This window comes from Rattus norvegicus, chromosome 3, assembly GCF_036323735.1.
Source record: "Rattus norvegicus strain BN/NHsdMcwi chromosome 3, GRCr8, whole genome shotgun sequence".
In the NCBI taxonomy this organism is placed as follows: Eukaryota; Metazoa; Chordata; class Mammalia; order Rodentia; family Muridae; genus Rattus; species Rattus norvegicus.
In genome coordinates this window covers 145,488,756-145,560,844 of record NC_086021.1, presented here as the reverse complement: position 1 = coordinate 145,560,844, position 72,089 = coordinate 145,488,756, and the positions used below count along the sequence as shown (strand labels likewise).

Genomic DNA, 72,089 nt, shown 5'->3' with positions numbered 1-72,089 from the left:
GAAACCACCAATATAATAGCTCTTTCTGTGTGGCTTCATTCATCCACGTTAGCTTTCCTTTTAAATGCATCATATGTAATTAAATGCATGCCTATGTAATTCAGCATGGGAAGGGGGTCACCTGTGCCCTACAATGACAACAAAATCCTGACCGTCTTCGAGATCTTTCCTCCAGGTCCTATGAGGGGGAATCAAATAGGAAAAGTCTGGTATTTGCTTATTTTTACATCCAGCGGTTCTTGAAGCTCAAAGTGTTCTGTTATCCTTAGGGAATAATAAAGTCACATCTTGGGCAAAGTGGTTGATTTTTCCAAAAGGAATCCAGGAGCAACGATATTCATTGTCTTGATAACCTGCCAGTTATGTACTACCTGTCACCTCCTTTGTCTCCATACAAACTAGTGGGGGCAAGTCGTCATTTTCCACCTGGAGGTGAAGAAACAGAAGCAGGGGATTTAAGAATTCATCTTAGATCTTGATTGATAGTAGATGATCCTGGTTGTACAAATATAAGTAACAGTCCAAACCCGCATTTTTGAGGTATTTAGGACAAATGATAACACACATGGAAATTGCCTAGACAGTAGATTTGAATACATATTCTCTAGGCCTATCCCCAGACTCTCTGTCTGGAGTGAACATAAAGTATTTGATTTCTAAGTCATTGATGCTTCTTGACTCTGGACCTCACTTTGAGAAGGACTGTGATAAAACATAGTGCTGTGATAAATGTACAGGCTTCAAGCCGGCATGCACAGCTCACAGTCCTAGTCCTCTGAAATTTCTGTAATAGGAGTTACATTCTGTTGCAGTCTCCTTAAGGTTGGTAACCCATCAAGGGGTGTGCATGGTTCTCGGTCACTGGGTGTAGTGTTAATAACATTTCTCTCAAATTTGAAGAGACCTTAGAGATATAATTCCATCTCCCCCTGTTACAAAAGAGCAAGCGTGACTAGCTCAAATTTATTGGAGAAATAAATTTTCTGATTCAATAAAGTTGTCATGGACAGAGCTGATGTCTGTTCATTATCCGTTTCTAACCAGCTAAATTCTTCCAAGGGGAGTAACTTGGACTACTTTAGGATGAGAATCCATCTCCCAGAGCTTTGAAAATAGATAATGGTGAATCCTGTCTTTTCATTCATCTTCCAACTAAATAACTTGGGTGCTATGGGACATTAATTCTCTTTAGGGATTGATCATTGAATCTCTCGGAGTGGTCTATGAGGATGGAGGTTTTTGCATCCACACACGCGATCTGGAGTTCTGCTCTATTTTCCTGAACCCGGGCCAGAGATCCTGACTCAGAATTTCCCATCCCTTCTTGAATTAAAGTAACCCTGCCTAGAACACGGTTTCACTTCTAATTCCTCTGTTGTTTCTTGTACTCAAGCCTCCTAAGTTATATCCAGGCAGATCAAGAAAGACTTACTCATATTCTGTTTCATGGGTGAGCTCATTTTAGTGGACTCTGCTCTGTCAGGTACCCAAATTCTCTGTTAATACTTTGATGATTGTTTCAGGAGTTAAGGGAGTGAGTGTTGTGATGTAGTTGATCTGATTTATCAAGCGGGGAGCAGGGGGGTATTGAGTATGATTAAGGAGAGAAGAAGGCTCCCTGTTAAATGTTTACAAATGGGAAGATCTTCTAGGATTTGCGTACTTCTTGAGAATGAAAGTTGTGAATCTGCCTTGCTAGACATTCTGCCTTTTTAACAAATAGGAAATTAAAATATAATTTTACAGTTTAAAAGAATATTACCTGTGTAGCAAAATTAGGAAACTCCACTAGTTTATAAGCTAATAAAAGCACATTTAAAAATAGATTTAAACACAGTTATCTAGGAAAGTAAATGATTTTGCTTCCAGAAGACAAGGTAGCAAATGAAAATTTCAGGCCCAGGCCTAGGTTACCTTCTTCCTTATAAGTTGTCAGTCAGAGAGGCCTGGGGAAAACTCTAAGGTAGGTCACTGCCTATCTTGGTTAACCATCATAGGGAGATGATAAAACACTGTGGCTGAAAACGCCAATTATCATTTGAAGTCTTGAGCTTACTAAGAAATGCTTTCTTTCCTAAATAGCTTCAATCGTTCAGAAAAGTACAACACAAACTTTTGGGAGAGAAACAGCAGCAGTGATCTTACTCAGCTCTCAATCCTGTGTGCTAGAATAATGAACTACAGTAGAAAGGGTTTTTTTTTTTAATTGGAGCAACTGACTATTCTTTGTTTGTTTAACTTTTTACTTCACTGTTTTAGAAATCCAGGTCAGAGTTACAACAAGTCCACTTTTCCTCTCCACTCTCTGACACCTCCCTTGACTCTTTACTCCGTTTAAGGGCAGGACTTTTATAACTATTATTGCTTACACACACGCACATGAACATGTGCACATACATGGTCGCACACACGCGCGTGGTCACACACACAACCTATTCATCCTTTCTAGTGTTACACCTATGTATATAGACATGTATGTTTGTGTGCATATATACGTATTTATGGCTATTTATAGACATTTATGGCTGTCCACTTAGGATTGTATAACCCAACAGAGAGCCTTTTTTTCTACAGAAATCATATTCTCTCAGTAGCAATTGTATGTTTGTGGCTCTTCGTCTCGGGATGAGGCCTTGCGAAATTTCTCCCATTTACACTGGTATGCCACAAGGTATGGTGGTTATTTGGGTCTTGATTATGCTTCCATATTGTTATGGTTTCATTTTTCTTCACAGCTAAATAAAATTTCATTTTGTACATGAAAGGAAATGTGGTTCCTTTGGATCATGGGCATGTCATCATCATAACAGGCTTTTAGGTTTATTATATCATCTTTGTGTGTCAGAAAGGTTAAAGAAAAAAGATAGAAGCTATAATTCTCCCCAGAGAAATAACTGGTGATACTTTAGTTCCAAAGACACTGGAGAAAATAAGTGGGAAGAGGAAAAAGTTTCAACTCCGTGAATGAAAACCCTGTCTCAACGACAGCAGCAAAGATTGACTTGTTAAATGCCTGGGATTTTTATTTGACATTCATTTGAGGAAAATATTGTAGAACAAGCCCATTGTCTCAGAGAGGACCCAGGAGGCTGAGGAAATGATGGTCTAACCAGCAGCCTTGAAACGCAGCAAGAAAACATCAAAACTTGGCAGGAATCGGTGATTGACACAACCTACAGGAGACAAAAAGGAACTTAGAAATACGACACTGAGGATTTGTAGCATGGCTATTTGATTGCTGTTTCTATCTGTGTAGAATTATTGTGACATAAGGACATGTTGCATAAATGTCTTCCAAGAATTGGAGGCATTAAAGTGAAGTCTGGTGCAACCATGTGGGCCAAAGATGTAAATTTAAAATCTTAAACAAGGAACATTGAAAGACATGGAAAATAGCTTTAAGATTTGTTTTGCAGAGATAGTAATAATCCGAGAATTGCAGTGCATTGAATGCATGCGTGCCAAGCACTACACTGGGAGCGTTTGACTTGATTCTTATACCTTCAGGGCATGTTTGTATTATTCTTCACCTTATCACAGAGAGGCTGTGATATGCATATAAAAATAATGCCCAAGATCATGTCATCCATAACTCATAGTTAGAATTCAAAACTAGACAATTTGATCTCATAGCAAAAAAATTTTTATCCGAAAAAAATATATAGAAGAAATGTTAAATACCACGAAATAAAATAACGCAAGATAACTAACTATTCATGTACTCTGAGAGAAACAGGCATAGAGATATGCCATATGACAATACTGCTCACCTCAGCAGGAAGTTGGACACATGTCTTTGTCTTTTAGAAAACTGCTATGATTTGATTATAAAAATCACTGTTGGAACAGACAGAGAGATGGTGCAGAGGTTAATAGCACCTGCTGCTTGGGTTGGGGATTTAGCTCAGTGGTAGAGCGCTTGCCTAGCAAGCGCAAGGCCCTGGGTTCGGTCCCCAGCTCTGAAAAAAAAAAAAGCACTTGCTGCTCTTATAGGGCACGTGGATTTGGTTCCCAGCACCCACGTAGTGACACTCTACTTCCAGATTATCTGACACCTTCTGTCTTCCAAGGACATTTATGTATACATTCAGGGAAAACACTTATACACATAAAAATAAAATAAGCAAATCCTTTATTAAAAAAAGAAAAATGCTATGATGCATTCAACAGAACTCTGTGTTACAGTAATAAAAAGGACTCTGTATTATTGATCTAGATCAGTGGCCCATAAGTTTCATTCCTCATGTTATGGTGACCCCAACCATCAAGTTATTTTTGTTGATGCTTCATAACTGTGATTTTGCTACTGTTATGAATCATGGTGTAAATATCTGATGTGCAGGATATTTGATATGCAATCCCAAAAAGGGGTTCTTTGACCCTCCAAAGGGGTTAGAAACCACAGATTTAGAAACAGTGACACAGATAGATGCGGTTGGCATGGTAACAAGTGAAAAAACTAATATCAGATTTTCTAATTATTTATATTATTTACATAAATTATAAAATAATTATTGAAGCAACATAAGAATAGTTGGGATGATGGTAATTATATGTAGGATATTTTTATATAGGGAGGCTGATTACAGAGATTGGAATACTTTTAAACTCCCACCTTTCCTATTTTAAAAATTACCAATAATTTCTAAGTAATTAAAAATCAATAATGAGGCTATTTTCCCTTTGAAATCAAGTGTATTAAATACTGCTGAGATGTGAAAGTTCCTGTAGACAAACTATATGTAAGGGTGATAGGGAAGCAAAAGGTCAGAAGGTTCTATGCTCATCACATGAATAATCTTATTCAATTTTCCTAATACCCTTTGCTGAATACAGTTGTAGAAACATGGGTTGGGGGTTTGATAAGAATTTCAGAGCCATGCATTACATAAGTTGCACAAATAAGATTTGAACTTCTGCAATTTGACCCTTGAACTCTCGAACTGAATACTGGTCTATACTTAAAACATGACCGATTTCACAGAGAAGAAATGAAAGAAATGTGAATTGAAATGATGATATATTAGCCCCTTTAACCTCTAAGTCTGATCAATGAGAGTTAAAGAAAAGTTACAATAGTTGACAGCCGATACTGCTGAAACCAGAGTTCAGTCATCTACATGTGGAGAATGGAACTGGCGTCATCCCAGAAAAATATAATAGTACAAGAACACTGTTAAATTCCATGTGGTTTGGCTAAACGTTTCCTCTTCCAAGAACCTATTCTGAGAATCCAGAAAAAAAATACACATAAGAATTCCTCTGCCAAAGCACTATTTTGAGCAGGAAAAACAAGAGACCCCATAACCGTTTAGCAATGAAGCAAGCCACAAAGTAAAACATGATAAAACTGAATCCTGAGATATACTGTGTCCAACAAGATAGCATACTTTGACCCTTTTTGTTAAAAATGATATTCACACAGAAGAGTTGGCAGAATGAAAGGTACAAAGTAGTTGAATTTTCATAAAAACAGCACTCCATGCTGCCCACTCTGCAGAGCAGAAGATGGACGCAGTCTCCAAAACATCCCATTTCTCGTCTCTGTAACTTCCCTTATCACCATTTGCTGACCTCCTCACCAAGGAGGCAAATCTGAGCAAGGTAGCTTCATTCTTCCTGGTTTGAGGCTTATCTAGATGAAATCCCATATGTATATATTTATTTATCCAAACTCTCAATCTGACAATAAGCTGAACTTTCTGAAATGGTCGAACTTTTCTTTATTGCCTCACTTAAGTTTAATTATTATAAATATCCCAAGTACATAATATAAAATCTTATTCTCATTTGTTAGATTTTGTGTGCCATGTGGAACTACTAGGTAGATTTTTAAAAACACCTTTTAAAATTTAAAACTAATTTTTGAAACCATCACTCAAACGTACTCTATTCATTAGCATGTGTTTATGTCTCCAATATGTGATAAAATTCTATATGCATTATTTCAGATTTATAGTAGTTTTCTATCTTATTTTGAGTAAAAAGTTATAGTCATCTAATTCCACCTTTTAAGGGAAAGATGGGTGGTTAGAATACAAATCTATTCATGTTTATGAAGAGCCTTTCCAAAGATCATTAACTGACTATAAATACCCACCCTGAGTGGGAGTGGCGCCATATAATCAGAACAGTCAGGACAGTGTTGGCGTTCCCTACTCTCTGCTTATTCAACACAACAAATAACATTTATCTGGTACCACACACTCACACTGCTGTGATGTCTGGTTAAGTGCTTGATGGAAAGCCTGCATGGACAGAACTTTCTGGAAACAAACCAAAAATAACCTTTTTGAGTTGTCACAGTAACAATGAACTGTACTAGTCACATGGGCAATTTACTATTCTGGAACTTTTATCTACCACTAGAACAATCTGACTAACCAATGGTGAGCCCATGTACAGCAAATGGAGGCTGTCTGTGAAAAGAATGCTCTAGACCACCATCGCACAGCGAGAGAACATAGCCAAACCACTATTGTCTTCTTGTTGCACAGCCAACCACACAAATGGACAGTACACTGAGTCATGAACAATGATCGGAGTTTATTGTTTTTAGTTACTTAATTTTAAACTACTTCTTCACATGACATTTATATCCTAGTAGAGTTTTAGGATGTTTTGGGGTAGAATTCAGAAATATTGAAATGGGTGGTACTTTAGTCAGTATGTCATTCTATAATGAGATTTTAGAGACTGGGTTACTAATTAATATTCATTTCTAAAATTCTGGAAAATGGAATTGGAAGAACAGAAAGCCAGCATGGCAAGTCCTTCGTGTGGGTCTTTCCTTCATTAACAGATATATGTTTTATATTCCAATTACTGCATGGCATAGAGAGGGATGGCAGGCTATGTTTTCCTATATCGGCACCAATTTCATTGCAAGTCTCCACCCTCATACTCTAACTGCTTTTGGAAGGCTCCATTTCCAGCTACGATCATATTGAATTCTAGAGTGGTATGGGAGATTATAGCGTGAGCAGAGAGAGGACATTAGGAATACTCACTGGTTCTCTGGTGATGGCAAAGAGAGAGTGTGAAACGTAGATGTGGGAAGTTCGTAGGACAGAGGTCAAAGTTGAAACTTTCCATCAGTATGAAAGTTGTTTGCCTGGTGATCATGACTGGATCAAGCTGGCATTTTGAAATCAGTACCGTGACGGGATTTTGGAAGAAGGGGCATGAAAAGATGATGTATGAAGGGAGATGAAGATTTTTGTCTCATGGAGAGAGTACAGTGAGGATGGAGAATGGAAGATGGATGGAGAAAGGAAGATTTAGATGGAAAGACAGCACACTCAGTGGTAGGAGAGAGATAGAGCAGGAAAGCATCTGACAGCACACACAGGTCTGAGGCATACACTTCCGTCTTGACTCTCTTGTGTTCTCCTTTGGAGGCCATCCTGATATAAAAACTACACACATATTTTTAGGCACTATATATTTTTGTAGTACTATACCTATAGTATCTCTAGTATAGATGAAGACTCACTGTGCAGTCATAAAAAGTGGCATCTCTGTAAACAGGCTTAAATTTGTACATCTTCTAGCCTAGCAGTATGGATAGCAAAGCCAAGGCTCTCGGTTCTTCCTGAACATTTAAGTCCATCTGACCACCCATGTCACAACACCATCATCCAGTCAATTAGACCACTCTTCTCATTTCATCACCCTTTTCTTAAAACTCTAAAGTAAAAAAAAATATCGCATCTCAAGCTTTAGGAGTCAGTGTGATTACACCAGTGCAAACTCCTTGAAGGACCCAGTTGTAGCCTCCACCTGTTCCATATTCTGATATTGAATGTGTATTTTGGAAAATTATTTCTTATTTTCAAAGTAATAATATACTCCCATGAGTTGATGGGCATATTCCTTTTGGGTGGGAGTAGCATTTAAAAATGTGTGTTAATAAAAAATACTAAGAAAAAGAAATTCAGTTAAAATTTTAATGTCACTTCTAACAATTGTTTCCATTTCTTGGAAAAACTCCTACCATAATAAATGGAGCAAACATTTCCACCATAAATACATTTATTATTTCCACATGGTGTATGTGTGTAGTGTGTGCAATTGGGTTTGCTTTCAAATTAGAATTGCTTTAAATCTCACACACAGAGTCACTTTTCTTTCATCAGGGGGTCCTGCCAGCCAGGATTTTCTCACGGAAACTGGAGAGACCTACGCAGCTCTGTTTCTATGCTCCTTGGAGACTTGGGGTCATGTCTCTGGTACTCTCATGGTTCCCTGTATTATTTTTTAAACAATGAAAGAATTTGTCTGTGTCTGATTTGGTGGATTTCCATGTCTTTGCCCATCCATCTTTTCTTTTCTTTCTCTTTCTCTTTTTTCAAGCTACTTTAGTCTTTCACAGATACTTTTCTTGCCCTAGTGATGTCTATTTTCCTAGAGTTTGTTTGTGTGTGCTTTTATTAAACCCAGCATCTGTGAGTTTTACTAAGATAAAAGTCATCCCCTTAAGACAATGTCTCTGATAGAGCGAGATCATCTCTCTGTACCTATTCCCTGTAATTTATGACCCATAACTTCTGGTCATTTCTGATTTTGGAGTTCCTCAAATAAAGTTTTGTTTTTGTCGAAAGAGATGAAGTTTCTACATGGAAAAGTGGTTTTACAAATAAAAGGAGGATTTTAAAATTAATAGTAAATTGTAGTATCAAGTTTTTTTCTTCCTTTTACATCCCGACCACAGCCCCCTCTTTCTCTCAGTCCCACTCTCCCACCTTCTCTCATTCCTCCCTCCCCTTATCCACCACCTTGGTACCAACCCACCATGGCACATTAAATTGCATCAGAACTAAGTGCATCCTGTTTCACAGAGGTCAGACAAGGCAGATCAGCTAGGGAAAAGGGATCCAAAGGCAGGCAACAGAGATCCAGTCAGACAGCCACTGCTCCAATTGTTAGGGGTCCCAAATGAAGATCATGCTACACATCGGCTGCTTATGTGTGGGCACGCTATGTATGTCCAGTCTATGCATGCTCTTTGGTTGGTGGTTCAGTCTCTGTAGGCCCTCATATACCCCAGTTAGTTAACTGAAAGTCTTGAGGTGTCCTTGACCCCTTTCGCTCCCTCAATCCTTCCTCCTTACTCTTTCACAAGACTCTGAGATCCCCTTAATATTTGGCTGTATGTCTTGCATCTGTTTCCATCAGCTGCTGGGTGAAGCCTCTCAGATACAGTTATTCTAGACATCTGTCTTCAAGCATAGCAGAGTTTCACTACGGATGTCAGGGGTTGGCTCTCTTCTGTAGAGTGGGTCTCAACTTGGGCCAGTCATTGGTTGGCTATTCCATCAATCTCTGCTCTATCTCTATCCCTGCACATCTTGTAGGCAGGGAAAATTTTGGGTTGAAGTTTTTATAGATGAGTTGGTGTCTCCCTTCCTTCATTGGAAATCCTGCCTGGCTAAAAATGGTGACTGCTTCAGGCTTCATATCCCCAACTGCTATGGGGTTCCACTAGGATCACACTCATATCCTCCCAAAGGTCTCACCCTTCCTGGATCTCTGGCTTATTCCTGAGATGCCCTCCTCCCCTACCGATTTTCCTTTCTCTCCAACCAGACAGTGTTGTATAGTAGATCCCTAGATTTTTTATCTTTTACAATGCAAATCTTATATACTAGAAGCAACTTTTCACTCCCCCTGCCTTCCTGTTCTAGTCAAGTGCCACATTCTTCTGTTGCTTTCACCTTTCGGAGTTCACATCTAGGTAAAATCCTGCAGTGTTTTTCCTGTGATTGCCTTGTTACCATAATATTGCCAAGATTCTTCCATGTCTTCTCCTATTTGTATTTTCTTAAGAATTGGATTTCATTGTATGTACAAGCGACATTTTCAATTTTCAAACCTACATCATGACTTAAAAGATTATATTTATATGTGTCTGGGACACAAAATGTTGCTGTTACTTCTGTCTAATAACTAAATAAAACAAACTAATATATCTGTTCTTAACAATTCTGAACTACACTATTATTCTGAACTACCCACACTAATCATACATAAATTTTATTCTCCTGGTGAAGCTAAAATTTGTATTTGTTAACTATAGCTCCACTTTCCCCAATCATCAACCTTCAATTCCACTGTTCTGCTCTCTGCTTCTGATTTTTATTATGTTGGATCTTACAGGTGTGAATATGTAGGGTTTATTTTTTTTAATGTGAGCAACAACCTACGGTTTACTGATGTAAGTAATTTTGAGAATTATTTTCTTCATAAGGCAGAATAACATCTTATTGTGCACAGAGACATGTTCTGTCTCGTTTTTATTCATTAATAGACAAGGAAATTTCCTTCCAGATGATGAAATATGCTGGAATAGAATTAGCTATACAGGCATGCAAATTTGATTTTAATTTTATCAGATAAATGTACAGAAGATAGACTGCGGGATTATTCTTATTTTGGCTTTTTATTGTTTTAGAAAACTCCATGGCAGATGCATCATTTGCATTTTCATCAACAGGGTAAAGGCTTCCAACTGGGAAGGGTTGTATCAACTAACCAATAGATAATGTGCAAAAGGTCATGCAACCTATGGGCTAATAGTGACATGATAAACATTGCTTATCGTCCGAGAAATGAAAACAAAAGCTAGAGTAATATATCACCTCAGGCCTCACAGGACAGCCATCATCAAGACAGAAAAAAAAAAAAAAAGGAAATGTTGACTTTGATAGTAGTGACACTGACTCTGACAATCACTTTGAGTAGTCATCTTAGTGATATTAAGTGCCTACTGGTGTCTTTTAAAGTTTCTTTCAGCCAATCCATTATGGTTTTCAGTGTGCAATTCTTTGCCTCCTTAAGTGTGTGCATTGCTAAGTGTCTGAATTTTGATAATTATTTTTAAAAAATTATTGATTTCATTTTGAAACAATTCATTATTGCTGTGTAGAAACCCAACCAATTTTTGATTGTTGATTTTTCCATTCTGTGACTAAGCTCATCTGTATGTGAGTACACACCAGAAGAGGGCATCAGATCCCATTATAGATGGTTGTGAGCCACCATGTGGGTGCTGGGATTTGAACTCAGGACCTCTGGTAGAGTAGTCGGGTGCTCTTAACTGCTGAGCCATCTCTCCAGCCCCGACTAAGCTCATCTGAAAGTGTGACAGTGCAGTATGACATTCAAGACTATTTCTTCGTAAACCATGAGAATTTCCTTTCTTCCTTTCCAGGCTGATGACTTTTCTTTCCATTATGGCTCTGGCACTTCCAGCCTATCTTGAATCTGAACAAAAGAGAGTTGTCATACCTCACTTCTTCACCTTAAAGAAAAAAATTCAATATGATAAATGTCTATTCCGCAGTTATTTTCCCTCCTACTAAATGATGTTGCCTGAACATGAGGTTTTTGAAGTCATTTTGGACCATTTCTTTCTTACACTGGGCATCAAGGACATCCATTGGTTAGACTTATAAAATAATCTCAAACCTAAAGGCTTTTGCCAGTATCCTTTCTATCTGGTCCAAGCCACAGTCATCTTTCATATATAAAACTCTGACAACCTCTCGGTGATTAAGCATGTATATTTCTATCTACTTAGCATAGTGATCAGGGTGGTGCATTTAAGACAGTGTTACACAGTGTGCTTGCTTGTTTAAAAACCCTCTGTAATTTACTAGGAGCAAAAGTGAAATACCTTAATCTTTTTCTGCCTACTGCCCTGTAACTGGCACTGAATAAGGGTTCCTAATCTTTCTTTCACTTTCCTTGCTTGATGTATTGACCTTTCTGTTTGTGGGAAAAGCAACATATCCTGTGTCATAGGGCATAGGTACTGGCTACTCATACAGCAAGTTCCTTTGAGCAATTTCTTCCCTTTTTTTTCTTGTCTATATTCAAAGTCAGATGCTCAATGAACCCACTAAAATTTCTATATGCACTTCTTAAGGACCTAGCAAGTCCTTAATCATTGCTTTTCTTTAGTTTATCACTCCATATACTAATATTATATACTAAACCATCCAATGTGTACTCCTGTGACTTGCATCAATACTGTCACCTGAGAGCTTATAAATACAAAATATAGGACTCCACCCTACTCCTAATGAGTCAGAATATCCAGGGCGGAGCACATACCTTCTAGTTTCTGATGTATAAGAACATCCATAAAGGGCACTTATTATTAACTATTTTTGATGATTGAGTGAAGGTTTCCTAAGGACAGGGTAACTTGCATATTATATTCTCTGTTCTATGTTATTTGCACTGAGATGTGGCACTCAATATACTTTTTAGTGAATACACTACCACTTTAAGAGCTAACAACTTACTGTTATCTCTTTTAGAGCCAATTTTTGAGGTATAATTTATATAAAGAAAATGTATTCTTTGTGGAGACTAGTTCTCTGATTCTTTACAGATGTTTATGATTATGCAACCACCACCACAATTATGAAACAGAACTGTTGTTCATTTCCGAACATTCCCTTATGCCCTCTGTGGTCGAATACCTCACACCACACCCATACCATACAACAGTTAATTACAGTTCATTGTTTCCTGAAAAATGCTAAGAGAGTAGGTTTTGAATGTTCTTGTGTGGGGTGTGCATGTGTGTGTTAGATGTGCATGTACACCCACATACAGCAAGGGCATTATCAGATGAGGAATCTCCATAACACACTGAGTATTCTTATAGTAAATAAATGATAAGGTATGATGTGAAACAACCAAAGTCTAACATATGCAACCTATCCCAGGTAACCACTGACAGTTCCTATCCCTATAGTTTTCCTCTTTTCTAGAATGTCATACGAATGGAATCATAGCGTATACAGCCCTTCAGTCTGACTTGCTCATTCAGGATACGGTGTCTGAGATTTCAGTTGCTTGTGAAACTGTGTTCTTACAGGGATAAAGCACAGTTTGGTTCACGCTCATTTATTTTAAGACACTTGTGCTGTGTCTCTTTTGGTGATCATGAAAAATAAAATATAAACATCTACATAAAGGTATTTGTAAGTAATCAACCTTTATTTCTCTTGAATAAGTACCCAAGAAGCAGATAGCTAATGTGATAAGTATATGCTAAGCTCTGTAAGCAGCTCCTAACACATTTCAGTTATAGTTTGCATTCCCAGCAACTATAGAGACCTGTGGATTCAAGGGTTCCATGGCTACTCCGTCACTTGGCATCGTCAGTTTTATCATAATTATAGTTGTAATGAGGAGGAAGAATAGGAAAATGATAATGACATTGGAGAGTAATAGGAGTTAAGAGTTGACATATTTTTGTAGGGTTTTTTCTTTATTGCTCTAATGGATAATGCTGTTATTAGAAGCTCTGTTCTCATTTGTATATCTCCTTTGCTGAAGTATATGTTTAGAAATTTTTTCAGTTATTATTTTTATAAAATGAGCCTATCAACAGTCGATCAGAGATCAGGGAAGAGCTCATGGGGTTCTTCCCATGCCTCCTAAAGTGGTTACAGGTTATTGTGGGATGGGCACTCATGGACCTCAGTTTCATACTCCATGAGGACTATACCAGGTTTTGATGGATAGTTAAAAATTCATCATTCTACAGATGGCCGTTGATAATCTCAGTGCCTCTCAACAAAAAAGAGAAAAGAATGAATAGACAGATATGTTGGAAAGGGCCTTGAAGGGAGAAAGGAAAAGTAATAGGAACAAGGAGAAAATAAGAAAGGATGAGAGCTTATTATAATTGAAAACACTTTATATAAGTATGCTAGTGTCAGAGAAAAAATTCTATAAAAGTTTTTAAAAATTAAATTGTTCGACTTCTTTTTATTTATTTTTGAATTTTGATTTTTTATTGCAGATGAAAATATTTTACTAGCTATATACTAGTCATATATTTCCTCCTATTGTGCAGTCTGTCTTTTAATTTCCATCAAAATGCCTTTAGAATAATAAAGGTTTCAATTATTACTTATATTCCATATTTGGCATGTGTGTGATATAAAATAAACCTATGCCTTACCTAGGACCACGGGGTTCTCTTTGTACCTTCTAAGTTTATACTTTTAAGCTCTAAATTTAGGTAATGGTGCATTTTAATTAATTGACTTGGGCCATACAGGTGAACATTGTTCTTCTATCATTTTCACGGAACATCACTAACACTTTGAGCTCAGATGCCATCTGCGGTTTCAGATGTGTATATGGACTCCTTTTAAGAGACTTGTAATATCACATTTCCTTGATAGGCATAATGATTGAAGTTTTAGCGTGATTCTGCTTTGCTGGTGTCGAATGAAAAGCTTAAGAAGAGCTTCAAAAGGCAACTCGATGTTCACAATAGATAAGAGTAAATTCTGGAGAACAATTCATGGAGAATTATAAAATAAAAATTATAAAATAGAAAGTTTCAAATTTTAAATCTGAGAATTTTGTTTTAAAATAAACTGTTTTGTTAGCTGAAGTTCTTGGTGATTGAACAGAAAGAAATAATTTTTAAAAAAAGAAACAAAAACAAAAAACAAAACGACTCAAGTATGGGTATGTACTGGGATATATGTTTAGGATTTCTGTTTCTTCAGAAACCACAGAAACTCCAAAACTGAACTTGAGCAGTAAGGGCCTGCTGGGTCCAGCTACAGGAGTTTCTATGACTGCATTAAGCCTGACCTTCAGACAGTAGCCCTGAGCTCTACATGCTTATTGCTGTGCTGCGAGGCACACACCGCAACATCATTGAGCTCTCCAGCTTGCCACAGACATCACAATGGCTTTCTGACAAGAAACACCCCTATCCTAGCCTCAGGTTTCAGAGTCCCAGCTGTACCTCTGATTGATCATAATTCAGCATCATGTACAAGTATCCCCATGCATGAACTGATGAAAATTCCCTCCGTTTTAAATAGGAGTGGGGTCCTTCCTGGATATAAAGACTAGTTCGGTGATAGCAATCTGAAACCAAAGTTTTCTAACCAGCTAAGTTGGACAGCCTCAATTTTACAAGCCAGAACATTGTATAAAACAAATCCCATCAAGATTCTAAGAGGAGACTTCCCTGAAACAATATATCTAAGGTGAGGCTCATTTGACCCAATTTCATATAATATAACCCTGAGGAGGAATAAGCTTTCTGTTTTTCACTGAAGTACTTCCAACTGCTCAGACTGGCACTTGAACAGACCGTACTTGCATGGCAACTTGGGAGGGAATGGATGAGAAACCAACTTCTCAAGAAGTGCTCCATGAAACTCCTCCAGAAAGGCAACCCTCCCCTCATTCAAACCGGAGCCTGGCTATAGCTAACTGGGAGCACACGTGGTTATATGCTGCTGAACACATCTACTGTCCCCAGGCAACTGTGATCTTTGGCTAAAGCCTGAGACAAAAAACAAAATCAAATCAAAACAAAACAGAACAAAACAAAAAAGCCCTAACAGATATGAATGTTTTCTTGCCAAGTGAGTGAATCGAAAAAAGACAAAAACAATGTCTGAGGTTACCACAACTGTCACAATAATTTCATTTTCCTGTGCCTATTGATTAGGGTGGTGTGTCTCATAAATTCAGACATTTTTCTATGCTTAGTTATGATTCCAGAGCTTCTCTGACATGCAGACAAGTGCAGACAACTATCTCAGCTCCTTACCTTACTAGAAACAACACATCTTTGTAGGTAATCCTTTTGTGGGAAAAATCTTGAATCAGAAACATTCAACTTCAGATAATATAAAGGGAATAAACTTTGAGAAAACCAGAACTCTGTACATTCAGGAAATCATAATTCATTCATAGTTTGAATATGAGTTACCTGTGATACCAAAACATTAAGTGTCTTGGCCAAAGTACCCAAGTAAATAATTGATATGCTCTTTAATTTCAGTATAGTAAATATAAACCATCTTTCTCATTTTGTAGGAATCAAAATAGAATGGGCAATTCTTTAAAAATAAATAGCTACAAACCTCAGTAGTTTACACAATGAAGGCTTTCTATTAGTAGTCCGTATTGCCTCCCCTAGGAGGAGGACTATGAACTTTTCTATGGGTCCTTATCCCCAGGTTTCTATTTAGTTGAGATGAGTCACAGCTAGTTGTTTTCAAAAGAAAAATAAAGCATGAAAAGATTCATACTAGACTCCCAGGCCTCTCATAAGAAAAAGTGAAAAACTTCCCATTTCACTTGCCACTTGGCAAGAAAACTTCAAAACGACATGCATGGCCAATCTTAACTATTGGTGGGGTACAGAAAGCACATACCATCCCAGATATGAGTAAAATGCTGGAGAATAAGTCAGTCTCACTTGCTTTTCCAGTAAGACCTAAAGGTCTATAGATAAATATCACTAGGGTATTTGGGCAAAAATAACCCACCATATACTTTCTTATTTATTTTAAAATATTTTGATATGATATATGTTGATTATGTTTCTTTCTTTTCCCTCAACTCCTTTAAGACCCTCCTCACCTCTCTACTCATACAACTCCATGTTCTTTCTAAAAACAAAACAAAACAAAACAAAACAAAAAATTGGGACAACAATCAAACAAACAAAAATTATACAACAAAAATCCCACCAAATCAAAAGCCTACAAAAATATAACAAAGTTTGTCTTGCTTTGGCCAACTACTCCTAGACATGGGGCCAGTGATAGTTCATTGGAGAAAACTGATTTCCTCTTTCCCAGCAGATATAAGTTGCAAATCATTTCTTGGTTAGAGGTGGTTCTTTAGGTCCACTTCCTCTTCTCAGTACTGAAAATTCACTTGTTTTCAACCTGTGCAGATCTTGTGTGTGATCTCACAGTCTCTGAGCTCAAATGGGTATCGGTTCTGGTGTGTCTGGAAGACACTGTTTCCTAGGAGTCATTCACCATCTCTGGCTCTCACAGTCTTCCTCCTTCCGTTCCCCGAGTCTTGGGGAGATGGGCTAATGAAGACATCTCATTTATGACTGAGTGCTCAGAACCCCTTAAATATTGCTGGCCATTGCCAGGGTATTTGCTATTCTCCACAACCTTAATCAGAAGAACCTATTGCCTAAAAGACTGCTTATATATGCCATTGACCACAGAAAAGTTGAGTTGGTGCTCAGCCAGAAACTTTATCCCTAATCACTAATGTTCTTGGTACTCGAAGGAGCTTGGCATGCTACTGAAGGATTAACCAGCTTGTGACTTACAACAGTGACGTGCCTCCAAGATATACTGGTACAGTAGTGACCCACATGTTATGGAAATAACTAACCATGTATTGATTTAATTTCAGGCCCCAACCATACCTGCCACTGCTAAAGAGACCAAGAACCTAGACTAAATATTCAATAAGCTTCAAAGAAAGCCTATTAATATTATTCTTTGGAATGAGTATAAAATAACTTCTAATAACATATTAATTTAATCATAGATCAGTATCTTCCTCAGCCTTCATAGAAGAAGTTTTCAGTAGGTGAGAAATAACACAGAGACCCACAGCTGGATAATGTCCAGAAAATGCATGGTTTCAACCTCCCCCAGGTCTGCTAATCTTTATAGAACACAGGAAATTCCTGTGCCATTAATTTGGGAATCATTGTGTAAAGACAATTTTTAAATATTACCATTAAATGTATGTGGTCATGGACACTTCCTTGTTTTGCTGTTCGCTCATCCCACTTTTCTAGTTAATGGAGGAAGAAAGATGTATAAGAAGGGATCCGCAGTAACATCTATGAGCTTCTTTGTCTTGATTCAAAGTTCAGGAGAGATTATGCCTCTTGCTTTAGGCATAAACTTAGACATCTGTACAGTCAGATATATTTTCTGAGTGGAAAAACTCAAGATTTACAATCTCCATTGAGTATACTTGGGATATTTTTTGGTAGAAATTTTTTGCATGATCTCTTATCTGTTTCAGAAAAAAAAGTACACACTACAAATTGACAGCTCTTTTAATATCGATGCTATGCCCTGCAAAATGTAGAGGTTGTCCTGAGTCACAAACTCCAAGCCATATGTCCTTTTAGTTCCTCCTAAACCAAACACGTATGCACGCACACACATACACACACACACATGCGCACACACACAATAAAGGAAAGACATGTTACAAAGACTTATCTAATGTTTGTTGTTTTTTTAACCTAAAAAAATCTCATAAAATCAATAATAAACTGGAAATACAGGAAACCCTTCAGCCCTTAATTATTTCTCAGCTAAGGACAGACAGGTTTCTAGCCTATATATATATATATATTATATAAAATTCTAGTGTGTTCAATGGCTACTATTTTTAAAGATTCATTTGTCTTTAGTCAAAAATGTAGGGACTTCACCTTTCTAGGTATAAGATTATAAATTTTTGTATGTTCCATTTTTCTTCAAGTATTCTGCATGTGATGACACCTTTATGAATTTAGTTTCTACCTCACTTAAGACTTGCTTGAAACCAATTCTATAATTGGACAAAAACAATGCTCCCTTTTCAGTCTATTAGTCTGAGATCCGATGTTTGCTTATTACTGGAAGGACCTTATGTGGTATCAGTAGATGGTATTTTCATCTCCTGTACTCAGTGGAAGAAAATAGAAGTCAACAGAGCAATCAATGGTATTGTTCATTTCAAGTCAAAAAATGTTCATCAGGAGCTTTCAACCTCTTTTTTTCAAACACTCATCTTGTTCATAGGATGCCAACAACAGAAATGGAACAACCCTATCAATGTATATATCAAGTATATCAATGGTGGTTAAGAACCTATGCTTCAAAATAAGTCCAAGTGTGCTATTGCCTCACTAGTGTCTGAATAATCTGTCATATTTTCATTTTATTTGGTTTTATTTCTTATACAATATAAATGGTACAATGCCAATTTTACTAAAACTTCTGATGCACAAGCAAAGACGTGCATATAAATCATTTGACTAAGCTGAAAAACCTTATGTGGATTCCATAAATATTGATAATGTCATAATTTTAGATGTCACTAATGAAATGACAAGTGTTATGGAACAATTTTAGCTACTGTACGTGTCAACTGAACGACGTTCCCTTCTCCAGCTAAAGATGCACCAACAGCTCACTATCCCTGGCCTCCAAAGGGCTCTGCGGGAAACAGCGTCTTTGCTGACTCGGGCACAGTTTTGAATGCACTAATCTGGCACACTGTGGGCACCCTATTCAATGTAACGTCTTCTCATAAGAAGCTGGTTTTTGAAAGGAAAGAACAAAAAACCACACAGACATTTTCATGTTATCTGAAGAACACACATTGAAGTAATATGGCTACATGTCCAGCAATGTCACGAGTCACTGGCAAGGCAGCAGAGGCTGAGAAGAGGCAAGGAAGCATTCCTTACAAACTACAGACAGAACATAGTTCTCCAGACATTTTTTTGTTGTTGTTAGAATTACATAAGAATAAGTTTCTATATGTTTATTTCGCCATGTGGTACTTAGCAAGGGTAGTCCTGGGACATTCAGACATGATATATATTTCTAGATTTTTCTTCAAAATGAGTTTTACATTTTAAGTTAGAAGTTATATTCTACTTTTATGGCTCAGAAACACTGTTTATGAACACTGGAACAGACCTTTCAACTACTATGAATCTAACCTATCAAACATTTTTCATGCATGTATGTATGTGTGTGTGTGTGTGATATATAAGTATATATGTGATAGAAATAACATATGACATGGATTATGACCATAAAGAAGAAGAAAATATATAATTAAACTTGAATTGAATTGAATTAAACTACACCTTGAACTCTTTTATTTCAAATACCCATGGTAAATTATTACTTGAATAACCTTTAGCAGGTCATCCCTTCCTATGTACGTGTCTGTGGACACATTGACTGTTGGGTTGATTGGCTACGTAAATTCCTGTGACCCATGAGATTGCAACACACACAAGCAGAACACTGCATCTGGATCTTGTACTCTTAGAAAACTGCTGTTAGGTAGAAGGTCTAGGTCAGCTAGTGGAGGTGTATGGCCCAGTTAGAAGCCAGGATCAGCATCAACTGCTATACCTTTGAATTTACAGCCTAGTTAATATGGCTGCCAATGTTGGCCACATGCATGAGCACCAGCATGTCTCAGCCCTATTGATGACCCAGAAAATCCTGAACAGATACTATGGCACTTAAATTGTGTTTATGGTTTGTTACATAACCATACTAACTGATCCACAGTCAAAGGCTTTTAATCATCAGTTAAGAACTCTGAGCACTGTTGAGCTCATGAATATTGTTCATAGGGAGTAAAAGAGGAATATTGTCATCTGGGAACAACTCTGTCTTAAATAGTACAAAGTGAGCTTCCAGTGCCAAGGTCAGAGATTCTCCCCGTCTTTCAGATTCTGGCATCAGACTTAATATTTCAAAAATGTTTACCTGCGTTTTAAAATTTCACATCATGTGAATTTTCCATTACTGTTAAATAAATAAATAAATAAATAAATAAATAAATAAATAAATAAATAAATAAATAAATAGGAGGAAAGTGTTTTTGGCACCCAGTTTCAGTCCATGTTCTTTATACTCCCTTGCTTTGGCCCCGTAGCAGTGCAGTGCTGATCTGTAGTAGTGGGTGCTGGAACTAACCTCTTGCCTCAGAGCCAAAAAGAAAAAGAGACAATGAAGGAGACTGTGGTACTAGAAACCCTTTGGGAGCACACACCCAATGGTCTAAGTACTTTCCATTAGACCCCACCCACTAGATTTGCTCTCAGTAGTGCCAAGTTGTAAAGGCCATGCCTCAGTTAAACCCACGAGCCTTTACAAAAACACTTATGTTAACACTATCAGGATACACAATTCGAAAATTAAATGCACATTAAGAAAAGAGAGTGATGGCTGTAGACACATTTAGGTAAGAATAAAGGGAACGGAAGGGCTGGTACATTACTATTTCTAGCAATGGTCAAGAGGTTTCTGATCTGATAAATTGAGTACATGCTAGGACTTGATGGACTTACTTTCCTTTAATAATTATATTTTATTGTATTGGAGATGGATTAAGTCTTTACAGGTTTTATAAAGTAATATTTTTCATTGAAAGAAAATTTTCTTCTTGATAAACTGAAGCATCAATTAGCATTCCATGTGTCCTGTCCTTATAACCCAACACATCCACTAAGCATTGGAAATAAAAAGTATCTTTGTGTACAAAGAACAATCACACACTACTTTTGTCTATTAGAGTGCTGTAAGATCTTAAAAGATTATAAAAAATTAGACATGCTTAGGATCAAATTCTATATCACTGGAGAATCCAAAGTGCTATTATAGGGTGAGATTTTCCTGGCCTAGGCCATTTATAATCACATTTCTTTCCAGAACCCAGCAGGGTGGGTCCAGGATTCCCCTTCATCCACCCACGGAGCCATTGCTAATAAGCAAGACTAAATTGCTTTTTCTTCTTCATGCATATGAGTCTATCTGTACACGCCTCCAATATCTCAAAACAGATGTTTGCTGTTGGAATTGTCATGTGTGTGCAACATATTCCACAAGTGGGGATATTCCGGGGTCTAGGGTGTGTGGCAACATCATTTAGGGTAGAGTTCTCAGAACAGTCAGTGGGGAGTCTGTGATTCTGTCAAAAGACCATTTTATACAGCACTTTCCTAACAACATAACAATGTGAGGGAGATTTTAGGTGTCTCTAACAGAATAACAAAAACATTCAGCACTTTGTGCACACATTAGTAAAAGTCAGGCTAGAACAAAAGCAAAAATGCATACCAGCCAGCTATTTGAATAGAAAAAGTTACTATGGGAAACCCAGTAAATATGGAAGTGTTAATGAGGAAAGATCACCACTACAGCAAATTTAGCAAGTGCAGAAAGAGCTAATCTCCTTAGGAAAAGAAAGGGAAATGTTGACATTAGTTATATAGAAAAATTTGCTAGTTTTTAGTGCAGTCTTGAACAACCGCAATCCAGATGCTTGAGATAGGCAAGCTTCACACCGACGCAAACTCCAGAGAAATGCCATGGAGGACTGCTAGATTAGAGATTCTGTTCCATGACCATTCTGCTAAGTGTTAGGAAGCACAAGTTATTACCAAAACTGCCAGAGACACTGAAAACAGCATACAGCCTTCAATGTGGATTCCAGAGCCCCACTCCAGACCTCCTTGGATAATTCTTGGATAAGTAGTCTCTCCATATTGATATTGATTATAGTGTTATTATCAACAGAGGTGGGACCACAATAAACTCAGGCTGTTTCTCACAGCATTTTCAAATATTCTGAACATGTTTTTAACTCAACGAAGTATCTTCAGATGCCTTGACCCCTTTCCAGCAGTTGGAAGTAGAGGTGTATATGAGCTGTTGCCGCCTATAACTTTCCTCAGAGGATATTAGGCAGTCATGTCTGAGTTCCTTTGCCAAGATTATATTTAATGCCTGCATCGACCTGGAGAATTAGCCAGGAGATTATTAATCAATCATTCACTGAGTGTCTATTGTGAGCCAAAAATTTGAAAAAAACTTTTGACTTAAATAAAAACTAACATAGCCTTGGCCCTCATATATGCTTTATGTAGTAAGAGGAAATACATTAAATAAATTGATAATATGCAGATGCAAACATTGGAAATCTTATGAAGAAAGAAAAAGCTATAATGAAGACTTATTGCAGTAAAAAAAAAATCAAGAGTGACCCTTGCTCTCTTCACTAAAATCACATGGCTTGGAACATAACCTTCTCATTTTCCCAATAAGCAGCAATTCAAAGCCCATGTGGGCCTAAGATTGGTTGTGTACATACGTGTTATATTTGTGTAGCTTGGTGTTTTTGTGGGACTCATAACAGTGGGAGTAGGGGGAAGGTGTCTCTGAGGGGCTTTTTTGCCTTCTTTTGGAACCCTTTTTCTCCTACTGGGTTTCCTCATCCATCTTTAATAAGAGGGTTTGTACCTATCCTATTGTAACTTGTTTTGCTGTGTTTGGTTTATATCCGTGGGAAGCCTGCTCTTTTCTGAAGGGAAACAGAGGAGGAATGGATCTAAGGGAGAGAGAATGTATGGGGAGAGACTGGGAGGAATGGATTGAGGGGAAACTGGTTGGACTGAATGTATGAGAAAAAAAATACAAACGAACAAAAAGAGGCAAAAGCTACTTTCTAATGCATAATTAAGTGTGCTAATGTGAGTTGTAAACTCATCAGCAAAACCAATTCCCTAAAGACCAGAGGAGAGTCAGAACATGATCCACAGAAAGATTTGTGTGTTTACTTGTCCATAGCAGTATTATTCATAAGGGCTGAGAAGCATAAATAATCCAGTTACCTATTGATTGAGGCTAACTCAATATTTCACGTTTGACAGCACTGCCAGTGTGCTTTCCAAGTTTCCTCTGTCACATGCAGAGAGGCCAGAATCTATACCTATGTCATCATTCACTAGTGTCTGATGTTTCTGTTTGCTTTTTCCTAATATAGCTATCCTGATGTGTAGGAAGCACTGAATTTTATGGATCTGTTTTACATTTTTTAATTACAAATTTTATTAATTGGGCCAACAAGCTGGCTTACAGTGTAATGGTACTTTCTACTCAAGCTGGGAGACTTTTGTTCGATGCTAGAAATGCATGAAATGATTAATGGAGAGGACTGACACCTTAAAGTTGCCTTCTGACTCCACAGGAATGCCATGGCAAGTGAAACCTCTACCCATTCATGTAATATTAATGTGTACTTTTTAATTAAAAATACATTATTAATCTTTCCATATACTTAGTGGCTATTTTAAATCTTCTTAGAGCTTTATTCAAATTCTTTGTATATTCCTTAATTGAGTTATTTCACTTCTTATTACTTAGTTATGTAATTTACATATACTCGATAAGAAAGTTCCTAATGAGGCCTATGTTTTAACAAACACATCCCATGGTAATATACATTGTCCTTTATTTACCTGAGTGCGTACTTTGAGGAACATTTTTGGAAAGTCTAATCCAATTATATTTTTTTATTTTATCCCCTGGTGTTTATTGTAGTGCATAAACTAAGTTCATTGCCTAACTTAAATAAACTGAAATTATATCCAACAGTTATTCAAATAATTACATAGTGCACCTACACTTCATTCTTAGTTATTTTTATTTGTAATGTAAAACAGTGATACAATTTTTCCTATATAGCTGTCCTGTTACCTTTCTAAAAAATTTTAACTTCTTCCATTTCATCATTCACTCACTTCATTGACAACCAGTTGAATATTAATGGAAGAGCATATTGTTTTGTCGATTCTATCTTACCAATCCATATGACTATAATAAAATCATAATTAGTGAAACTTTGTGGTAAAATGTAAAACTTTCTTACTTTATTTCCAAACATTTTTTGCCTACTCTGAGCCATTTGCATTCTATGACACTTGTTGATCTGTTTGGACATTGAGCTGACCTGTGAGAGCACCTTATTTCCATCATTAAAATCAATAAAATATCTAAGTATGTGTTTTATTTATTTATTAATTAAAATTATTATTTTTATATCTAAGAGTTATTTTGTTTCAGATAATAAATACTATAGAATAGTGGGAGCATCTCAAGGTTTTCACCAACCTTTACCACAAGTCATTTCACTGATTCATCGGCTTCACTTAACCTCATGGTCACACAAGTGCCTCATGGCTTTATTTCCTCTCTATCTACAACCTCTCTAAGACTCCAAACCTAGTTTTTGAATTTCATCTTCTTAGTGAACATCTGTACTTGGATATCTCAAAAAAAACATTCTTCAAACACAAAGTTAAATTTTAGTTTAATTCTTCCATGCCCTGGAGTAAGTCAAGTCTAATAATTAATGCATGTGCTGTGAAAAGAGACCATCTTCCATTAAATTGCACAGGACAAATGACTGGAATTCGTTCTTTCTTATGCCTCCCTTGACAGTCCTCACTTTGCCAAAAGCACTTTCACAACATCCCACAAGCCACACTCCACACTCCACAAACCAGCTTCTATCCTTCTGTGATTGCTGATAACACTTCCCAATCCAAGATACTCTTATCTCTTCCCTGAACTACTGCAATCACATTCTAACGGGGTTTCTTGCCTTCATTCTAGGTATCTTTGGTCCATTCCAATCACAGAAGTGTGTTTTTAAAAGTCAAGTCTAATCATGCAAACATGCTTGAAAACTTGGACTGGCTTCTTTTACTTCTCATGATAAAATTCTACATCCTTACCACAGTCCACAGGACCATGCACAGCTTGGTTCATGCATACATTTGTCTCATATTATACCACTGTTCTTTTCTACAAATACATTAAATCTCATTCCTTTACATGTCTTCTATCTTTTGTTCCTCTGGGCCAGACCATATTTTATCTGGAGTCTTAAACATGTTGACTCATATATGTAGTCATTTTTATGGAAAGGGGTTAAATGATTCCCTCTCAGGCACAATTGTACAATAGGATTTTATAAGTAATATCTTTTCCTCAGTGTACTTATTAATCTCTATAGTGTTCATTTTAGTCTTAGATTGCTGCCCATCTTCCTATAAGCTGTAACCTTCATGAGATCTGAGATGAACTTATCTGGGTTAACTTTGCATACCAGAAAGTCATTGTTTTTCTCTTGCAACTAAGATATGGAATGGATTTAAGAGAGAAAGAAAGAAGAGAGAGAACAACCATTTGTTTTCATTCCTTAGTTATTTTTACTGCATGTATTTCATGTCCATAATTTCTTATATTTCAAAATGATGGCTAGCTGGGCCCAGGTTTAAATTCTGCTAACTTGGCTTTCAGAAACAGATAATGCTTTTTTCCCCTTGGAGTACCAGAGAAAGGTCCCAGATTAGCTCTCAGTGATATGAGTTGTATAACATAGCCAATTCTGAACCAGTCCTTAGGCTAGTACCGGTTCCAAAACCACAAGAAAAATCAGACTCAGTCAAAGCATGTACACACAGAGCTTAGGGAAGAAACTCCCAAAATGAAGGAAGAAGAAAGAAAATTAAGTCTCAGTATAAAAGGCATTAGTAAATCTCCAATACTTAGCCAATTGGTGTCTTGACTTTTGGCCAATAACACTAATCAAATGGATAAAGTGTATCTTTAGACAATGATATTGCTCTAGACCAATGAGAAAAAGATAAAGGATGGAGAAAAATCTTTCTGGATGAATGAAACTGACCTGAAGCTCCATGTCCAACCTTTACTATCTGATTAACCACTGTCCAAGTAATTAAACACTTTGGTTTTCCTGCTTTGTTTGTTTGTTTTTGTTTTTGCCTTGATTTGTAATAATGCTTCCTAACAACCAGAGATTTTGTGAGACCCATGTATTATCAGACCAAGTAACTTAATTGGGCATGATATAGAACAAACCCTCAAATTCTTTTCATTTCTCCCTTTCCTTCTTCCAAATTTGGCCCTAGTGTCTATTCTTCCCTCACCTTGCAAATATGGTTTTCTATTGAAATACATCCATCCATGTCTACTGAACAAGGAAGGAGGGAGGGAAGGAGGAAGGAGAGAGAGAGAGAGAGAGAGAGAGAGAGAGAGAGAGAGAGAGAGAGAAGGGGAGGAGGAGGAGGGAGAGGGAGAGGCAGAGGTGAATAGAATCGAAGGAAAATGGAGAATTTTTCAGTTCTGAAAGAGTCAGGTGAGGTTGACGGGTGTAACACAGGCCCACCTTCCAACACCGCCCAGAGGAACCTTGAGCCAGTAATATCCTTTCTAGCCAGCTCACACCTGGTTCTCAGGGAACTGTACTTTAGAGTTAGCACAATGAACTTGTTTGTATTGTTCTGTGTGATTTCTTCCTGCCCTCACCTGAAACCACATTTCAATCAATTGCTAATGTTAGCGTGGGAGTCCTAATCCTCCTTTAGCCTCTGCAAGTCACCACATCTCCTAGGGTCAGAGGAAGGAGTTTGAGTGCTGGAGGAAGCATAACTGAAATGCAGACAGAGCTGTCTGTTTTCTCTCAGGCAATGAGAGGGATTCAACCCAATAAATAAATGAGCTTTACAGCTAATACCGCTGCTAGGTCCTAGATGCATCTAACATTGCCTCAGTTGCCAACGATCTTTCTTCAGAGACCAGCATAAGCCAGTCTAACATGACCGTCTAAAAAGTTACGTTTAAAATTGAAGTGGCTTGTGGCGTGTGTCAAACATGGGAGTCAAATTTCTGAGCAATATTATCAGATAAGCCATCATGAAAATAGTCCAGTGGTCTGCAAAAGAGCTCCTTGCAGAGACATCAGCAATGCCTGGAGACAGGGTAGGGAATCGCTAGAGGATTCCCAAGGGAACAGGTTTGGGAGGGTTCTCAAGATTAAAGAGCTAGAATGTTGCCAAATTTCCAGGCTTACGGAGTGTTTCTATAACCTACTATCCATCTATAGTTTGGTGCACAGTTGATTTTTATAGCAACCTTCTAATAAAAGTATGGGGATAGCAAGCTGTCACTTACCTCAAGCTCTCTGTAGTGGCTACTGTCATCGATCCCAAAGTTCTTAACACAGAATGCATTTAGCTTTGTTCAGCTGAAGAACATTGTTTGACTTTTGCATCAGTCTTTGACAGGTTGCATTAGCCTTTTCTGAATATGTGAGTATTAATTCAATAATAGATGGCCTATTAAAATATGAAAAGTAACTACATTAGTAGTAAAATGTGAGTACCCTAGAGACTTTTGTTTACATATACATATTAACATTCAACAAAGGGAACTGAACTCAGTCACTAAAGGCACATTTACCCCCCCCCCACCCAGTGTACAGCTCGCATGGCTGAGAGGGTAATTTCGATTGAGCACATGACTCTCAGAAGAAAAAGGTACGAGGATAGGCAAAGTTAAGTATACACTACTTTCCCTAATCCAGCTAATATCACATTTGCTAATGTCTCCTCGGTCAAAGCCAGTCACAGGGCTGAGCTGGGTGAGAGCGGGAAATAATAATTCAAGTTGTATCCCCTTAGATGGTTAATGCTGGAACAACCTTGCAGATATTAAAAACAAAAGGTGGTCCCAAGAGAATGAGAAACCTTGGCATCAGGCTACCAGGTGGACGGGGAAACAACCAAGAATGCTGCCTCAAAGCATCAGACTGTGAAGCCATCAGGAAGCAAGCCTTAGGAGAGTAAGCCTCAGACTTGACCTCTCATTTTCTGTTGCAATTCTCGATTCTCACACACTGACTGGAGACCCAGCCTAGGTATGCCTGTTTGGATAAATACAGAATATCTTCCTTTCTTTTTTTTTCTAGGCTGCAACATGCCATTGTAAAATATTTGGTGGTTTTGGATCTTTGCACATCTTTATTGGAGTCTATCTTGCTCAGTAAATCGATCTTATAGTAAAAAAAAAAAAAGTTCACTCAGAAAATGCATGATTAAGCCTTTGTCCGCTTCCTCATAATCTGTGTGATAACTGAAAGCTCTCCAACCTCTTGAAGAAATGTCTTCTAGAAAACCAAGTCGAAAAACAGATGCGGTGTCTCCAGGGCTATTAAAAGCACATGACAATGTGCTTTATATTGCAATTACGTGACAATAATTGTGAATCTTTTTCGACTGCGAAGTACCTTGTAAATGCTAATGATGTTATTAGTAGTCATTGACTCTTGCAAAATCAAATTGGAAATAAATACCAGAGGGTTTTTGTTTTTATAGTGTCTGCAAACTCATGCCTTATATCATTTAGATTGACGCTTCCTGCATTGGAGCAACACTTTTAGACCCAGGATTCCAGTTGAACTCTTGCTTTAAGTACTCCTGCCTGAAAAAACGTCCCCAGCTGCCTTCCCCGGGGGATGACAGGTCCTTTCATATGGAGTCTGTTTGTCCACATTTTCTTCAGCGGTTCCACCACCAACCGCCAGTGAATCCCGCCATAACAAATCTCCCCAGGCCTCTCAAGACCTGCGTCTGCACAGGCCTTCACCTAGGACTGGAATCTCCCAAGTCCTGTGCCAGGCCACCTGCACATCCCCAGCCAGGGAGGCAAGCTGATCCTGGGCTTTAGACTAACCTCCAAGCTCGGGTGTTTGGGAAAGCCTCTACCCTCTCCCACCCTCCAGGCAGAGTTAGTCATTGTCTTACTGGGCTGGAACAGCCTTTCACATTCTTCTGCTAATACTTCATTTATTTGTTTACATGTCTGTCTCCCCAGCAGGATGCTGGGCTCTTGGAAACAAAATTGTGTTATCCATCTCCACCCATAGCACATAGCCCAGTGTCTGAAATTTTAACAAAGGATTTTGTACACGCAGGGGAATTGCTAGCCTACCTAGTTGAGTGGTAGTCTACACTGACTAAATGTAAAGTCTCTTCTTTTTGAGTGTGTTTAATGTGTAAAAATTATATAAAAATAGCGATGTTAAGTTTTTTTGGTGTGTGTGTGTGTGTGTGTGTGTGTGTGTGTGTGTGTGTGTGTGTGTGTGTGTGTGTGTTAAGTTCTGGGACTAATTCAGGGTCTTCCAAATGCTAAACTAACACCTCACGTACCCAGCCCTAAACTGTTTCTTCAAAATAAAGTTTTCACCTTCAGATTATCAGTAAACCTTACATGAGGTTTTTAAACTTCAGCATTTAAATCACCTGTGAGAAACTGACAGAAAGGCACACCTAAAGGAGTGACAGGCTTTAGGGGAAGAACCAAGCCTCTGTTTCCAGAAACAACCCCCCCACCCCCATCCCCCACCCCCAAAGTGATTCTGATGCCTATCAAAGTTTGAAAGCCATCGCAATAAACCAATCCGAAGTTTGAAATTGCCGGTTGCAGTTGTTTCAAATAGTTCTTGCTGTCAGAGGGTGCAGGAACAAAAGCGCCTATTCAGAGAGCTGGGAGCCCTCTCTCCACCTGGCCTCAGATGCCTGAGCTCTCCCTGGAGAGTTAATGCCGCCTTCCTTATCGACAGGCAGCCTGGGCAGCCTTTGATCAGGAGCTTCTTCATTCTGGCTTATTCTTTACTTCAAAGCTGGGAAACTGGATCAGACCTCTCTCTTTTCCCCTTCACTCAGGGTCCAGCCAGCCCCACAGGTGGGCCAGCCCCATGGAGAAACCTGCACAGACAGGCTTCAGCCTTCACAGAGACCAGGAGAAAAGCTTTTGTGGGACGGACACTCCTGTCTGATTCTCCCTGAACGCAACTGGTGCCAAGGAGAAACCAGGAGAGGAAATCTGAGCTTGTTCTAAGTCGGCCCTGTGGGTGTGGAGTAACCACAGTTAGGGCACAGTTCATGAAGAACAGTTCTGTGGCGTTCCATCTCCTAATCCCTGAGGCAAGACGTCCAGGTTAGGCTGCAAAGTTCTTAAAAAAAAAAAAAAAAGCTGCCCCCCCAGGTTCCAGAAGAAATCATGTATCAGGGAATTAAAATTAGCTCCCAAGTGAAAATTCACGTAAAAGAAGATGATAGAAGATCTGATTTGTGAATGAGAGAATGCCAGAATTTCCATTTCAGGGACTGACACGGGCTCACACTAGATGTTTTTTCAGACCCACAGTAGTTATCCAAGCAAGACCCTTCCATTTGATCTCTCAAATATACTGCATTTTAAATGTACTGAGAAAGATTATACACCTTCAGGAACTAGTTGTATAATTCATTTAATAAGTACACAAATTAGGATGTCCTTTTAAAAAGATGTAACTCACACATCGTTCGCTTTGCCCAAGAGAACATACACCTTGGTGCTTTTTATCTGCAGAATTAAGCAGTCTAAATTTAGAACATTCTCGTAACCACAAAAGAAATCCTGTATCTGTGAGAAAGCATCCCCCCTCTGTCTTCCCATGCACAACTCTGAGAGCTACTTACTTTCTGTCTCTACAGATCTACATATTTTGTATATTTTGCATAAATTCAATTATAAATCAGATGGTCTTAGATTATTTGCCTAAGGCTAATATAGCATTTATCAATGCTCTCTTCCTTTTCATGAATAAATATCCCATAGAATCAATATATCTATTATTTTATTATAAACTCGCTTAATAATTAGCACTTGGGATCTTTTCATTTTGAACTACTATGATTAAATCTACCTGGAAAATTTGTTTATAAATATGTGATGCGTATGCACTATTTATCATATCTAAGAATGGAACTGGTGCTAAGATATGACTTAGTCATCAAAGTGCCTGTCATTCAAACCTAAGAACCTAAGTTCAGATCCGGGATACCCACATAAAAGCCGGGAATGATGGCCGATGTCTGAAGCACAAGTGCCAAGGGGTTGGAAACAGGCAATGTCCTACAGCTCATAGACCACCCAGGCTAACCTTATAGATTAGTACACACACACACACACACACACACACACACACACACACACACACACACACACACACTTGCACAGTGTTGTGATTTGAATGAGAAACAGCCCTAATAGGCTGTGTATTTGAATACTTTGTCTCTTGTTGGTGTCGCTATTTGGGAAAGTTATAGGATGTTAGAGGCAGAACCTTGTTGGAGGACACATTTCACAGGTTTCATGGCCTGCCCCTCTGCCTCTTCTCTTACTCTACTTGTAGTACGCAAATGAAGTGTGATCAGAATGCATTCTGCCCACCAACCGTGCCTCATAGTCCTGCTGTCATTGCCTTCCCCACAACAAAGACCACATCCCCTCAGGAACTGTAAGACAAAACGAACCCTTTCTTCCCTGAGTTGGTTATATAAGGGTATTACAACACAGAAAGAGAAAATTTGCTAATGCATGGGGTTGTTCCGTAACTCTATAATTAATATTTTGAGAGCCTCCATAATTGTTTCACAAACTGAACGCACCATTTTCACTCTCGCCGGAATTTGATGAGCATTTTAATTTCTCTATACCCACACCAGTATCTTGCTAATTAAAGCCAATCTAGCTGATGCACACTGGCAGCCCTTGTAGTTTAATTTGCATTTTGCTTACAACTAGTGACACTGAGGATCATTGCCCCAATTGATGCCCATCTGCATATCTGCTTTGAACAGATGCCTACTCAAATTCTTTACACACTTTCTAAATTGGGTAATTTATATTTTCAGGACCAAATTCTGATATTCATACATTATGTACAGACAAGCTTCTCACAAAATAAAAGATTGACAAGTCTTTTGTTCAAGACTGAAGTTTTGTGGTTTATTTTTCCTTCACAGCATGGTTCGAAGCATGAAAGTTTTCAACTTTGACATCAAATTTCTCTTGCTCATTGGCTTTGGATGCCATAGTTAAGAAATTATGAATATAGCTGATCAATACTTAGTTCTGTTTTCTTTTAATAGTTCTAACATGTTTGCTGAATTACATGACCACTTTATGTTATGGATATGGTGTGAATTGGGGTCCACACGGATTGTCTTTTTTTTTATCGTGTCAAGCCAGGAGAGGAAGAGAGGGAGAGGGAGAGGGAGAGGGAGAGGGAGAGGGAGAGGGAGAGAGAGAGAGAGAGAGAGAGAGAGAGAGAGAGAGAGAGAGAGAGAGAGAGAGTGGAAGAGCGGAAGGAAGAGTGAGAGTCTCCTGTAGCTTTATTCACCACTTATACTACACGGATTGTCTTGTGTGGCGTCTAGCTTCACTTGATTGAAAGGCTGTCTGTCTGTCTTCGTTTTCCTCAGCAATCCACAGAAGCTTCCACAGAAGCCTTAGAGTTTGCCCTTAGACTCCGTTCCACCTTAGTCCTCACCTATGGGCGTGCTTACTCTGTTACAACTTGGTTCTTTTTGTTGTGACTGGTTTGATTACTGAGCAGTGTTAGTCTTCCAAACTGTCGTTGTTTAAACTCATTTTTGCTATTCAAAAAATTGGCATTTTAATGTAAAATTTGCAATCAACCTATTGATTTCTGGTATTCTAAGTTTATATTCAGTCTATGCATAGAGTTGGATAACCATAACCCAATTTTAATAAGCAGTAATTTTTCAGTCTTTGGACACATCTTTCCAGTCACTTTCTTCAGAATATTTTGTAGTTGTCCATGAAAATGTATTACACTTCTTTGAGTACATTTATCCCTAACTGTTTTAAATGAGATTGTTCTCTTCTTACAGTTACACTTTTGAATTATTCAGTATTTCCACAAATAAGGTGCAGTAACTCAAATTATTTCTCACTGAGCAAATTTTTGTAGCTTACCTTTCTAGAAAATGTTTTATGTTATTTAATTTGTTGGTATATAGTTTTCGCCTTTGTTCTATTTTATTTATATGCTTGCATTCCTTTTCTGCAACAACTGCTCACTAGCCTGGCGCTTGGAACCTTGACATCCTCCTACTTAAACTAAAATAATTCCAATACAGACATGTGCTTCCATGCCTGCTCTGTTGCTTTCTTCATATGGTTTGGGTTCTGTATGTGTTTTGAATATTATTAGGCTCTTATCAGATTATGTATGGTTTCCAAACATTTTTGTACGTTCCATAGGCTGTCCCTCTACTCACTGTACAGAAGCATTATTTTGTTAGAATATAAATTATCTCTTTTCTTACCTTTCCTTTTAGGTCCAATGTCACTCCCTGAAAATTGCTCAAACCAATGGCCTAAATTCTTTTTCATTATTTTTATAGTATTAAGTCCATCATTTAAATCTTTTATTCCTTTAGAGTTTACTTTTATATGTAAGGAAAAGATCTAATCTAGTTACTCTGCATGTGAAAAACATGTTGTCCTCAAACCACTTATTAAGAGGCTGTCCTTTCCTCTGGATATGTTCTTGTTACATTTATTAAAACCTCATTAAATGCTAACTGGGCTCTCTGTTATGTTCCATTGGCTAATGTGGCTTTGTTTTAATGGAATAACATGCTCCCTAGATTATTATGGCTTTCCAGTATATTCTGAAGTAAAGGAGTACAGTATCTCCAATCTTGGCTTTTGGGGTTTTTGTTGTTGTTGTTGCTGTTGTTGTTGTTGTTGTTGTTTGTTTGTTTCTTTTGTGTTTTGTGCAACACTGGTTGGACTCTCAGGGATGTTTGGTTGTTCCACACATATTTTGGGAATGGTTTTTAGTTATAACAAACAAGCAAACCTATGTAGCGGCAAGATGGCTCAGCAGGTACAGGCGCATACCAGCAAATCTGCTGAGCTTATTTCAATCCCTAGGTACTTGACGTAGAGGGAAATAACGGGCATCAGAAAGTCATCTTCCGTCCTCCAAGTGACTCCATGTAGAGTGCAAGCATGCTGTCATTGCCTGTGTATAGTCACCTATTCCTATACCCTCACACACATACAGGTAAGTAAATACATGTAATGAAATATTTTTTTTCAATCATGCCACTATAATTTGATTGAGACTGTATCAAATAATAAGTGGAAATTTTATCAGTATCCCTTGTTTCTGTCCTTGAACACAGGCTAGCTTTCCACTTACGTGAATACTCCTCAGTGCCTTTATCACTCTGTAATGTTTGTCAGTATTTATGGCTCCCTTCCTTGTTTAAACTTATTTCTAAGCCTTTGTATGAAGGTGGTAAGTGGGACTGTGTTCTTTGCTTCTTTATCACTCTTACCATTTGTACACATAAATACTGCCCATTTTTAAATGTTGAATCCATATCTACAACCTTACTGGATTGCTTATAATTGCTTTTGTGAAGTCTTAGTGGTTTTCTATATATAATGTTGTCAAATGTTCCTGTAGATACTTTATCCCTAGAAATGAAGGTTTTATTGAAACTTGATCTATATGTAGACTGTTTAGAATGTGTATACAACAATATATATTCAATGGAAATGAAATAGCTACAGCAGGGAAGAAAAATATCACACCTTCTATCACATGTGAAATTTAAATTTAAAGTGTGCTTGGCAATGGTGGCACATGCCTTGACAAAGGCAGTCAGGGGCAGGTAGAGTCAGGTGGATCTTTGTGAGTTCAAAGTCAACCTGATCTACTTACAGAAAACCTGTCTAAAATAACCAAACATCTGAAGGAACAAACAAACAAACACAAAAACAAACAAACAACACCAATAGGGATGAGAGGATGGCCAGAGCAAATCACCCAGGCTCTGATGATGCAAATCCCAGTACGGGAGACAAAAGCAGCAGTATATCTGAGTTCCCGGCCAGCCTGTTTGATGGAGTGAGTTCCAGGACAGTCGGGGCTACACAGAGAAACTATTCTGATAAATAAATAGATAAATAAATAAATCACAAAAATATGCCTGTGTATATCATATATATGTTTACATTTTCATATATTCACATATGTATTTCTTCTACATAGAAGGAATAGCCTACATAAAGGAAAAGGGGACTCGAAAATGACAAAGGGATAAGAAAGTGTAATGAATAACAAATGTTAGTTTCTCATGTTATAAGGAGATATATATATATATATATCTGTTTCTAAAAAGAAGAGAGCTATCGCGGACAGGGAAGATAACAACGTGGCAAATGTGAGCCAAACACACACGTATGAAATTGTCCTAACAAAAACTATTATTCTGTATTTAAGAAAGAAGTAACAAAGATTCTGTAATGTATGTACCATATTGTGTTCTTACATGTTAAATGTTTCCTTACCATTAGCCACATTTTTAACACTTGATACCAATGGGAATTTCAGTGGCTGCTGCATCGTTTCTCATAGGGAATTTTCAAGTTGGTTGGTGAATTTAGATCCTCAGGTCCATTTCAGATACGCCAAATCAAAGTCAGTATTTAGGGAAGATTAAATGTGCACACATAAAATTTAAAGCACTACTTCTCAGGGCAGTAAAGAGCATTATGTTGATGCCAGTGATCTGAGGCATAGTTCAGTACTTGACTTACCCACGTCTCACCATGAGAAAATGATGAATGCACAGCCTAGAAAGTTTGATCAAGTTTCTCATCTGACCATATATGTGATCACTTTTCCTAATAACACTGTTTTATCCTGGCCTTCTACTTATAAATCTAACATACCACAAATAAGGATTCTGAGGAAAATATATGGAAAACTTCCCTTGAGTACCTTAGCCCAGAATTTTATTTAATAAAAATAAATGGTAACATTGGTTCTGTGGGAGATGAATTGGAGTTTCTAATAAAGTCTCCAATATACAGGTGCTTTCATTGCTTCTTTGATGGGCCTGGTTTAATTTACTCTTGTTCTCTTAACTCCATTTGTCTGGACAAAGGGGCATATTTTCCAGTGTAAGGAGAGAAAATAGGATGGGCAGTAATGCAAGGTGGCTTTTGTATTGAGCTCGCCTGTGCTTGTGAGCCATGATGAGTGACAGCTTCAATGTCACGCTGAAAACTGAGTCTAACTCCACACTCCACTGTCTCTCTGAATACCTACAGTGATAAATTTGAGTGCTCTGAAATTTGCCACAGGAGGTGGTGAGTTTACAAATTCAATATGACCCTATTTTTCATACAAATAATCTCAAAGTTACTTAAAAGTAAGAATATTTAATTTTAGCAAGACCAATCATTTTTTTTATCTCCACATAACAAATATCTTGAGATTGGGAAAGGCCCAGATATTCAAAATAGGTGGTAGGTACTGATTTTGACAGTGTTTTCTATAGCAGTCAATGTTGCCTTTCAAATGAACTGAATTGTCTACAGTAAATCTAACATTACTAGAAATTTCTGGCATGAAAGTGACCAGAAGTTACCAACTTTGGTTAAATTTGGCTCTTAAATAATTTTTGTAACATGTTTATTATAAGTAATATCCCAATTGAGTTATCTGCAGATAGGAAACTGCAGAACTACAGAGAGATTAACGAGATGCAACTGTAAGGTGTATTAAAGACACAATGCACTGTAGTCATACTATTATTACAGGTTACCATGGATACTGACTCGTGTAACTTATGATGCTCTACAACTAGATTCCATGCTCTGAGCTCAAAGACTTCTAGAAGGGCCTAAAAAGCTCAACTAAGTCAAATTTTGGTTAAAGTTTTTGAAGATATAGCTGTCTTCTCCTTTCAGAAATCAACATGAAAATGATAATAGTAACCATCTTAATAATAGAAAATTCTATCTCCAATTAAACTGAAGGGCAACAGAATCTCAGAGCACAGCTTATGAAAGAGGTATTATTGGAAATATAGCAAAAATAGCAATTAGTTGGAGGGAAAACTAAATGTTAAAAAATAGCTTTGAGTAAATCAGTTATCTAAAAATAATGCCTATAAATATAATAGTCACCCTGAAACAACTTAGGAGCAACTAAGTTTGGCCACATCCTGAGTCTTGCCTATTACTATGTGGTAGCAAATAAAGTGTGTAGGAATGAGTACCAGGCGTGAGGACCCATCATATAAAAACCTACCTGTCCTCTCACAGCAAATATAGTTATATGCCAAGATGGAGGAAATATAACAAGGAATTATGACTATACAGTAAGAAGCTTTAAGTCAGACGGGGGGAGGAGGAGGAGGAAGAGAAAGAGAGAGAGAAAGAAAGAAAGAAAGAAAGAAAGAAAGAAAGAAAGAAAGAAAGAAAGAAGGAAGGAAAGAGAGAAAGAAAGGAGAAAGTCAATATTAGGTCAAATACCCTCTGTGTGTGTGTGTGTGTGTGTGTGTGTGTGTGTGTGTGTGTGTGTGTGTGTGACATACATACCACCATGACCAACACAGATACCATAAGGTATCCCTGAAAACAAACATTGTATGAGAGATTTATCAAAAACAACTGCTCGCTCTTAGGCTATTCATTTTTCAAATGGCCAACTATTCATACTATCAAATAAAAAAGACAGAATTTAAAATATGCAAAGGGCCTCCCTTCCCTTCCTCCTGATGCTGTTTTTGGCACTGCTGTTATGGAAGAAGCTTGTAGCATGGCATTGGGTTCTCGCCCCTCTACATTACTGAAGGACAGAGAGAACAAAGCCAAGAAAGAGACTGACATTTCCCACAGTCATATCAATCTCCTGTATGGCTGGTTCATCAGTTAAGAAAAGAGGATGGAACTCTAAGCTTGGAGGATTCCCAGATGAGTCTAGAGCTTGCCATCAACACACTGGGGACAGCACAAGCAATGCCTTCATTTCAGATGGCGAGGACCATGTGAGCTTCCAATTATTGATGAGAACTTTGACTCATTTTTGACCCATTGAAGATAAGAAAAACAAAACAAAACAAAACCACTAAACTGCCAAAACAAGAAGCTGCACTTTGCTCTCAGACTCTACAATGTCGATAAAAATGACAAGCTCTCCCATGATAAGCTGTTACAGGTCTACAAATGATGATGGGAGTGAATATCTCTGACAGGCAGCAGGCTATCACCACAGACAAGACCACCCAAGAGACTGCTCAGGATGGAGATACTGCCATATTTTTGTAGAATTTGTGAAGGACTTATAGAACAAAATAAAACGAGTATCTTATCTTTTCCCCAAGGGACAGAGACCAAATTGTTCTTCCTTTCTAATATTTAAGTACTGGAACTTCTTTGTGTCCTCCAGTCATCCCCTGCCCTGCCATTCCTTTACCCATAATACTGCTATTCTTGCATGACAATCCCAAATCTTTCCTCTCCACACAGATCTGGCTTTTGTGTACACACAGGCATTACAGAATGGCAACCAATCTATTTCTGTTCAATATTCACCCACCAGGCCTCTGTAAGTACACTCTATCCCTATTCTGCTGCTGAATGCCATGGATCCATTCCACCTGACAAAATCAGACAGGGACTCATATCAGGAAACAGACAGCAAAGCTTCCACTGTATGAGGACCATATCCATGCTGTCTTCCCTTCATCAGGACTCTAGCATGTTCCTGTGTCCTTCTTGTGTATTCATTACTTCCTTCTTCCCTGTCACCCAACCTTCTATTCATTCAGCCTTTCAGCCTTCCTCCTTTTCCTTGAGACTCTCTGTGTTCTATTTGATACTAGTCTATGCTCTTTTTCCTACTTCTGACATGGCAGGATAGTTGGAGGTCTCATGTGTCTCTGGGAAATTGTCTCTCCAGAAGCTTTTCTTCAACCAGTACTACTCTTGGAAGTCTATGACAAAATTTTAGTCCCCTGCTCTGTCATCACAGGGCTAATGAATGAACATGTTCACAAAAAGGGACCATAGTGAGGTTTTTAGAGTCATCTCCCCTAGGTGGTTTCCCCAGGTCTCTCTATCTCTGGCTCTTTTGATGTCAAAATGTTAATGTGGTTTCTTTTTTCAGTACGGTATTGACATTCAAAAAATAGTGTTATGACTGCCACTTTGCTCCTCTTTAGGGCACTGTTAGTACCAGAGTAGATGCTCAAAAAAATGTGGGCAACCTTGTTGTTTTTTGAAGGAAAAAGCTAGGCACTCTGGAGAACATCTACATCATCTCTGCAGCCTGGGTCATGTTCTGTATTCTGGAAGATTCTTCACATTTCCAACAGAAAGAATAGTGTGACAGACGTACCTGACTTAACTCAGTCATAAAGAATAACAATACTGCTCTTGGTGTCCTAAAGTGTCATACCAACTTATGAATGAATTTTATTCTTGGCAAATTTTAATGCTGGATGCCCCAATCAGCTCATAATCCTCATCAAAAGCATTGGATATATTGTTCCATGGGCTTCCAGATCACAGGACTCCTTCCTTATGTAAACCACTGCAGATCCTTGAGAAGCATGGGGCCTGGCACTGGTGGCCACAACTGAGGGACATTGGATGCCTTTGAGTGGTGCAGCTATACTTTTCTGCCAATGTCAGCTTAGACTTCATTGAGTCAGAATGTTTCTATCTGTGTCTGCTCTTGGCTGGCATTCTCTGGCACTGTTTGCTTTCTTCCTTGCTTCGCAAAGGTATCCAACATATTTAAACAGCCAACTCTTTAGGAAAAATTATGATATTGAAAATCCAAACACAAAAAACACTAAAAATGGGTTCTTTACAGGGAGGAGAAGGGGAGTGGCTAGGATGTATGACTTGAGTCTACATGAACTGGGGAGCTCTTTCTGAAATATGGCTGAGTTTCTGATCAAATGATATAATGTAGTAATTGTGTAAAGGGAAAGAATTGTCTGGTACTAATATTTTTGAGAAGTTCTTAAGAGGCCTCTTTGTTTACATATTAAAAGTTTCTAAGATTATTCGTCCCTTGCTGTACAGCAAACTGTCTTAATCCACAGTTTGTGCCTTATTATCCCATTAATATTATATTTCTCAGTCCATCAATAAATTATTGTAAATAGAACGAAAAATATAAAAATACAAGAGAAAACATTTGAAATACAGGTCAACAGAACTTGCAAAATATAGTCTGATAATTTTTAAAATAAACCAAATACACCTTCCAAATATATCTAGAATCTTCAGAGCATAACAGTAGAATGCAAAAGAAAGATTTATTCTTAAAACCTTCCTAAACTTAAGGCAATAAATTCTCCTAGTTTACTTTCTATCACTTTGCTAAAACATTCGTACTCAAAGCAACTTGGGGAGCAAAGGCTTTATTTGGCTTACACATCCAGTTTATAGCCCATCACTGAAGGAAGTAAAGGGAAAAACTCAAGGCAAGAACCTGAAGGTAATGGCTTGTCTGCTTTGCTTGTAGGCTTCCTATACAACCCAGAGCCATCTGCTCAAGAAATGCTACTTCCTTCTAACTTCAATGAATAATCAACGCAGTGTTTCACACTGCAATGTCCACAAAGCAATCAGATTAAGATGAATTCAATTGAGATACAATGTTCAAGTTGATAGAATTCTAACCGGGAAACTGCAATCATCTTTATAAATAGATACATCGGTTTAAGTAATAACCTTTCATTCTTTGTCAAGATTCCCATGTTACTATTCTAATGCAAGACATAGTTCAATTGATTTAATTTCTGACACTTTAAAAATCCAAATTATCTGAACTGTGGGCTCCTGTAAAATAAAATAATAATTATGCATTTTTTAATCTAAAAGGGAATAACTAGTGCATAAAAACAATCATGTGAAAGCAAATTCAAAATCCAGCAATGAAAACCCAAATCATTTGATGTCTGGCACCTGGGACTCACTCATGGTATAATCTTCTGGGTTCCAAAGGGCTTTAGTAGCATCATTTCTCTAGCTGTACCATCTTCAGCACACACTTAGTCTTGTAAGGTTAGGCCAGCTCCACTCTACATCTGAAGTGTAATTGGCAGACATCCCACAAGTCACAGCGCCTCTAATGTCCTAGGGTCTGAACCTTCCCCACTGACCTCTCTTAAGAACTCTGACTTTCCACATTGCACCAAGCTTCAGCTTTTCTCAACAACCTCTTAAATCCTGCAGCTTTCCTGCCTTCAAAAACAGTCCCTTCTAGGAGTCGTTCATGTTGTGAAATTTGCTGCTAGTTTGATAGTAACTTTGGCCCAATTAGACCCCAGCTTCTGTTCACTGACCCAAAGGAAAAATATTTTCCTTTGTCCCAGTGAAACACCGAATATTTTTTACCTCATGATACTATTGTTTCAATTAATCCCAGATGATTCTTTCACCCTAGTACATCAGTACCCCATTGCCCTACAAAAGTACAAGAGGCTATGTTTCAATGAAACAGACCCCTCTGACAATCATAACTGGTTCTTCTCCCCCAGTGTGTCTATCAAAGACAAATTCTGAGCCAAGTGTCCTAATCCAGTTCTTGACTAAGTCCTTGCTTCCCTGTGAAGCCTTGTGACATAGACCTTCGCTGTTTACATTACTATGAACATTGTCTTTAAGATCCACATTCAAATAGCTTATGAAGACTCAGGAGCTTTTCCAGCCCAAAGTTCCAAACTCTTCCACATCCCTCCCACAAACTAAGCTGATGAAAACAATTTCTCAATTGAGAAATTCTTCAGATATTCTAGGCTGTGTCACAGTTAATGCTAAGTAGGACACACACCAAAATCATCTTTGTTATTCTGCTTGCACCCAGACTCTTATGTTTCTACGCTTATTTCTTCTATGGAATTTTTATGGCTGAATAATTTCTAAGGATACCATATAGGGAATTAGAGAAAGTATAGATATACAAATTTCCTTGTAGGTGATATAAATCTACAAATGACTATACTAGCAATTATCAAATTCTAAAGAGATAGATTTAGTCTAGCAGAACATAATAATATTTCACATAAGCAAACAGGAATATGAGGAACTTTTAATATTAGAAAATTCATTCGTATAATTTAGCATATTATTATGTGAACTGTTAAAATAGACTTAATAAATTTTAATATCCATTTTAATAGCTCAGTAAACTATGAATCGGAATGTTCCTTCTTTAACCCTAATTAAAAATATGTCTCATTATAGTGTTACCTCTGTATGGGACTGAAGCCTCACAAGTCAGGATCACCCATAGCAGAGACCACAGTCCCTGCACTAGTGCCAAATGTTTCCCAGTTAGTTCTGGAGTTTAAGAAGCCTCTTTATTAAAGCCTCCTCTTTAGGTCTAATCTCCCTCATTCTCTGTGTACACTTAAATATCTTTTTAAGGTTTTCTGTTTTAGTGACTGGGAAATTGAAACATTTTTCAGTATTACTTGCAAGAAAAAAAATCACATTCATACTTTTAAATGCTCAAAGTTCATATGCTATCATAAGTAATTTTTGAACAAGAATTTTGCTATCTTGCATTTAATGTTGTTACTGAAGGAGAAAGCAGGAGATAGAAAAAAATGGGTCAAAGTAGCAGAAAAAGAGAAAGAGACAGTGAGAAAGTGGTTGAGAGACTTGTCAACGAACCTCAAAGTCTCAAAACATATTTCAACACAAATGCAAGCAAATATTTTAGTCTGTTTTGTAATTCCATAAATTCTGATAGGACAATGTAGACTTCTGAAACACCAGTGAAGGAAAAAAAATTATACTCACACAGTAACAATGACGGGGGTGTTAGAATTTTTACATTGCTCTCCTGAGTCTCATATCTCTCTTCACACAGAGAGAACCAAATGGCTGCCACACAGTCAATATGAGTGTTATAGAAGGAGAGCAAAGACTCATTTGTCCTTCCATCCAGAAGATGTTGGCTTATATTACCCTGATGAGTGTCACTTTGGTGTGAAAAGTGACATTTACACTATCTTGCAAAGCTGGTCATTACATAACACAACCTAATGGGAATGGTTCAAGAAATAGTTCATCCCAGAGAACAATGTGGGCAATGCTCTTATTCACAAACTGTGAAGCAGCACAAGAGCCACAAAGTCTCCATCCTACATTGCTATGGTTTTTATGTGAGTTGTCTCCCCAGAGGCTCCTGTTTTTCAGTCTTGGTTCCTTGACAATGGTGCTGTTTAGAGGTGACTGGTAGCCATCAGAGTACTGAGGTGTTAATCCCTGGAAACTTGCATACTAAATAAACTATTAGGATGTGGGCCCTGGTTAGAGGAAGTAGGCCTTTGAAAGGTATAGCTCCTGGTTGTCCTCTTCCCCTCCCCACCTCTCCCACCCCCCCCACTCTGCTTTCTTTGTTTGCTGGTTGCCATGATATAAACAGCTTCCTTCACCCACGTCCTAGTTTGAAGATTGGCACTAAAGCTAAAAGCTAAAAGGGCACGTGAACCACGATTGGACACTTTGAAAATTCATCCTTCCTCCTTTATATTGTTTTCTCGGATATTTTGCTAGAGTAAAGTTACTAATACGGTGTTTATTTATTCTTTTAATCACACATTTGTAAATATGACATTTTATTATGATCTCTACATAGGCCTTATGTCCATGAAGGTCAATCTTATCCTTTTGTTTGTTTGTTTGTTTTGTTTTGTTTTCATGGTTTCAACACGGGATTTTTCTGTGGAACCCCGCCTGTCCTGGAACTTGTTCGGTAGACCCAGACTGGCTGCTAATTCACAGAATCCACGTGCCTCTGGCTCCTGAGTCCTGAGATTGAAGGTGTGTGTCCTTACCGCCTGGCAAACCTTATCCATTTGATCCATTACTGCATGCATGTAAATAAAGCAAATACTTGGGTATAAAAAGATAAAACTCGGAATGTAAGCCATCAGTATCCAACAAATAAATGAGTCAATTATCAAAAAGATACCAGTGTTTTCCAAATAAGTGTGTATATATGTTGTTCATCTGTGTGTTTTTCATAACACAACACTTCTCTGTATGTGTAACTCAATTCTAAGGAAATAGTGTCTATAATACACAAGTCAATTGTGTCTATAATACACATAGACTAAAGATTAAATCAACTGTGTCTATAATACACAAGTTCTTGAGATTGGTAAGTATAACAGAGGCAAATACAATCTTTGTATTCTAACTTCAAACTTACATTTGTGGAGTCTGTCTGCTCTGTCCACGTCTCTACAGCCTTTATGAAGGAGAAGACCGGAGCTAATTTCACAGCCCTCACTTCTAGGAAACACTTTTGCACTGTCTGCGTATTTGACTAGAGCATTACGTGTTTTTCATTCTGCCACCTATTTTTCAGAGATAATATACCTGCATCACTTTGTGAAACGAATCTAACAAAGCATCCGTTACTATTTTCTGTCAGGATCGAATGTGGCTTCAGACCCATCTAAATACTGTGACTGTTCGCCTACCACTTAAATGAGGTCAAGATGTCTCTTGCTTAAGGTTACTATCAAGTACCGTGTTTCAATACTAATAATAAGGTTTAAAGTACACGAAACTTTATATTTGCTTAGCTGAAAGATATTAATATATTATAGGCACTAGCCAATCATACTTTGAAACTAACCAGATGATAAACCAAAGGAATAGCAGCGACAACAACAACAGCAACAACAACAAAAACCCTCACAAATATAAAAGTTAACAAATAAATATCATTAAAGTCAATACTGAGCCTTATAACTAAAAAAAGAGGACATCTATTTGATGGGGAAAAGGATGAAAAATACTGAGATAATGTTTTGAGTAGACACTGTGGTAGGCTCATTTCACAGATGAAGACACCATGATGCTAGTTCATCTGTCAGTGACCACATAGCTGGAAAATGCCAAAAACAAAATTCTGACACTAAATCCTGGCTTCAGAATCAGATTCTTAACAATTGTAAAATGTAAAGCTTACTCATATGAGTGTAACATTGGTTTCAAATTAACTTAATTGTTGGTTGTGACAGTTTCCTTTTGTTGGGAAACCGACTCCCTCAAAATACTTTGCAGAGTAAATAAATACTTTAATATCTAGGAGGCAACAGAAGGCTTGTCTGAGTCCCATGGATTGGAAAACTGGCTTCCAAGCCACATGGTAAACATGAACAGTTGAATTACACTGTCTGAGAATTGGTAGTTTCCAGCAGCGTAGAAGTTTTGGTGCTAAACTTACAAAATATGTGGTGACACAGAAGAGTTGCTCATTCTCTCATGGGAATCCACTACTCAGTGTGTGATCCACTTAGCAAAGAAGTTGCAGAGGGGTAGCCATGGACTTCTGTTTTTTAAGGATTCCTTTGTCTGTCCCTAGATCACCCTCACTCAGATCCTTGTGATGTACATTATTCAAAACTTTCCTCCTCTCCTTTTGCCCTGGAGTAGAGTCATCTGGAGGGCTTGTTAGAAACGGACTCCAAGGTAGCTTCTGAGATGCTGGATTGGCTGCAAGCATTTGAAATGCCCAATGTTGCATTTATAAGATGGTGTGACAAGCTTTAGTGGCCACACAAGCAATAAGCCAACAGGAGAGGAGGAGAAAATCATTTATCAGTGTAATTCCGTGTCAGCCACTGTGGCTGACAGCTCCAATTCATCCTTCATCAAATCCTTTATCATAATTAGAGACTTTCAACTTCTGCTTAAATCTCTTTGTCTTTACATAAATAAATGTATTGCTTAATTTTAGTGTGTGTGTGTGTGTGTGTGTGTGTGTGTACCAGTGTCACTATGGACACGTGGGGATCAGAAGAGAGCTAGCAGACAGATGGTTCTCCCCTTTTGGTATTTTTCTTCTAGGGACTGAACTCAGGTGTTGAGACTTAACAGCAAATACTATTATGCACTTATCATCTCAAAGGCCCTTGCTCTATAAACTATAAAAAGTTATATTTGGTATACAAGTATACCAAGTCCTGTTTATCATCCTTTGCAATTGCAGAGATGCAAATTTTGTGATCTCATCTTAACCCTCTGAAAGTGGAATCAACAACAAAATTGACCACAAATGCTGGCAAAGATGTGGGGAAAAGGAAGCCTCATTCGCTGTGGGTAGGATTGTAAACTAGTGCAGCAACTTTGGAAATCAGTGTGGAGAATTCTCCAGAAGCTAAAAAGCAGCCTTCCTTTCCCACCCTATCACTTTGAGTCAGCCACCAACTGCCACAGGCTCCTCTTAGAAACCCTCCTGCTGCACCAACCAGAAATTAAGTTAGGCCATCTTCACTTTCCTGCCTGTCTTCCAATTCCATATCCTTATTATACCACCAGATTTGTAGCCGAGCACGTGCGGGGGCCACTCCTTCCTTTCTGACCCCATTCCCAGGTCTAAGTAATAGGTTACATCCAATTGTCTTTTTGGACAATGAGGCCTCATGGGAACCACTAAACAACCCAGGCTATTGCCAAGGCAATTACTTGGTCTCTAAAAACTGACAGTAAGGTCCCATTGGTGAAGACCACATCTATACAACTCAACGAACATAGAAAAGTCAAGCTGGTGCCTACCAGAGCATTTACTTTTATGGATTAATAATGTTCATGATACTTGAAGGTACTCTGCAAGCTACCAAAGGGGATGGGTAAACACCAAGCCACCTACACATCATTCAATCTACAGTGATAACATGACTGAAAATGCATTAGTACAATAGTGGCACAAAGCTAATGGGCCTAACCAACCAATATCTAATCGGATTTAAGGCAAACTCCATGAAATGAAGCCCATCCAAATCATTATTTGGGTGACCAAGAACCTAAGACTAGATGGGCCTGGAACCTAGGGAAAAACAATATACTACTTCTCTGTTAAATACTTCATAGCAATAGACTGTCTCCTAACAACATTTTGTTATACATGTAGATCAGTGCCTTGCTCAGCCAGCATAAGAGAAATTTCCTTCTTGGAACCATTTGCTCAGAAAATTTTTCCCAGCCTTTTATTCTTAGATAGTGTCTGTCTTTGTCACTGAGGTGCGTTTCCTATCTGCAGCAAAATGTTGGGTCCTCTTTCCATATCCAGTCTGTTAGTCTTTGTTTTTTTTATTGGGAACTGAGTCCATTAATGTTAAGAGATATTAAGAAATAGTGATTGTGTCCTGATATTTTTGTTGTTAGAGATAGAATTATGTTTGTGTGTCTCTCTTCTTTTGGTTTCGTTGCAAGAAGATTACTTTTTTGCTTTTTCCAGGGTGTAGTTTCCCTGCTTGTGTTGGAGTTTTCCACCTTTTATCCTTTGTAGGGCTGGGTTTGTGGAAAGATATTGTGTAAATTTTTGTCATGGAATATGTTGGTTTCTCCATCTATGGTAATTGAGAGTTTTCAGGATACAGTAGCCTGGTCTGGCATTTGTGTTCTCTTAGGGTCTGTATGACATCTGTCCAGGATCTCCTAGTTTTCATAGTCTTAGTTGAGAAATCTGGTGTAATTCTGATAGGTCTGCCTTTATATGTTACTTGACATTTTTCCCTTACTGCTTTTAATATTCTTTCTTTGTTTTGTGTATTTGGTGTTTTAACTATTATGAGACGGGCGAAATTTCTTTTCTGATCCAGTCTATTTGGAGTTCTGTAGGCTTCTTTTATGTTCATGGGCATCTCTTTCTTTAGGTTAGGGAAGTTTTCTTCTATAATTTTGTTGAAGATATTTACTGGCCCTTTAAGTTGGGAGTCTTCACTCTCTTTTATACCTATTATCCTTAGGTTTGATCTTCTCATTGTGTCCTGGATTTCTTTGACGTTTTGGGCTAGGAGCTTTTTGCGTTTTACATTTTCTTTGACTATTGTGTCAATGTGTTCTATGGTAGTTTCTGCTCCTGAGATTCTCTCTTCTATCTCTTGTATTCTTTTGGTGATGCTTGCATCTATGACTCCTGATCTCTTTCCTAGGTTTTCTATCTCCAGGGTTATCTTCCTTTGTGGTTTCTTTATTTTTCCTATTTCCATTTTTAGATCCTGGATGGTTTTGTGCAATTCCTTTACCTGTTTGGCTGTGTTTTCCTATAATTCTTTGAGAGTTTTTTTGTGTGTGTGTGTGTATTTCCTCTTTAAGGGCTTCTACTTGTTTGCCTGTGTTCTCCTGTATTTCTTTAAGAGTTATTATGCCCTTCTTAAAGTCCTCTATCATCATCACGATATGTGATTTTACATCAGAATCTTGCTTTACTGGCGGGTTGAGATATCCAGTATTTGCTGTTTTGTGAGAACTGAATTCTGATGATGCCATGTAGTCTTGGTTTCAGTTACTTCAGTTCTTGTCCTTGCCTCTCGCCATCTGGTTATCTCTGATGTTAGTTGGTCTTGCTGTCTCAGACTGGAGCTTTTCCATCCTGTAGGCCTGTGAACCTGTGAACCTGTGATCTTAGGAATGAGAGCGCTCCTGGGAGACCAGCTCTCTCAGAGCAGGTTTTGGGTCTACAGGGCTGTGGCAGCGTTAGCTCTGGGTACAGAAGGAGACCTCAAGTGTCCTGTTGCAGGTCACCCTATGATTTCCAAGTCCAGTGTACTTCTGCCAGGTCTCTCTTTGGACAATCAGTGGAGCAAAAGCAGGGTCCTACCTGTGGGCTGTGGCTTAGGAGGAAGAGTGCTCCTGACTTTGGGTTTTGGTTCTGAGGATTGTGGGACAGCCCCAGCTCTGGGCGCAGATAGAGACAGGAAGGATCAGCCAGCTTTCTTACACCACTTGTCTACTTCTATTCATATTTAATAATTTGATGTTTGGCTAAGTGTGTGCATTGGAGAATGATTTCTGTAATCACACAATTGAAACATTTCTATTATCTCAAATGGTCGTGTGTGTGTGTGTGTGTTGTGTGTGTGTGTGTGTTGTGTGTGTGTGTGTGTGTGTTTGGGCACATGCATGCAGGTTGTGTATGTATGGCAAGAACATTTAGGATAGACTATTTCAGGAATATCTGAGTATCTAATACATTACTAAAACACTGTTATTAACTAATCAGTGGTTCTCCAATAGATCTCTAGATAGCAGAAACTTTGCAAGCTTTGACTGACATATGCTCTCCAGACCTATGCTTAGTTAAAATGACACCATTTTCTATTTTTTAGTAAATAATATTCACTTACTACATAATATCTTCTGTTTGTTGATGAGTGCTTCGATTTATGTCAGAAATTGGCAGCTCTAAATATTGCATGAACATGGGATTTCAGATGTTTCTTCATTGCAGTGATTTTTATTAAAACATATAGCAGATCTCTGTTATATATACATTATTATTTTTTTAGGAATACTGATCCTAGTTTCATGACAATTGTGTTATTTTAGATTCTCTTCAATTGCAGGCAAGGATTCCTTTGCTCCACATCCTGTATAGAAGTTACAATTTCAATCATAATAAATAAAATGTGTCAATATGGTTTTCATTTGGATTGATTCTCTGATTAGCAATGTTGAACATTCTCATACACTATCAGTTAATTTGTATCTCCACTTTTTTCATTTATGTATTTGGAATGTGGGGATGAGTATGGCAGTCAGAAGATACTTTACAACTGTCTATTATATCCTACCATGTGATTCCAAGAGACAGAACTCAGGTCAACTGGTTTGGGGAAAGTGCGTTCACTTGGAATCTTCAAATGTGTGTAGCATTCAACAGTATTATTATGCATTCAAAAAAATCATTATGTGGTCATGGGGAGGGGCTTTCAAGGAAGCGGAAACAACACATTATATTGTACAAAAATTAGAGGGGAATATTGGAGCAGGAAATAATAAATCAGAGTGGGAGATGGGGTAGAGAGAGGAGGAAATATGGGATGCCCAATTAACACCAAAGGCCTTTTAAGAAAGCCAATTGGAAACCTACTACAGTAGAAGCGTCCTAAAATTTCTACTAGTGCATATGTAAAAAGAGTTTTATTGGAGTTTCTCTACAACAGAAGGACACCACATGCTAGCATATAAAAACACAAGTACCAGGAATTGGTTACATCTTTGTGAGTTTTGGGCCAATGGAATTTTATAGATCCTACATGAAGCGTTACAAGCTAATTGCTAGTTTTCTTGGTTACCTCCAGTACTCAATGGTAAGAACCTATTGATGAAGTTACTACAAAGTGGACTTGCAGAATATAGAAAATCCAAGCTGGTACTCACTTGCAAGCTTCATCTCTATTGGTTATCATAAGTGCTGAAAGGTGATATCTATGCTACCAGAGGATAAAGGGTTGCAAGATGCAACAAAGACTGGTCTGGAAGGGTATGCCAAATGGTGCAGTAGTGGCACAAATATTTTGAAAACAACCAATCACTTTCTTATTGGTCCTTGGGTACCCTCCCTCAGGAGAAATGCCTTTCTGTCACTGTTAAAAGGACTAAAAATGTGTGCCTAGATAAGTTATAAGCCTTAGATAAGAGCCTACTACTATTTTTTCTGTTAAATGGCCAGAGTATTAAATGACTTCTAATGGTCTCTACTCATAACACAGTACCACTATCAGCCCTCATCAGCAAAGCTTCCCCTTGCAGTAGATGGCTTTTAACACAGAGGCCCTTAACTTCTCAACATGTTGAAAGTAAGTGATGGTGGAATGCTCAGCCCTAAGCAGGATGAAATTGTACAAGTCGTGGCAAGGCGAAAGTTCAGCGTGGAAGGAGAGAAGTGGGAACACAATCCCAGCACTACCTTGGAAACGATTGGCATTTGATAGCTGCTGAAGAAGGAGAGTCGGCTTTGACATCACATGGTGACATGCCATGTCTTGACCCATGGTAGCTTGACCACACTAAGAAGAGGCCTCACATAAAATAGTCAGATTACCCAAACTCAACATAATGGGGATTGAAAGAAAGAAAGAGCGAAAGAAAAGAAGGAGGGAAGGAAGGAAGGAAAAAAGAGAAAGAAAAATGAAAAAGAAAAACTGAAAGTTTTGTGGGTGGGAAATTGCAGGTGAGGAGAGTAAATATGGAAGGAGTTGGGGTGATTATTTGATTAAATGTACTGTATGAAATTCACAGAGAAAAATACAAATATTATTTTCCAAGGAAATCTCAAAATTAGCAACTCTCAATATATTTAATGCAGGATAAGCCTTTGTTCAATGTAGAAGAAATGTCTTTTTTCTTAAGGAATCTGTAATCATAAATAAACCCCAAGGAATTTCTTAAGCAAACTCGTGGTTCCCACTCCACTCCTGAAGCCTTTGCACCCCATAACATATCTCTAATACCTAGGCTCTGAAGACTCCAGATCAAATATCTGGCCAATAGAAATTCATCTTCAAGGGTCATTTCCCAATCTAGCCACCGAGAAGCTGACTGACCATTCTGGATTTTCACATTCTTCAGCATGAACCAAGACAAGTTCTTCTAGAACGAAAGTTTTGAATGTACTCATATAGCACTCTAATTTTTTCTTAAAATTCTAACGTCAGTTAAAATAAAGTGAAAATGCTTTGTCAAAGCTGGCTCCAATTAATAAACAGAGCAGATTTCAGGCAGATTAAAGTTAATAAGAAATGTAAAGCTTCTTGCTGCCTGGATAATTGGTACATGTATTGTACCTAAGCTTTTGAATGTGAGTTTTGGAATGAGACTTTCTGATTGCTCACAATATCATCTTTCCTTGAAAGAATCCAACGGCTCTTAAGAACAGCTCACATGAACTTTATGTCACTAGTTGCTGCTTTGTGAAAAGACAAGGGGAGAGAAGTCTCTTGGTTCCTGTTGGATCCTGCAGGCACGCTCGTTTGTTCTCTCTTCCTAATATGTTGTTTTTTTACCTTCTATGAACATGATGTGGAACCTGGCTTATCTGTCTGCAATAGAAAATATTGTACACAGACCCAGGAAGTGAGGATAGGCAGGGTCATTTCTCTACAGCCTTTTGGAACATTAGAGATGGCTTTATTTCCCTTTGTCACTAGATGTCACTGCATACACAAGTGTGCTATCATAGCTGAAGCCATCAGAGCCAGAGAGCTTCTGGAAGCTTTCACTATCATCCTACTTGGAAGATATCAGTAATTTGGATCTCTTTGAGGCGTTCTCAAAATCTAGTTTAATTAGGCTAATCTCTCCGACTGCCTTGTCGTTTTCTATATTGTGTGAGATCCAATATAAATGTGCACAAGCCTTGCCTTTCGGTGGGATCTTTGGCAGGACTTAAATGGGGTAAATTAATCTTATTCTCTATTTCTTTCTTTTAGAACTCTGGACAGGATATAAATTGGCTATTTATCTCCTATTCCTAATTTAGGTCTGTAGCCTATAAAAAAAGTTATTTCTCTTCAAGCAGAGTAAACATTAAATCAATACTCACAAGTGACTTCAAATATGTTTGCTAGCAAGCATCCATATATATATATATATATATATATATATATATATATATATATATATATATATATATATCTGCTCCACGCTAAGAGTTTGCTTTAAAACGTAGAGTCCCAGTCTACAGTCTCTGTCCACAGTTTGCGTTTCTATTTGTGTTGACTAAGTCCACTGGTGTCCTTGGCTAAACCCATGGGCTTCTCCCATTATTTCCTCTAGCAAGATTTGCCACCTTTGCAACAAGCATTTATGGGATTTCTTTGCCTTCATGTTCCAGGGCTCTGTGGAAAGAGTAATTCCAATCTTCTCAAGAAAACTGGTGAAAATCCTGTCTTCTGAAAGATCTCCTACCTCAGGTGGAATGCCAACTCCCTGAGCTGATTTGGCACATACCTCCTAGAGGAGGGAATTGTAACTTTGGCAATTAACATTTAAAGTCTGCCACCTTCCTTTTCAGCTGCAGAACCAGACCTGAATGGGTACCTGGAAAAGTGAATCTCTAACTTTCTATTGAGATCTGCTCAGGGTCCCCCAGAATAATCACCATAAGGTGTTAAAGACCCAGGTTTTGAACCCAAGCCTTCTGTGTAGCTGTGGAAAACCTAGGCCTCAATTACTTCCTGTACAAAAATGACAAAAGAAAATCTGCCCTTTTATTCCACCATGTATTACTACAATCAATCAAAGTATAAATTGTGCCAGAGCTGGGCGAGGGAATGATAGACTAATGTATCTTTCATTTCTGTAATTATTTTATTGGGAAGTGTGCATTTAGATTAAAGCAGGGATAACACTTTGAAAGGTGACAATTTACTTCTTAAAGGCTCTTTTTAAATATTTTACGCTAAGATCAAACATGATTAGCAGATCACTGACCAGATATTGTCCACACAGCCAACAGGCAAATTTGAGAAATTAAATAGAAGGGAGCATGGTGGAATGTGGTGGCACAGTCTAGGCACCCATGTAGACCACTCAAGGGAAAAAACAGAGCATTTTTATTGCCATGGAAACCGAGATGCCTCCGATGAGGGTCAGACTAGCAAGTCAGCACAGGAGTCTCAGAAGGGGCAAATTTGCTCATTGCTGGCCTGTTCATCAACTTTATTTCTAAGAACTACAGTCCGAGAGAAAATCGTGCAAATGTTGGTGGGTATGGAGTCATTCTCTGATGCAGCTAAGGTAAGCAAAACGATGATCTAGGAGGATTAAATGTTCGTTGAAGTGCACATGATTTTAAGAATGGGGTGAAGGGAAAAAGAGCTGACAAACCTAAGACAATTTTAATTAAATCTCAAATGCAATCGGGATTTGTCCCCAATCCATTCTTTATACACTCGTTTGCCTCTCTTTAAAATCTGTGCTGATGACGGCACATTCGGTAAATGGTGGCTTCAAACCCTGGCAGACTCCTCTCCTCCTCAGTTAGATTTCTGTGAGCACAAGGCTGAGGCCATCCTCTAATTAAGGGCAGGATTAGCGCTCAATAGCCCATGTGTTGTTCTTCGTGGCTTTCAGCCCTCGTGGTTTCTCGCTTCCTTATGGTCACTGTGGCCACCTAGAAATTCTTTTCAGGATTATAATAACCAGATCAGCTGCTGCAGCCTGGAGCTGGGCAGGACAAAGGGAGGCGGAGGGCACTCCCGCAGGGGACTGTCTGTTCACAGATCCCAGCGGGCATTTCAGGGTCTCATCAAACAAAACCATCATGGAGCCCCATTTTATAGTGCTCCATTCCACAAGACCCGCTGCCTCCTTCTTAAGGTCTGTGGGATATGCTCCAAGAGGATGCACTTTTACCAAAAGAAATACTAGCAAGATGGTGGGGGTGGGGTAGAAAACACTCAGGCCCAGCCTGAAGCAGAATCCTCCTCACACATTTTTACTCTTTGCACAGTTCTCCACTGAAATCGCAAAGCAGGTACAGGCGTTTCTCCTAGGATCTGTTTTTAATTCCGATTTGGGGAGAGGTCCCTTTAATAGCCACAAGTGGGAAAGAAGGGGGCATTTATTTTACCCTGAAATGACAAGTGACTGCTCCCTGATTCTGCTGTACTCCGGACAGGTTTCTTCTGCCCCACGTGTCCAGAGACCGCACCGTGTGAACAGCCTTTTCCTAAGTAGCATCTGGTCCATCTTGGGGGATTCCATAGACATTTTGTCTCTTTCAGACTTTCAATGGTGTCCTCTGTGGGCGGGAGGGGACCATCTGGCTAAGCGTCACCTGGCTGGCTGAGCCTGCCTTGCTACCCGCCGCTCACTGCTGAGCATTCCTCTACATCAAACAGCTACTACGGACCCACCAGGGACCTGGCAGAGTGATAGGCAAAAGGGCTTCGGGGCTAGAAGGATGGTATTAATAATGACACTTTTTATACAACAAACTGCACCACGTGACTTTAGAAGAGGGACTTAGCAGCTAGTCGGATGTCATTTACCTCCTTACTATGTGGCCACTTTGCCTCCCGGCATCACTCCCATGGACTTAGACAATTTACCATTGAGTGTTTTACATCTGAAAAAACAGGGGTTCAGGGGAGGAGGACTGTGGGGGGGGGGAGTCATCTTTGCCTTAAAAGACGATAGTAACGATAGTAGATAGTAACGAGACTACCCAGGCACAGAGGTTTGAGTTTCAGTAGACTGGAACTAAAGTGTACGTTTTAGTCATTTAGTAGAGGAACTTTTACAGAGGAGCGTGTGTGTTTGGGGACATGCAGGGAGGGACTGTGGCATCCCGGAATTGTCACCATGCATGGGATGAAAGGGCAGCCAGAGAATGTTTATTGGAAACCAGAGAGATGGAGTTAAAGGGAGAAGAGCGTCCGGGTTCGAACTGTGAACATCATTGGAGGTCTACAGCAGAATGTGGCCAGCGGAGGGAGTAGGTGATAACTAGGCCTAAAATCTCAGCTTCCTCTCACTCTGTAAATCTCTCTCTTGCACCTCCCACTTCCCAAAGCAAGCGGCAGCCCTGCCCATTCCCCTTGGCATGGAAATTTTTTTTAACTCTTTTATCAGGGAACTATGGTTGGTTCCAATGCCCTACAAATGTACTGGGTGGTCAATGGACACCACAGGAGCCTAAACCCTAACTGATGGCAAACAGTAAATTAATGCACTGCACCACAACCCCCAACGCCCAGCACCTCCTAGTTTTCCTGCATTATCTAGCAACAGGGTGCTCAGTGAAGGCTAGCATAACAACATCCATCTCTGGGGTTGTACTTCTCCTGTCTCTCTTCCTTGTGTTTCTGCTGTCCCCGCCCCACCCCACCCACCAATCAAATTCATAGTCGCCACTGTCTTCCTTATCCATGATCACATCTCTGAGGATCCTAAGTGAAGACAGTACCTAATGATCTCCTCCTGCTGGCCTTCCAGGGTACGTAACACGAAAAAGGCAAGGGGAGGCATGAGAGAGAAATAAAGTCCCTCAGCATATATCATCCCACACAAGCCCCTGCAAGAAACAAGCACTCATTCTCATGCCTGGCTAGCCGCAGAGCTGGGAAGTGTCTCCTCACTCCAACTCACTTTCAAAATACACCCCAGCCACTGTTTTAGGCTTTCTTCCTGTATATCGGGCCTTATGTATCTGTGAGTTCCAGGCCCCTAGATTAAGCCAAACTCAGGGGAAAGATATAGGGATTTTTTTTCTTTAACTATCCATGCAGATTTTATTTTCTTGCCAGTACTCTCTAAATAATATGCCATAATGACTATAAACCATGTATGTTTTATTAGAAATTGTACATAATGTGGAGATGATTTAAGACATACAGAAAAGTATTTGCAAATTACATATAAAAGTCTGTGTTTTTATGAGGGAATAGAATAGCCTCTGGGATTTTTTTTGGTATCCACAGAGGTCCCAGATACCAAGGGGTGACTAAATTTAACGTACTTAGCTGATGTCAGTTGCAATCTAGCCATGCCCTGTGTACATGTATGTATAGATGGATTTTTTGTTTTGTTTTGTTTTGAGGAAGGGACAAAATCCCACTGCAGGTGGCACGAGAGCAGATGAGAGTGGGAAGTGGTAGATACTTGGGAAAGTGTGACGTGGTCATGACAGTGAAACAAAGCTTTAAAACTTGATGCACAGACATGGGTTTGGGGCCACCAGTTAGAAATTGATAGAGGCCTGGGACGTGGGGCTCATCACAAACAGGAAACCTAGCAGTGTCCATTAAGCTGAAGTATGAAGCCATTAAAACCAATCCCTAAGATGAGAGTTCACATCTTGTAAGGCCTCAGAATAGTCAACCCAGTGTGGTAAGTAATGAATGAGAAGGGCTTCAGCCAAATCACTTACTAGAACAACGCTCACTTAAGAGACTATTATAGAGACTGTCATGAAGCCAGGCTCAATAATTAGTAAATGACAGATGAGTAGATGGGTTATTGGTTGAAAGGACAGGTTGACCTGATAGGACAGAACCAAGGGTACTCAACAAAAATCAAAATACTAATATTAAGAGATAGAAAATTCAGTTTCTCCCAAAACAGGCTCATGAGAAATCATCCAATTTCAAGAGCTCAGAACCAAACACATATACATATGAGCAACACTAAGGGGGCTGAACAGTTACTATTTATAAATGTGTGTGAGTATACATGTGTACAAAAACTCCATAGAGATTGAGAGGCCATGAATATGAGAGAGGCTGGTGGGGGTCTGAAAACCTGGGGGGAGCAGACGGAGAGGGGAATGTCATAAATGCAGTATTCGCATTGGCTGGCTTTGTGTCTTAACTTGACACAGCTGGAGTTACTACAGAGAAAGGAGCCATCCTTGAGGAAATGCCTCTGTGAGATCCAGTTTTAAGGCATTTTATCTTACTGATTAAGGGGGAAGGGCCCAGCCCACTGTAGGTGGTAGTCCTAGGTTCTATAAGAAAGCAAGCTGAGCAAGCCAGGAGAAGCAATCCAGTCAGCAGCACCCCTCCATGGCCTCTGCATCAGCTGGTGTCTCCAAGTTCCTGCCCTGTGTGAGTTCCTGTCCTGACTTCCTTTGGGTGATGAGCAGCAATGTGGACGTGCCTAAGACAAATTAGCAGTCCCTTGTCATTTCAGGATAAAATAAATGCCCTCTTCTTTCCCATTTGTGCCTATTAAAGGGACCTCTCCCAAAATCAGAAGTAGCTAAGTAAACTCTTTCCTCCCCAACTTCCTTCTTGGTCATCATGTTTTGTGCAGGAATACAAACTCTGACTAAGACAATATTCATTCATGAAATTCTAAAATAGCAATTACAAATAAAAATTTTAATTACTAAGGTTCTTCCAGCTTCCCTGGTTTAAAACTTTTTCTTTGGTGGTACCATGTACTGAAGCTGGGGTCTTGCACATGTAAGATGGTGCTGTACCATGAACTATATTCCCAGTCCCTAAATATTGAAGGTAGATGTACACATGTACACATATGCATGTGTAAACACACAGACACATGTTATAATGTCCATGATATTCATAACATTTGCTGTTATATTATACTTTGTTATATACTAACATTTTAGTATATTGGCCCAAAATTCCATCAATCAAAGTGAATCCAATAGGAAGTCCTGTGTTGACACAGTACTATGCTACAAACAGCATTGATGAAAAGAAACATTCATGGACTAAGAACAATTCCACAATCAATCTTTCTTGGCATCCTTCCCTTATATAGAAAGGGTCCCCTTCCTTTTAAGCACTGAATATTTCTAATGCTCTGGCTCTCCATATCAGAGCTCTACCCATCACCGTCTCTGCTAGAAACCTCTGGAATGTTTGAATGCTGAGTGAATTCCTAGGAACCAGCCCAGATAAAGTTGCCTTTCCAGAGTAGAACATTTAGTCTTCTATTTTGATAAAACATACTCAGGAAAAGAGTGGACATGCATGCTGCACACATTTTCTTCTTAATAGATCAGTGAGTCCCAGAGGGCATAGATTGGTATTTTTAAAAAGGAGTTTATTATCGACTTACTTGTTTCAACTATCTTTTTCTTACAAGAGTGCTTTATGACCTGAGAATCCAGAAGTCATAAAATGTATCAGGGATGGCATAAAATGTATCAGGGATGGAATGGAGACCAGGCCTCTCATCTGCCCACTAATAGTTTTTCCGTGTGAAGCCCCAGGAGGCCAGCAAGAATGCTGGGCATTAACTGGGGCAGTAGGATGGAAAGACAGTAGCTCTCTTCACACAAGAGCATTGTGTTTTCAAAGAGTCTTTGGTTGGAGCCAGGAAGCATCTTCCGTAAAGGAGCTAAAAACAAATATATTTAAGTGAATCGCATGAGATTTCTACACAGCAAGGACTGACGGGAGCAAAAGACAGCAGAGTAGACTACAAACTTCCAGAGGATCAAAGAAAATACTAGCAAAACTGAAGGGGGAATAGTCTGTGTGCATGTCCATAAGGAAACAATGCTTTGTAATAGACATGAGGTCCTCAGCTCCTAATTCTACATATTTTAGCTTGTTCAATTTCAGAACAAGTCTGTGAGGCAGGCTTGATTCCTGTTGCACAGGTGTCAAATGGCCATACAATTTGCCTCAACTAAGCAGCACCTTGGGGCTTGTAGGACAGTGGGCAAATTTCTGTCTTGTCGTCTTTGATTAGCATCTTACATCAGGAAATGTTCAACAGAGGAAAGATGATTCACAGTAGAATCCTGAAGAACCAACCTGGAGTCACAGAGGGGTTGCTACTTATAAGGATGCTGTGGGAAACGCAGAGACAAAGACATATCCTAGCTTCCTGTCCCTTCCGATAAGCTGATTTCAGCTATTTCTGTCATTGTCTGAACCTACTCAGAGTCTAGAAGGAAAGTGAATCATACAGTGTATAACAGACTAGGAAAAAGGCAGTACATGCATCTAACAGTGAATAGGAACTGACTACTGTAGCCACAAATAAGAGATTTACAGTATATTAATTTTGCCAAAATTCAGTAACCTTCTCTGGCCTTATTACCAAGGGAGGCTGTGCATCCAGTAAGAAGTACTAGAGGAAGAAAAAAATAATGATCATGCTGATCTCTGTCACAGGTGCCGCTGTAGTAACAACTACAGTAATTATAGAAATAATTATGGTAACTTCAGCTCCCAGGAGCAGCATGCATGTGCAATAAGGCGGGGGATAAAGGGGCAGCAGCAGAGTGCAAGGTGGTAGCAAAAGATTTGAAAGGGATTCCCTTGTGTAGTGTACCAAGTTGGAAAGATTTGGGAGGTTTTGAGTGAAAAATAAACACTGGGAAGAAAGTGAAGGATCTCTCTCTCTCTCTCTCTCTCTCTCTCTCTCTGTGTCTGTGTGTGTGTGTGTGTGTGTGTTTTATGAAGGCAAATACAGATAAACCATTGTGAAATGAATAATTGTGAATAAAGGCAGAAGGAAATAACTAATTTAGGATTCCTTTAAATATCAGGTTAAAATAATGATGGAATTAGTAGGTGTTGTGGGGAGAAGTAGTAGGACTCTATTCCTAAGTACGTTTTGGAAACATAAACAGATTTTGAGCAAGATGGTATCATAATCAAGCATATATTTGGGGGATAGAGCAGTAGGTATCCTATCAGGTTTGGGGGGTCTGACTTGTGTTCTCAAAAAAATCCAAATGACAAAGTTCAAGCCCCTGATATTTCTAAATGTGACTACTTTTTCAGACATTAAATACAAATTTTCATGGAGTTGAAGTCATTAAAGTGATGCTATTAGGATAGGCCATAATGCAGTACAAGTACTGTTCCTATAAGAAAAGAAGAGATAGCTTACTGGATAAAGAGTTACTGTGCAAGCTTGAGGACTTCCGTTGAGATCTCTAGTCCACAGGCTGGAAAAGGCTGATACATCAGCAGATATCTGTAGTGCCAGAGTTTGGCAGGAGTGGGGTTGAGGAATGGAGATGGTCCAATGTCAGCAGCTCATTGACCAGTCAGTCTAGTCAAAACGACAAGCTTAAAACTCTATAATAAGGTGGAAGCAAACTAGGAAGACACTCAAAGTTGACCTCTAGCCTCTACACATATGTTTAAGGACATTCACAGGTACACACTTGTATGTGAACACACACACACACACACACCCACACACACATGTGCAAACACTTGTATCACAAACCAATAAAGAAAAAGAAAACTAGAGAAGGAGATGATTACAAAGATACACAGAGGAAAGCTAGTGTGGCAACATAGAAGGAGAGAGGCATCTAAAAGGAAAAACATACACATATCAAGAATCCAGCCATGTTGATATTTGTACTCAGACCTCTGGTTCCTAGAATCAGGAGGGCATGCATTTCTCTGATTAAGCCACCGTGTCTGTAGCACTTTTCAATGTGTCCTTAGCAAACCAACACACTGCATCTGGACTTTCTGCTAGGTCTGAGTCTATGTGCAACAATATATTTTCTATCAATGAATTTGTGTAGCATATATCAAAACCACAAACACTTTCCAATTTGAAGTTTGGATACACCATTATAAAAACTAAATACAAATATTAATTTTAAAAAAATCTCTTGAAACATTATAGCAAGAGTCTGTGGATCTAACTTGCCTGGCTACTCATAGGACTTAAAAGGCCAGGCTCATGTGCTTGCTCTCTGTAAACACAATGACAAACTACTAGAAATCTTAGTGGATAACCCACATCCTGTTTTTATATTTGTTTGTTTGTTTGTTGTAAAGTAAGACATCAAGAGATTAGTTCTTTCATTGTGGATAAAGTTTGGCTTGTTCTGCTGACTCGTTTCTTTGTAGTTAAGGGTCAGTCAGTTGTAGTCTGGCGGGGATAGACTAGCCTTGGCCTCGGCACTGCTCTAATAGACAGAATCTTTTCTGAAACATGTGTGTGCCAAAGGAAGGCAAATCCAGATTCAGGAAGTAGGGAGAACCACAGATTAATGGGAGTAACTGTAAAGGCATATTACAAAAGTCAAGCACAGGACAAATAATAAATTATTATTATTACTACAGCTGCTACTACTACTACTACTACTACTACTACTACTACTACTACTACAGATTATATCTGCAATCAAGTAAAGATAGATTGAAGAAATTTGACCCACAGTGCCATTTAAAATAAAACACCCACCAGAATGCCTACTCAGGATAAAAATTCCCCCAAGTTAGGGACGCAAATGAGAGAGGGGTTCTTTAGGAAGCTGTTCAAGATATGACCAGTTGACCTAACTTTTCTTACAAGCTAGAGAATCACACACACACACACATACACATACACACACACACACACACACACACACACACACACACACACCACACACACAGAGAGAGAGAGAGAGAGACATAGAGAGAGAAAGACAGAGACAGAGACAGACGGCGACACAGAGAAGCAGACAGACAGGCTGAGGAATTGAAAGGACTGTAGCTAGCCTGAGCATGGCACACATGCTCTGAATCTGGCAGGCCTTGCCCTTCTCCCCCATTACCTTCGCCTTGCTAAAAAGCATTAGATCACATCCCTAAAGCTTGTCACCAAGGTCTAGTCCCTTATTTGACCACTTCCTCCTTTTGAGGCTGACTCCCAAGGTCCAGCTATAACAATATTTAAGTTCAGCAATCAGAGCCTACCTTGGTTCATCTAATTAACATATCCAATTAAAATGAAACACCTCATCTAACACAGGGTTTCTCATTTTATCTTTATAAACCACCGTTTTCCTATGGGCCAAGTCTTTTTCCTCTCAATACAGAGATAGTCCTTTGTCCTCCCACCCCCAACCCCCCAGGACTAATACCCCTCTCTCGTGTCCCTTTTCCCTTCTCCCTTGTCCTTTATCATGTCTGTTTTTGTCCTCCTCCCGGTTTTGTATCTTACTCTCAGTTCTTGGTCCATCTGGTGCAAATAAATCTACATTGTGCTGAGAACTTGGTCTTGGGGCTTCTGAGCTGATACAGGCTCTTTCAAAAGCAAAGAAGGAAAGAAGGAAGGAGAAAGAAAGAAAAAAGAAAGGAAGGAAGGGAAGAAAGAAAGAAAAAAATAGAGAGAGAGAAAGAAAAAAGAAAGAAGGAAAGAAAGAGAGAGAGAAAGAAAGAAAGAAAGAAAGAAAGAAAGAAAGAAAGAAAGAAAGAAAGAAAGAAAAACTCTCTTGCTCCTGTGGTTCAGCACTGGGTATAACTGGTCTCTGCTATGACTCACAGATGACTGAGGGGTCGGTGTAGGGCATGAGTCAGGGCCTAAGACAAAGATAGAACTTGATGGAGGTGGCAGGAGGCAGGACCCAAGGCTCAGCAAGTTCAGGCATTATTATCTCAGCATTCCGGTGATTTCTTCTCTCCAGCAGCTGGAGGAGTTGGGTAGAGTTACTTGTGCACCCATAAGAAGAGATCCCACAGGCCTTGGGCTGAAGGATCAAGGGACTCCAAAAAAAAAGGAGTGGTTGATTCAGAGAGGTTTGTAGATCTGCTTGTTAAAAAAAATGTTTCAGCTCTCCTCCCATAATACTGTGGCCCAACTCAACAGACCATGTCACCTTGCCATTGTATGCGGCCCCAGGAACCAGTTACACAGTCAGTTTGAGAAGTTAATATTTAGAAAGTCTAATGACTCCATATTATTTTCTGTAAGGAAAAAATAATAAGGCAGTGCTATCTGTTGTACCACTGCTCTCACGTAGATTTGCATTTAACAACAGGAGTTTGTTTGTTTGTTTGTTTTCTTTCTTTCTCTAACTCCCTCATTCAGTCACAGTTCAAATACCTGCTAAGACCTACTTTGCTTTTAGACAATACTCTTTGATTTTTTTACTGCATAATAACCTACCCAAAATGCATAAATATTTATGCAGCAGGTTCAAACAACCAGGACATCTCTGCACCCTGCCCCCAAAAATGAAAATTCTATTACCCTAAAATGACTTAGGAAACTGAACTGAATCTTTGCCAAATAAGGTGCCTATTGGCCTTAAGATGCTGAACTTGAAAACGACTGTCTTAGAAACAAAGGCTAAGTGTGGTTGGCTCTCACTCAACGTGGCCACTAACATCCTTAATTACAGGACATGGCATCATTTTGATTCACAGTAGAATAAAAGGCGTCTATTTGTGTATTTGGAAGTTTGACTGAGGATTTCCTGATGAAGTCATTTCTGCCTTACAACAGCCCTGCTTGTACACTCGAGTTAAAACCAGGTCACCACCATTTCCATGCAAGTGTGAGTGCGTGCGAGTGTGAGTGTATGTGCGTGTGAGTGTGCCTGTGTGTGTGTGTTCATTCCACAGTCCCATTAAGACTTCCACATACATAATTTTCTCTAAGATGAATGCTAGTGACAAATCAAAATTTTAGCTAAAAAGCAAAACACTTTTAAGTAAACTCTTTCCCATCTGGATGGTGAAGAAGAAAACTGTCAAATTTTTTGAGACATATGCCTCACCCTAAAATGAATGGATACATTATTTCATGGAGAAAGATAAACAAGGGAAAGATTGCTCATTGTTATACAAGAAGGATGCATCTGGCCTCTTACAATTATACTCCTAGGATAGTTATAAATGTGATATAACCTGATTTTAAGTAACGCTCTTTTGCTTTCCTATGCCTGAGTTCCCACAAAGAACATGTCAGGATTCTGCTCCTGATATGCGATGGACTTGCCTGGGTTCCTGGTGTTCTCCTCTCAGTTCTACAGATTATGGATTCAAGGTCTTCTCTTTGCATTGCCTATATCTCGGAAATGAGGTTTGTCAAACAGGGAAAGGCATGCCCTGGGGTGGCACTTGTGTGGTAGTTTGAGTGAATGGCACTTGCAGCAAGTCCTTTCTTAAGTAACCCTGTGGTAGTTTGAGTGAATGGCATTTGCAGCAAGTCCTTTCTTAAGTAACCCTGGGCCTCCCTCCTTTGAAGTATAGCCATATAGCTTCCTGTTTGTCTAAGACCTCAGATCAGCTTGGGGCAGCAAGACCAGAAGTGATTGGAAATTAACACACCTGGGAATACTCCAAGGTAAGTGACTTTTAGGAGCTGTTATGAACAAACACGGGTCCTCTTAACTTTTTGTGCTGGGATAAGCCAGGGCCACGTTACAACAGCAACTCTCAGAAAGTTGAAGCACAGTTGTTCCCACAGTAGCTGCTTTCATGTCCTACCCACAAAAATAGCATCCTAAGAAGGTGTTGTATACTCCCCTGTGTCACTTTGCCTATACCATATACGTGTTTGTCCTACTATCCCCTAACAGACAAACTACCATAGAAGCATTGTCTTGCAGACTGCTTTGGGGTCCCTAGTTTTACAAGCAAATTCAGTTAAGATTTGTGTTATCCAACATTTGGAGGACAGTAGGGGCATCTTCCCGTCATCCTGAATCAGAGTGTAGTCTGTGATTGAGTTTTTGTTTAGTTTTTGGTTTTTTGTTTTTGTTTTTTTTTTTGTGCCTTGGAGAGTCTGCAGCCCATAACAGTAGAACAGGCTATATCTTATCTGGAGAATTCATCCTTCTTTGATGCAGTCCAGCTTGGCCATCATACTGCGAATGTCCCAGGATGAATGTCATCTTGCAACATTTGTGCTGAGGTCTTTCCAAGGTAACTGCTTCTTCACCCTGTCGCACGTCACTGTCTTCCACAGTAAGACCAGCCAGAAGTTATCTTCTCCGTTTTTCCTTGTTCTTTTGTGATTTCTTAGGCCTAACATTGAAGTTTCTCTGAAGCAGAGATCAGATCAAGTCACTCATCATAGTTAGAGCATGCCCTGCCACTGTGACCTCCCTTCCCTTAACCTAAGAGTAAAGCTGTGTTTCTTGATCTTGTTCCGCAAAGCCCCAGAGTGACTTGACTCCTGGAGACTTGACTCAGTCATGAGGCCACTCAGTCATGCCTCCTCTCCCTCCCCTTGTTATTCCGTGAATTTCTTTACACTTGGTGACATAGTGAGTTGCCTGTTTCCTCTAACTGCTCTCTGCTCCTGTTCGTGAGTACAGTGTATCATCGTTTAAACCGGGAAAAAACTTCTACCTCAAACTCCTGTTTTCCATCCACCCCTGCAACCCTGTAATTCTTGCCCTTTTCCTCGCTGTCAGCATCTGTTACCACAGTGATATTTTTTGACCTATTCTTGGTTCTTCTATGACAATGTAAGCTTTAATGTTCTATCATTTGCATCAGGTGCTCAGCATACAAAACAAAAGGTAATTTTTTGATGTTAATTTGACTAGCTAATAAAGATATGCCTGTATATATTTGACTAGCATATATATACCATATATACATATATGACATATTTATATCTGACATATACATCATATATATGATTATATATCACATATATCCATAAAGTATAAAGAAACAATAAAATGTATCAAATATTCTAAGTGAGACATTTAGACATAGTCAAGATTAAAATATAGCTTGTATTTCTTCTTAGAGGCTGATTTATTTTTAAAGAATTTATCCTTCACTCCCTGTGGATAATTTTCCTAATTATATTTCTTTTTTGTTTATCCAACGTCAATTAGTACATCTAAACTATGAGGTATAATAATTGATCAATTAACAACTAACATAATGCATGCCTCAAACAGGTCTATGAACATCTATATCCACTCATTCATGATGCAAGCTATATTAACTGAGCAGCTACTGTGTTACAAGTATTACAGTTCATTCCACAGATAGAGAAGGGCTTACATTTTGTCAGTGCACAGATACAATGAATAATGAATATAGTAAGTATATCATTTAGTATATTTTCTGAGTATACTAGAGAATCTAGGGGAGATTTCACTGGGTGGTACTGAGTTAATAAGTACAAATATGTGCAAGGAACATTCCGGAGAAAGAATGAGAGCAGGGCCGAGGCCTTGCGGCAGAAGCATGGCAAACTTGGTATGAAGAAGAAGAGAAAGAAATGAGAGGAGATCCAACCATAGGAGGATCTGGAGAGCAACTCATACAAGACATTGAATAATATGTCCCATCAGGTCATTCAAGTACCTTGCCCTCCCTGCTGGTTAGGTAACTTAACTACTCACTTTAAAATGCCTTGATATCACTGAGCTAATGACTTTAATATACAATTGTTACTCAGTGAAAGGATAGCTATCACACTGCTCTTACACAGCAAAAAATTAAAGGATAGCAAGTATAAAAGATTAAAGGTAATTATTTATAAAAAAAAAACCAAGATCAATACATTAGGGTATTTCAATGTTCTTGTACTGGATTTATTTTGTGTGTATATGTTTTCATGTATGTGTGCCCCTTTGCATGTGGACACACGCATGGAGAAGCCAGGAGTCCACATGGAGTTCTTTCTCAATCGCTTTCCACCTTATGTTTATGAGTCAGGGTTTCCCAGAAAACCAGAGCTGAGCAATTAAGCTGGAATGGCTGGCTGTTGACCACAGAGGTTCTTCTGTCACCTCCACTTCCAAGTTCCAAGACAGGTATGTGTCACCATGCTCGGGTATTTTTTGTGTATTCTAGAGATTAGGTTCTTATGGTTGTCTGGGAAGCACTTTACCTACTGTGACATCTCTTGACCTTTATAACAATAGATTTGTCCAGATCTAATTCATATATGACTCCATGAATCAATGAGAAGTCCATCTTTCAGTGTATTTTCACATATTCATAGTCATGTAAGCATCACCAAGCTAAAAAAAAAATTCCCTGCATTTTTCTTCTGCAACTCCTGCCCACCTCCTGGGCAGCCACTAATCTGCAACAACCCCTGCAGATTTGACTGTTCTGGAGGTTAGAAGGTTTTTTGGCTTTTAGATTTATTTACTCTGTTATTATATGAGTTTGAGTGTTCTGCCTTTGTGTATTTATGTGCACCTCGCTGTGCCTGGGCCCAGACGGGGTCAGAACAGAACATTTGCTCTCTTGGGACTGAAGTTAGAGACAGTTTAAGCTTCCCTGTGGGTTTGGGGGATCCATCACTTGTCCTCTGGAAAAGCAGCAATAAGCACTCTTAACTACTGAGCCAGCTGTCGAATCCTAGCAATGGAGGCTGGCTTTGTCACCCACATCATTTCAAGCTTGGTCCATGCTGTAGGACTGTCATTTCCTTGACTAGTATTATTAGCTCTTTATCACTTTCTGCAGGTAAAGAGCACTTCATTACTGTCAGATATTTACGTACCATGAAAAATTAGTTCTATTGAATATATATCTAGAAATAGGCTATCTTAACTCTTAAATTATAAGGGGCCACTAATATTCCTGGGATTAAATGATAAATATTATCAACTCTCTACTTTGATTTGGTGAATTAATAAAGAACTATGAAACCAAATGGAAGAATCCCATAGGAAGTTGTGTAGTGAAGTGAATTAATTACCCAGCTATGCTTGGGAGACTAGATATGTTTTGTGAAAGACTGCAGTAATGTTGGAGAAGTCATGTATTGAGTACACAGACATGTTCGGAGTGTGTTCCACTGTGAAACTTAAGCAAAGGAAACGAGAAAGGAGACACACAGTTTTGTCAAGTGACTTCACAGAGGATCAGACTTCATTTCCAGGGTGGGCCCGAGAGGCAGCACTAACTAATGCTGCCTCAGTCACAGGCAAACAGGACAGCTTAAAGCCACCTTTTGAAAGAGCAAGGCCAAGTCATAAATCCTAAAGGATCCCTTTAGTGACTGCCACTGTAAGAAGTGTGGGGCGACAAGGCTTTGGGGACTCCTGATGAAGCAGTCACAAAACTGATAAACAATGAAACCCCAGGACTTTAGGCCTTGTTTGTAATGTCTGAAGTAATTTTTCCATGAGGGCACATGGGTAACTCCCTCCTAAACATATAACTCTTTCCACAAAACAACTGCTTTTCTCATCGTAGGTCCTTCTAGGCTCTGGAATTTCCCACGCCATGCAGTGCTCACAGCTAGGATGGATTGACCCAGGGTGTTGGGAACTGAGGAGGTGTGACAACAGTGGCCACAGAAATCTGACTCTTCTGTTTTGTGGGCTTGAGTCAACTCTAGCCTGTATTCAGTGAGAGCTCTCTGGTAGGGACACTCAGACCATCCACTTGGTCTGACTCAGGCTGAGTGAGGAGTGGCACAGCTCTGCTCAGAGGCAGTGGCATCCAGTCCGGGCTCAGCCAAGTGGAAGCTGAGACAGTGGGTAGCTGTTGGTCTCAGAGCAGAGAGGAGGGGCCCTGGAGGAGGCCTGTGACCTGCTTGGGGACAGCTGGTGCTGACCAGTCCCAGAGTAACTGTTTACTCAACAAAACCTGAGGCCCATTCCTGTCTCATCTCTGCCACCCCTACCCCCTGCTGAGATACACAGTCTGTGAGAATGCACAAAGTAGCTTCTGAAGGGCCACCTGCAGAAGCAACACTTGTGCAGTTTTCACACTACATGGAGACTTTTGGTTCCAACATTTCCTCTTTAGCCTGACCTATAGCAAAAGCTGAAGTAACAATGGTGTGGGGTTACATGCTCCACATGGACAAGCATTCCCACATCATTCTCGTCTTTCCTATTAAAGTAGAATACAATGGGATATGACAGCTCACACCCGCAACTCCACCATTTGGAAAGTAGAGGCAGAATATCAGAGTTTAAGGTCATTCTTGGCTACATCTTCAATTCTGTGCCATCCTGTGCTACATGAACCCCTAACTCTTCCTCCCTCCATAAATCCCTCCCTCCCTCTCTTTTCATACATACATATGGGAATCACTCAGAGCACACACCCATTGAAATTGTCTTCTTTACCAATGTTAATGAAGGAGCAGAGATAGGTACATTTCACAGATTATTTCTGGTGAAATTTCATGGTGTTTCTAAACTAAGTAAGATCATACATGTGGTTCAAATGATTGTCTTACATTCTCGGACGAATGAAATTGACAGGAACCAGGTCACAGAAGTAATATGCAGGCAACTGAGCTTCTCTTGGAAATCTGGTCTCCTGCCTCCCAAGTCAATATTCCCTTCATCACATGACAGTCAGCCAAGAAGTCAGGTCAAAGGCTCGTCAGAAAATATTTGTACCAGGTTTCCAAGGTTGCCTCATCCTTGCTATAGTGTTCTCACCCCACCTCTTGCCAGACCATGAGGTAGCTAAGAATTACAATGACCACATTCTGTAGTTAAATCAGATGATTTTCCCCTTAGATTTGCTTGAGTCATTAGTATAATATTGGAGAAGAAAAACTCTCCACGCAGGAGTGTGCATAGTGATAGGCAACGTCCTAACATCACAAAAGCAGGTGCGGAAAGGATCATCAACAATGGTTCAAAATGCCACTTAGGCAGTCACCAAAGGCATGGCTCTTCCCCTTGATGAGTTGGCTTCTAAATAAACCCCCCCCCCCCAGAGTTTTACAAATTCACTGACTTCTGTAATTTTATGCTTCTTCTCTGGCTTTGTTCAGTTCTGGAATGTGGCACCAGAGACCAGTGACTTGGGAAAATATAGTCAGCAAGGAACTTTTTTGACATCCCAGGTGCTACATAGACTCGGTAGGACTGACATAAATAACGTCGAGAGTGTGGAACACAGTAATGTGTCATTGAATAATTAGGAAGTGAGAAGTGTTGCATGTTTTTTGTCTTTTTTATGTAACTTATCTCATCATAACTTTATAAATTTAAGTTTAATAACAGATGCATATAAACTGCCCTTCAAATCAAAGACTTGAAAATGAAACAATAGTCTCTCACCAGCGGCTACAGGTGCCTTCTGTGTTCCTCTTGGTACAGTCACCTGTCCTAAACTTTGCAGGCTTAATTAAGTGGCCCTTGATACTACCCTCATGGGGATATGTAAACAGTAACCACAAATAAGCCGAGGACCTCTGGCCTCTTTGTTTTTTTTTTTCCTAACACTACAGGTCTTCATTAAAACTGCTCTTCCCTGAAAATGATGGGAGGAGAAATAACCCAGAAGTCTATATTGTGTTTCTGAACTCCACTCACTGCGTGTCTTACACTGAGGCTGGAGATTTACAGCTGTGCCTCTGCCCTAAGTGAGGTAGCCAGCAGGCCATCCCAGCTCATCTCATGTGAATAATCTGACTGTGAAAGTTTACATGCCTAAAAGCTTCATAGATATCTAATTTCAATGATGCCTGCTCCCATTTTCTTGCAGAGAACTTTAAGGCTTAACTTGTTTAATTATTTCCCTTCAAGATATTAACTGTGAAAGATCCAAACCCAGGGTTGATTAAATTTACTGGCCGAATTTAAGTAAAATTAGGTAGTGATTAAGAAGGTTGAATGTGAATAAGACTCTAACAGTCTCTAATAAGGAATAAAGAAAAGGGGCACCATAGAAGTTGCTACACAAGAGAAGAGGCCCTGAAATTATTTTGTAGTCAAACATGTCATTAAAATGGAATGGCTTTATGAAGATACGACTCAATGGGGATGTGAGAGAGAGTGTATTAGAGATCCATTATTGTATTGTAGGTTTGTTATGTAGCAAAAACCATAGACTCCTCAGTGGGAGATGACAGTGTTCATGGACATTTTTATACTTGGAGCAAGGCAGGCCGGTTACACACACACTATCCAGCCTGTGCTCATCCTGTGTCTAAGGTTCAGCAAGTTAACACTGTGCTTGAAGAGAGGAGAATGTGGAGGGTCTGCTCTAGGCATTTCTCATCTTCCTGCAGGCTAACTAGGTTATTTTTTTGCCATACTCCCTTTGCATAGAACTGCCACTGTTACCCATCTACCATTTTCTAGTTGGTCGAATCAATTTTCAAGAGCAGCCTTACTGGGTAGAGTCTCTAAGTCTTTAGTGAAAGGAGTTGCAAAGCCATAATGAAGGGCACAGATACAGTGAAGAAGAAAGAATTTTCAGCACCAACATAATGCAAGAGGTTAGAAGGGCAGTTAGTGGGACAGGTACTGTGATGACTGTCTAGTGCATATGCGCTATGAGCTCCAAACTCTCCATTCCCTTCAACTGGTTCCACACTTTAACTGATTGTTTCTGGATCAACAGCACAGGATCAGGCAAGGGACTAGAAAATTGGAATCAGGTCTAGAGCCTAAAGTCCACTGATGCTCTATCGTTGCCCTGAGTCTGACCAATCAGCAGCAAGCAGCTCTGGCATTTACAGCTTACAGCATGAGTTTATGTCCCGTCTCAGACTCTCAACTATGAGTAAGTAGAGGGGAGTGTGCTCAGGGTTGTGTAACTCGACTCTTTACTGTGGTTAGTGAATAACAATTTCTCCCCTTGATTCCCATGCCAAATCTCTCCTCTCTGCCTTCCCTCTTCTTTATCTAGCTCTCTTCTGATATATGTGGACTACCTCAAAAGGAGTTGGTGCCCATTAACCTGTAGCTGGATTACCAAGATAAAGAGCGAGAAGATTTATGGGAAATGAAGAATGAGCTCATGGCATTCGTGCCCATGGCTGTTTCCCTGTAAGGTTACGTTGGCACACTGAGACTCTTAACTTGACCCAAATGACTTGGCCATCCTCCCCTTCCAGGTCCTGCCAATCAGTCTCCCTTCTCATTTCTTCAGGCTGTGCCTAGCAGTGGCCTATGATTTTTTACACCATCCTTTCCTTCCTCTATCACTCTGCTGGGTGTTTTTAATTACTCCCTTTGTCTATAAACCTTCCTTGATGTATGCCAACCATGGAACACATCACTCCCTACAGATATTCTAAATAACAGACTCCCATGCATAAAAAAAAATCCACCTTTTTCCTTAAAGAAATGACAAAACATATTGTCCTATCATTGTATCGAGCCCAACATCCAGGATATCCATGTGGTTCTGCCATGTTCAAGTATTGTTCCTTTTAGACCCAAAATGTATTAACTATAATCACATGTTCTGCTCCCTTCCCATTGCGTAATTTCAAAAGACTAGACAGACAATG

General features: G+C 39.0%; 1 pseudogene; it reads left to right on the top strand.

The window, feature by feature from the left end:
• The first annotated feature begins 37,704 nt into the window (after positions 1-37,704).
• On the top strand, positions 37,705-38,213 carry Chp1-ps1 (calcineurin-like EF-hand protein 1, pseudogene 1; annotated as a pseudogene).
• The last annotated feature ends 33,876 nt before the right edge of the window (positions 38,214-72,089 follow it).